A 72,089-nucleotide genomic window follows, 5' to 3' on the forward strand; every position below is an offset into this window, starting at 1 on the left:
GCATGATTAAAGAGTCCTGCAGTGAGGTTTAAAATGTGTGTAATTCTACAATATTTGTGAGAATAATCACACTGTTTACATGCAGTGATGATCTTAATGAAACTAGGTCATCATCTTTAAACAAATGTTTAACCCTATTAGCAGAATAAATATTCACTGTTGAAATTATTTGCTAATTGTTTTTCCTGATTCAGCTACTACTTGGCATTTGATCTTTTATTCATTGTATACATTGTTTTATTCAAATTTAATAATAGTTTTAAATTTAAACAATTTGTCATCTTATTATAAGTTTTATTATAATAATAACATTTATGACCACATATTCTGGACATCCAAGGTTAAATAACAAAAACATTTTCATATATTTCCAATTATAAATACAAACAGGATTATATTTACATCCTACTACTTTAAATTGCTTACTTTTATCTGATATGCTGTGAACATTTTTCCAAATTTTTCTATAAAATAAATTTTAGAAATGTATTTCACTTCGTCTTAGCTGAAAATGAAAGTATTTGTGATATTCAAAACACACATTTTGGGGTCTTACAAATTTGGGATAACCTTATGACTCCAGCACCTATATTTTGGGCATGTAATTTAACCTCCTTAAATCTGTTTTTTTTTCCTGGAATATAAAAGTAATTATAACTACCTATATACATTTCATGCTGATTAAATAAATGATATATATTTAAATATATATATCTTATATGGGATAATGCCTATAAACTACATAGTGTTTAATACGTGCTAGTTCTTCTCATAATAGTAACTTGTTTAATCAATCTCTGTAACTGTACATAACATTATTGAAGATTTTTCACAACCTTAGACAATTATTTGCCATATATCACATTGAACATTTCTAAATATAAAATAAATGAAATCATAGAAATAAAAAAATTAAATGATTTGATAGTCTTCTTTCTTAATTATGAAATAATTTCTCAAGATCTATAGAACTGTTACTTGCTAATATGGAAGTAGGGTCGAATCTCAGACTTTTTAAGTTCTGGACAGATGCATACTCTTAAAAGTCTCAATCAAAAGGCTCTTAATCAGAAGATAATGTTTGGGGAAAAAATTCAACTATCATGCAAAGTAGAGTGGATTCAAATGTTTCTGAGGGACCAGATATATAAACTAGATCCACACAAGATGTAGAACATCACACGGAATGAGCATACTCTGAGATACCTGTCCTGCATCAAGCGTTCACCATTTTACATCATGCTTCTATTGCTTTTTCTCTCATTTATTTAACATTTTGTCAAATAAATTACATATTTAGACCAAACTTAGCTTAAGCACTGGCACTTGGTGAATCTATAGCAACAGTTTTAAATTGTAATAATTTTCTGTATTCCTTAGCTAGAGTGCTTATTTTCTGCTGGTAGAATTAAGAGGTCCAAAGATGAGGTCTTGAAAAATCTCTTGCTTCTGCCTGTCTTTCTAGCTGTTCTCCAAGAAATCAAGAGGGTTTGAAGTGTTCAGCAATTTTTTAAATCCTTCAGTTACCCACTTTTTCTTCCTTCTCCAGGCTACTGCCTCTGGTCAGGATTGTAAAGACTCCGTGGAATTCTTCTAATTCAGCTTCATTATAGTTCAGTGACATTGCTGAAATCAGCACTAACTTTTGAGAAGACACCTCCTTTCTGATATCAATTATTCCACAAGGTCAAAATGCTCGCATCAAAATGAATGTTAATTTTTATGGTTTTTAATTAGTTCGTAGCATAGTTCATGCATCACATGAAAAATTTTATCCAGGTGTAATAAATAATAATCTAAATCCATAAACTTTCCATTTGAAAAAAAAATCCTCTCTGTTTTCCATGCTTCAAATTAATTTTGCTTTTATGCCTCCTCTACTGAAGTGAGGGAAAATTTTAACTTCAAGCATACTTGGAGTTTCCCTCCTTCCATTCTCTTACTGTTTGCCAAAGTTTTAAATGTCTAATGTAGTGACAGTATGTTAGGATGATCCTCCCCAGTCAACTGTACATACATTTCTGAGATGCACATTTCTCTGGTCAGCACAGGTCTTCCTATCTATAGACTCCTCCCTAATGTTACTTGAATTAAATTTATGTTGCAAGATCAGTACAGCAAAGGACAGAAGAAAGGTGGGCGAGTGGTGGAGCTGTACCACGGCAGCCCTGTCAGTTCATTTTAATTTTTATAATGTTTTCCTGAGTCTATTTTGGGCCCATCAATTATAAACTCTCTGTTTCTATCCAGTTTGAATACATCCTACTTTTCCTGCTATCCAACAATTTCCCGCCATCTGGAAATTTTTGGTCTGGTTGTCATGTAACCTAAGCAAACCTGGATGTGTTGATTTCACTTCAGGGTCGTGCCAATATGTTAGCTGTAAAATGTACAGGTGCACATACAGACATGTCCAATCATAAATATGATTTCATTTGGAACATATGTCTTTATAACTGTATTTCAGAGGGTGGAAAAAAGGAATTACATTACAGAAAACTTAACAAAACTCAATTAAAATCCTTTTTACTCTTCTATCTTTTAAAAATTGCAGTGGATTGTAGTAACTCTCCAGATCTCTCATCTCTTCAACATCCAACCTCTGTTGCCTCTCTCTTCACTTTTATTTCAGCTCTTTCATATTTGATTTTATCTTCTCTTTTCTATATATATTTTTTCTTCCAGAAAGTTATTATAGTCTCTTTTCCTATAAAAAGATTTGTTGTCTCTCCAGTTCTATTTCTCTTGTCATCACTTGTCTATTAACTGAGCCAATTTTGATGTGCAATGTGGGTGGGTGGTAGGCATATTTCTCTTCTCAATATATTTATTTCATATATATATTTATCTTTATATATATATTTAATATTTTCCATTGCCACTGCTTTCAAACATTACATGTAACTATGAAACAAATATAAATTCCATAGTTATTTTGCTAATTATACAAATATGTATTCAAAACTACTATTCTAGCTTTCCTTCCACTTTAAAATTGACAGTCAATAATTTAATTCATATTTTAAACAATTTGATATTCTTTCTTAATTATGAAATAATCTCTTAAGAACTATTATCAGTGAATATAAGGTTAGTTATTTTGAAGGAATTATTTAAAGTTTGTTGTATTCCACTTAACTGCTTTGAGGTGACCTTTAAACCCTTAGGTGTATGGTTTAAAATATTATCATGTATAGTCATATTTCTATTGGAATTTCATATTATATATGTATAGGTTGGTTCATATTCATTTATATTTATTGTAGAGATTTTGAAACGCTTTTAAAAAAATGTGGCTATAATTTCAAACTGAGGATAAAGTGTTTTTTTTGTATAAGTTTACTATAACAAAATAGACATTTCTTAACTATTTATGTATGCATTTATATCTGAATCAAAATTCATAAATTAAACACTATTTCTTAATGGGGATAAAACTTCATATGGACGTTTAATAGCTAATTACTTCTCAAAATATACTGTGTTTTGGAATAACTTAATTTTTAATCAACTTTACAGTAAATTTTAAATATCTGTGTTATGAACTGATTGCATGTGTCCCTCCCAAATTCATATGTTGAAGCCCTAACCACCAGTGTGCCTATATGTGGAGTAAGGACATAATTAAAGTTAAATGAAACCAAAAGAGTGGGGTCTTGATCTGATAGGATCGCTATATTAAAAGAAGGGGAAACAGTGCCCACCCCTTCTCTCTTTCTCTACACTAAGAAGAGGCCTCATGAGTATAAAGTGAGGCAGTGACTATCTACAACCTAAGGAGAAGTTCTCTTCAGACACCATGTCTGCTGACACCTTGTTCATGGAATTCCAGTCTCCAGAATTGCAAGAAAACAAAGTTCCAATGTTTAAGCCACTTTTTCTATGATGTTTTGTATAGCAGCTTGAGAAGATTAACATAATCTGTAAACAACCTTTTTTACATATACAATAAAAATTCATTAACCACTAACTTAATGATTTTAAAATTTTAGTTTTCTCTATGATCATTTTTCTTAGTGAGGGGACATTTATTTTCAGAGATTACTTTGCTGATCTGTACTTAAAGGTAAGTTTATGATAATTTATGTATCAATGATACAAATAAACCCAAAATGGATATAAATTATATGTAAATATATTTTTATGGAGGTAAATGTTTGGAAATGTTAAACACAATAAAATGGCATTTGGGGAAATTAACTGAAATATTATTTACTTTACCCAGTAAAACTTGGGTTTGCTAGCCTGATGCACAGCAAGTCTAACGTTCTGGCACTGGGTTATGGTGTAGGACAGTACAGAGTTTCTTGCAAGGCCAAGCAAGAACAGGTTGCTCAAAAGACTCAAAATCCCCAAAGGCTTTCAGGGAAGGGTTTTAAAGGCAAGGTGAGGGAGAGGGTCACAGGGTGCCTGATCAGCTCCTGCACATCCTTCTGATTGGTTGTTGGTGAGAAAACAGGTGAGATCACAGGGTCAGCGTTATCAAAACGCAGACTCCAGCCAGTCTGGGAGCTCCTTGCTCATGGTCATCAGGCAGTTAACTTCTTCCACCCAGTGGGGGTTTTAATATCTACAAAACAACTAAAGAAACGGCTCAGGATATTATCTTTAGCTCTTAAGGAGGACCTAAAGGCCCTTGGTTCTATTTTATGGCTTACCTACTTTTATTTTGCCTTACTTGACAAAATTGTTTCTGTATTGTCATACTTCTCTGATTAAATGTGTTCTATGGAACTTGGGGAAGGCCTGGGAGGCTAAAGTTTTCCTACAAACAAGAGGAGGAATTCATCAGATTCTGTCCCGTGGAAGGCCCCACAGAGTCTTGCTCAGTTTCATTCATGTAAGTTTGATAAATAATGCAAAAATTACTTACAAATTTTTAAAGAAGTGAATGGGAGTGTTGGGTTAGATTGCTTTGGAAAGTTGAGAGGGTGCTTTTTGGTTGATGGTTGGTCAGTATGTTTTTAGTTGAGTTAATATACCCAAATGTCTAGAGAAAGCTTAAAATTGAATAAATCAAAAGGAAAGCACATATCTGTCTAGGATAAGAAATATAAAAGAGATTTAATCTTATATACCAATGATAAAATAAGATTATTGGGACATGAGAAAACTATAGATGAACTGAAGTGAGGGAAAACATGCTGATTAATACCTTGGAAACAAAATTAAAGGGAAAATATATTGTATATGTCCAAATTATAAATCATGTCATACTTTGTTCAGAAAGCACCTTTTTAAACTGTTATAAATGGAGAATATTCAGTAGAGTTCAATTTAAAAACCTCACTTGTGAAAAGGACAGGGATCACAAAAGAATGACAAAACTGTAACTATTCTATACAAAATAGACTTATTCAGAAAATGATTATTTGCAATTACATAAAGGTTTCTTTTTTTAAGATTCTTTCTTCAAAACTTCTGAAGAGAATAAAAGAAAAAGGTTTCTATTACAGTAGATGAAATGTCCATTGTCTGAAGCACACATATATTCTTTGAAGACTTTTTTTCTGTGGTATTGATCAGACAAATGTTTTACATGATAGCTTGAACAAGGGTTTACAGAAAGTAATTATTTTGGAACAATATTGTATTTTTTAGCTATTGATATACAATCTATTTTGAATTTTAAATACACCATTCTTGGAGTAACACTCTATTGCCAAAATTTCAATTTTATGTTTTTCTGTTATATCAGACTGTATGTATGGGTTTCTACAAATTATTAATTGATTAACAAGCCTTATATTCACTAAAGAAATTGGAAATTTGTAAAGAAAGAAAATTGAAAATAAGTACAAGAATGATATTATTCACACTGTAAAAAAAATTACAAAATCTACTCAAGTTTTATTAGTTTTCATTTGTTTATTTAAATATAAAAAAGTAAGGAGACATCTTTAAATCTTTGAGTCACTTAACCTCAAAATAAAACCCTAGCAAATAGAATGCATTGTATACTCATAAGCAATGACATAAATATCATCTGAGAAGTTTGTGTCTACTTACAGTTATGTAAATGAATAAAAATGGATTATTTCTAAAAGCAGTGCAAAAAAAATAACATTCCAGAGGCATTCTACAAGTAAAACAGTCAATTCTTGGAATTAAAAAATTGATAATATGCTTATTATTTTTTATTAAATGTACATGCTTCTGTTACCAATATTCATTCTGATATTTTTAGGTACTTTTATTAATTTTTAGAAGACAAAAAGGAATAATAGCCAATTACATTACAGGTGCTAATGCTAGACTTGATGTATGTGGCAATGAAATAAGATCAGAGAACAGATAAAGAGTTTGGACTTGGCATTTGGACGTTGAACTTCAACTTCAAGGGTTAAAAAAGAACTTTATTTAACCAAGAGGCAGTGAAAGCATTTCAAGAAGACATGGACTATGCAATTCATGACTGGACAAATTATTTTTCTTTATATGTCCACTTCCATAATGGATATAAAAATATGTCCTATGTATCGATCACATGTTTAGTTTGAATCTCAATTTTTATAATATTTGTATAGTAAATGGTTGTTTCTCAGCATCCATTCCCCTTTTTGCAAAATGAACAGAAATTCATTCCATTTGGTCACCCTTAGAAGCTACAGAGGTTTGTGGTAGACATTACTGGTGCTCAGAAAGATCTCTCCTGTGAAGAAAATGTTCTCCTTGATGTTAAGTAAGGTCATGAGAAAATTTAACCAATGAAACATAAATAAGTAGAACACGTAGTATTTCTTTGCAAATAACTAACCTGTAAGTTACAGTGCTGTGAAATGGTGAAGCTTCTGTGATCATAGCTCCTGCGTGAACTGAATGACAGCTCCTGCTGTCAACATTCTTTGGACATGTCATATAAGTGTGGTTTTTGTTGTATTAAGCCTCTGATATTTTAAAGTTGTTATTGCAGCATTACATAGCCCATCCTGACTTTAAAGGGTCCTGGTGGTTTCTTTAACAAGTCTTCATCATCATAGCTTAGCCATCTAATGGGCAAATCAATTTTAAAACATTTAATTTTGAAAGAAGTGAAGAGAAAAATAGAACAAAAGTTGAAATGTCTTTAATTCAGTGGGTAAATGTAGACAAAACCGATGATTTCTACTCCTAAGGTTATATGGAACTGCCTGTGTTTTCTCTTTTCCCCAAAGAATTTTCAACCTTCCCTTTGATTCAAGAAAACTTTCACATAGCTTGTCAGTTTATCAAATCTTGTTTTGTGTTATTGTGAACTGGAGAATCGTAACTCTGACAGAATATGATATTACTGATAAACTGCACACCTGCACTCAAAATATATTATGATTAACATGCCTCATGGTATTCATATATAATGCTTCTGTGTTTAATTACCCTAACCAATCTTGAAGGACTCTCCAAAACTACTGAGAGGTTTTAAATTATTTCACTTCAAATATAGCTTACTTGATGTATGATTCTAAATGTAAATAGTTAATTTGCAACACTCAGTGATGATTTCTCACTTATTCCTCCACATTCATTGAAGAGCATCCTCCTTTTCCTACCATTTTCCTCTCTTTATCTACTATGGAGTGAAGATTATGGCTCTCTTCCCACTATTTTCCTTTTTTTTTCCTGATATTTCTGGTCTCACTGCCCCTTGACTAGCCCACCTCCAAATATATCTTTTTGATATTTCAAATTGCCCACTTATTTAAAGGGAAAAAATCTTGTTAAGAGTTGTGCTATATCTGATATCTAGAAATGAAGTATTCCATTCTCTACTTAAATACCATCATTCACTTGCTCTAGGAATCACTCCATTCCCCACACTCTTAATATCCTGCTCCTCCTTCCTTCCATCTCTCACACTAGATAAACCCAAATATTTTTATAAGTTCAATCTCTATATCTCATGTGTAATATTGGAGCAGTCATCAAATCTATCTGAGCATGTTGATGCTGTAGATAAATTTATATATTTAAAATATTTAGTACAAATAACAATAATCATTAGTGATTATTAATATTGAAGTTAGCATAGTCTATAGTAGCACCTGAAAGACTAATTGTAGCTGGGAAAAATCACACATTCATGTTGAGTGATCTCCTCTAATTCACACCAGAAATCTCAAATAGTAACTTAACATTGCTCAGCCATCCTATCATCCTTCACTAGGATGTGTACTCACCCACACTACACCTATTTTCACATTATCTCTTTTCCCATCAAATCTAAACTTTCTCTCACTTCTCACTCTGGGTAGATGATATATATATATTTCTCTATGATATAGATGTTACAATAGGTATCTATATAGATACTAATAACAGATATAAACATAGTTGCACAGTAATGGCCCCATCTTCCCTGAACCAAATGTATCAAATCTCCTGCATCTCATCCACATCCTCTGCCTTCCTTCCTGTGTCCCTTAACTCATGTCAAAGGCTATCCTCATTCGTGAGCTTTAGAATCATCTGCTTTCACCTTCTCAAGAACATTTTATCCTATAAATATAATTACCTGTTCTGAATCACTCTTTTATCCTCTTTGTTAGATAAATGACATCAACAAATTTCAAACATTGTACCTACTTCTAAACATGCAGATGTACAGTACGTTTAAATCACTCCTTTGACTGTTTCCAACATTCTAGAGGTACAGTCAATGTCTTAGAAAGTTTCTAATATGGAGATTAATTTTTAGATTATTATTTTCTAATAGTAAATCTGGGTTGGAGCCAGGAAAAAGGTTGGCTTACCTTTAATTTCACTGGGGTAGTAAACATTTAGATACCTTCTCATCACACTTTCAAATTCCTTCTGCAGTATTTTCAGCTCATTTTGAAAAACTCATTATATCATGACATTATATATAACTAGCATAATATTTCCTCTAAAATGGTTTGAAAAATGCCAACATAGAAAAATATTTCAAGTTAATTAACCTCTGTTCATGTTTTTGAGTCTCCCAATCCTGTTGTTATGCTTCTGTGTATCCTGTTCAGGTTTTCTTAAGGCTGTTCACTAATCAGAGACAACAGGACTCTTTGTGATGTTTCAGATTTAATTAATTTAGAGAACTGAAGTTAATTAATGTTTTCAATTAGCTAATATATTAAATTGACAAACAAAAATAATTATAAAGATTATCAAAATATGCACATTAATACAGTGAGTAAAATGCTCCTATCAACTAATAGTTCTATTTCTTTTTAAAATAGATCTAATTAAAACCAGTTCCTCTGAAAAGATTCTAATATTGAGTGAAAAGAATATTTTTGCATTCTTCTCAGGTTTTCCATTAATTACAACAGAGGTTACACACTAAAATATTAAGAAAGCAAGACAATGAATACAAATGAACAATGTGAATTGGGGAGAGGGGATATTTTTAACTATTGAGCATATGCCTTCTCTGGATTAGACAACTAATAGTTGACATTAATTGATTATTACCATGAGGGAAAGAAGATCCAGCTTAAATATATAACATATGGAGTTGAAATTTAAATAAACTTGTTTTTAAATATTGGCTGATAATTTACTTTTTTTAAAAACATTTTTTATTGATTTATAATCATTTTACAATATTGTGTCAAATTCCAGTGTAGAGCACAATTTTTCAGTTATTCCTGGACATATATATGTTCATTGTCACATTTTTTTCTCTGTGAGATACCATAAGATCTTGTATATATTTTCCTGTGCTATACAGTATAATCTTGTTTATCTATTCTACAATTTTGAAATCCCAGTCTATCCCTTCCCACCCCCCACCCCCTTGGCAACCACAAGTTTGTATTCTGTCTATGAGTCTACTTCTCTTTTCTGTTTATGCTTTGTTTGTTTGTTTGTTTGTTTGTTTTAGATTCTACATATAAGCGATCTCATATGGTATTTTTCTTTCTCTTTCTGTCTTATTTCACTTAGAATGACATTCTCCAGGAGAATCCAAGTTGCTGCAAATGGCCTTATGTTGTCCGTTTTTATGGCTGAATGGTATTCCATTATATAAATATACTACATCTTCTTTATCCAGTCATCTGTTGATAGACATCATAGCAGCACTACTTACAATAGCCAAGACATGGATAATTTACTTTTTAAGTTAATTTTATCAGAGACAAATGTTGCTCATAACTGCACCATGTATAATCCCATATATTACTAATTTGCAGAGTGTGCCAATACAGCTCACGTATTAACTAATTATTTGTGTGAGTTTATAGAAAAGAAAAATGCTAAGCCTGAAATAAGCAAGTAACATACAGCCCGATCTGAAGGATCTTATTTGTAAGAGAAAGATAGTTACAGGTACACAACTGCTGTGAAATGTGAATATATCCCTTCAAGTAATATTCATAGGAAATCTGATACATGCTTAACATAGGCACTGTTAGCATCACTAGTTAACAGTGAGCAAAACAGACAAAAGTCTTGCACTTATAGAATTTTCCTATAGTGTAACATCTAGAGTATTATCAAAGCACATACGTTCAATGAGAAAAATTACTATGTAAAAAATAAATCTAGAAATGTATATAGCATTTGCTAAGTTAGGGTGGGTAGTGGCTGTAACATTAAATATGTAGTTTAGAGATGATTTCTCTGAGACAAAACCTAATAAATACCTGCAAAGAATTAAGTGATATAATATGCAGGGAAAGAGCATTTCAAATAGAATGACAGCCACAGCAAATGCTCCAAGGAGGGAGATGGTTGGCAAGTGCATTGATCACTAAGGAGATTAGTGTGGCCTGAGTAGGGCAGCCAGGGAGAACATGGTAAAACAAACAGCCAGGAAGGTTCTGGCAGAGGAGATGGGCCTTAAGCATGTTCTGTATGGCTCAGTATATGTTATGAGGTGATACTGGCTATGCAGTAAAATAAAGTTGGGAAGGAGGATGGAGTGCCAGGTTGGGTTAGTGGTTGTGAACATGAAAAGTCTCTGCTATATTCTACCCTTCAGAGTACATTAAATATGGCAGTCAGCAAGTAATCTAATAGTGCCATTCTCCACTGAAAATTATTCAGCATTTCCCCACCACTTCTGACTTGATGTACACATTATCTTGGCACATGTACTTCAGGTGACCTAACTCTTTGTAAGTCCCCATGCTCCTACCTTTCTATTTCTCACCACACACCATACGATGTCTCAAGTCTAAAGAAGCCATACCCTTTGCCTTTTAAAATCTTTTTCTCTATTACTGTAGAGCTGTTTTTCATCATTGTCTACCTTTCAAGACCCCTGGCACATTTTTATATTTCTACTGAAGTATATCTTATTGCATATTTTTTTCCCTTTTCATTTCCCCTACCCAGCTGATATTTTCTTCAACACTCATAGGATGTCTAGAAGACACTATGGGTGCCCTACTTAACAGTTCTTCATCTGTTTTTCCTTTGTTGCATGAGCCGATCTCCCATGAATCAGTCTGAAATGTCACGTTCCCTTAAACCTCTGCAGTAATTCTGCCCCTGAGGACTTTTAAAACAAATAAAATTCAAATGAAGCTACCTTCTAAAAAAGATTTTCCTTTCCAGTATAGAGAGCATGAAATAAAAGAACCAAAGAATGGAGTTCTTTCCTCCTTTATTTTTTTTTTTCAGTAGACTTTATTCTTTCAGAGAAGTTTCAGGATCACAGCAGAATTGAGCAGAAAATACAGAGAGTTTGCACATAGCTCTCCCCACCCACACATATATACTCCCCTATCCTCAAGATCCCTCATCGGTGTGGCATATTTGGTACAACTGCTGAACCAACATGGGCACATTATTATCAACTAAATTCTGTAGTTTACATTAGGGTTCACTCTTGATGTTGTACATTCTATGGGTTTTGATAAATGCATAATGACATGTAGCCACCATTATCGTATCATACAGAATAATTTCATTGCCCTAAAAATCCCTTGTGCTCCAACTATTCATCTCCTTCCCTTCCTCCTTCCCTTCTTTAGATATTTCAGATGAGGATCTGATTCCTGGAGCTTCAGAAAACAGCACGTGTTCATGAGGAGTCCCACTTGGACACCTTAAAGAGGGCAGAGCCAGAAGATGAGAAGTACTTAGGCTTCTGACTGAATTTATGAATCCATGAAATAACACCTGAATAATACTAAATTTGAACATCTGGTCAGGATGGAAATGCATATTTATATGTACACATTTATATTTATATTTAAAGTTCTTACTATGTAGTTGTCTTTTGACTCCATACCTACAAGTTGCTCACTTCTAGTTGTTTTAACTTTATAGTCTAGAGCTAAACTGTACTAAGAAGTAGCCACTAGCCACTTATGGCTATTTAAAATTAAAATCAGTGGGGGAGGGCACAGCTCAGTGGTAGATACTTAGCATGCATGAGGTCCTAGGTTTGATACCCAGTCCCTTCATTCAAAATAAAAAATAGGTAAATAAATAAACAAATCAAATTAAAATCAAATTAAGTTCCATTAAAAAACTCAGTTTTGTCAAACTAACAACATTTCAAGTACTCAGTCGTATCATGTGGCTGGTGGTTATTACAATGCAGAGCACAGATATGGAACTGTTCTGTCGTTCTGGTAGTTGCATCACACAGCACTGGACAAGAGGTTCCTATTTCTCAGACTTCCAGTACTACTCTAGGTGATCCATAGAGTCAAAACAATTATAGTAGGAGTCCATGTATGTGTAATGTATCAGGATCACCCAGCTCTACTACAATCTCAGCAGAAGACAGATTCTTTACTAGAAGAAGCATAATTCCAGAAACAACTGTTTTCTGAAATACATGTGTAACCAGAAGGCTTCAGGCTACATCAGGCAGAGAAGGACCGTGCGTTACATTTAAATTCACAGCCACAATTATTATACACTTGGCATGAGTGTTCTGAAAAATTTCTGGAAATCTATCACCATGGAATTTCAATGCTCCCATATTGCCTACATTTTAACAAAGCGGAGGAGTTGCAATTGTTCTGCATCATTAATGTGATGACACCATCACTGCTGGGACCTTGGATCCCCGAGTGGATAGACAGATAGCTTAACTGTCACCCTACAATCTGTCTTCATCCTTATCACAGTTCTCCCTCAAAAGTAGGATTTGATCCCTGTATTTCCAAATGAAAGCTGGGTCGATTTTGGGGTAAACTGAATGTTTAGCCCTGGAGGGCTGCTTGTCAGACTCAACTCATTCTATTCCCTGAGTGTGTCAAATTGCACAGCAAGTCCCCGAGGCTACCCTGAATGAGACTACCCAGCTAATTTCGCAGTACTAGCCCACACTGTTAGTAGCTTCTTGATTACTTTCTCCCCTACTCACCAGTACACTGACTTACTTTAGTCTTCCACTATTATATTATGGCTTCAGTAAATCTTTGACCTGAGGGTGTGCTGCTTCTCTAAGTTGGTGTTGAGAATGGCTTCTGCAAATACCCATGTGACACTGTTCATCATTTTCCCACCTTGTCATAAGAAACTACACGGCACTAAGTGAAGTGACTCTGATCAGAAAAACTTACAGAATTTTTTAAAGTAAATATGGTAAAAAAAGTCATTACTAGGAAAATATCTTTATTGATAGAACCAGAGGTATTTTGACAAATGAACAAAAGTACTAAAATTATAATGTAAGGTACTATATTAAAAAAAATATGAGTTCAGGATTTGTAGATATAAGCTATTATATATAAAATAGGTAAACATCCAGACCCTACTGTACAGCACAGGGAACTATATTCAATATTTTGTAAGAGTTTGTAATGAAAAGGAATATATATACATTTATAAATTAATCACTGTACTGTACACCAGAAATTAGCATAACATTGTAAATCGACTATACTTCAATTAAAAAAATTAAAAAAAATAAAAGCTCAGTCACAAAAGAAAAGGGTATGAAATCTTGTTAAGCAAATAGAATATTCCCTTTCGCTGGTTCGTGTCATATGTAGATTTGCATATCCACACTCAAAACATCGCTGTGATCATTAGGATGTTCCTATTTTTAATTTACTTAGTTTCTCTTTACTAGGTTTCATGAAATAATTTCACAATATGAGCTGGCATTCTTTGATCTTTGTTTCACAAAGCATTTCTGCCCAGTGAAGTAGATCATGATGTGCATGATTTGGCTGCATTCTTTGACTTCAAATGCATATTTAAACTTATTTCTCCCATATTCTAGGCACCGTTGAAGTTTTATTTGAGTTTGTTCTTGCACATTTTTTTATCTTGCTAGAGCTCTCTCAGTGAGTTCTGAGGCAGGAGAGTCTGCCGGTCAGCTTGCTCTTGAACCCAATAACACTCATACTTCAGACATAAAGCTGGAGAGACACTTGCCTCTGATTCATCCATTTTTCAAGCAATAGGTAAACTAGGTTACACTCTGTTACCTTTTCTTATGCATTGTTCTATCAAATAACATGAAAATGGGCAACCTGTGAATAGCAGACGAAACACATGTTAATTTACCATTTAAACCACTTTGCTTAGGAGTTCAAAAATATACTCCTCATTAATAAAAATTGCCACATAGCATCACTCAGATGATGATCTAAGGCTAGAGCAAAGTTTTATGTTTCTTTGAATTTAATTAGATAAGTATTATTTTCTCTTAAATAAGAATACGTCTCAAATATACATCATGTGGATTAAGAAATTAGGTACATTAAAAACATATGAATAAAAGAGACTAGATACCATTCTCATTTTTATATATTATTGGAATATATACCCTCCTCCATGTGAAAGTGAAAATGACAACTTAATATGTCATTCTCTGTTGTACAAGCTATTGTATGACACTAGAGCAACACATTACAATGTCATGTGAGAACAAGTCTATTTAAAAAAAATTTTTTTTCACACTACTTCAATTTCATTTATGTCGTTCGCCTACACACTTTTTACCCTTATTTTTTAGCAATGCTAAAGAAATTCCATTATCAAAAGAACAGAAACAAGATCATACTTCCACTCATGGGATGATTGCTTTAGAAATTTAGTTTTGTTGATGCTGCCATTCTTCCTGTTTGGTTTTGATTGACAACTAGCTGTGATATTTTGTCTTTTTATAGAATTTTATGCACCTTCTCATCTTCGTTTTATGTTCAAAGAGAGAGGAAATAAGACCAGTTGGGAATGATTTGGTGTTTTAGGGTCTTTCGTGGTTCCATTTAAATATTAGGATTATTTGTTCTATTTCTGTGAAAAATGTCATGGGCATTTTGATAGGAACTGCACTGAATCTGTAGCTTGCTTTGGGTAGTATGGCCATCTTAAAAATACTGATTCTTCCAAGTCAATAGCCATTGAATTAGGAGGCTGTCTTTTCATTTCTTTACATCATCTTCATTTCTTTCATCAATATTTTATAGTTTTCAGAGTTTGATCTTGTTGGATTTCAGTTTGCCAATATTTTGTTGAGAAATTTTGCATCTATACTCATCAAAAATATTGGTCAGTAATTTTTTTTTTTTTTGGAGTGTCTTTGTCTGGTTTTGGTGTCTGGGTAATTGTGGCCTCATAGAATGAATTTTGGAGTATTATGCCCTCTTCAGTTCTTTGGAATAATTTGAGAAGGATAGAAATTAACCGTTACTTATATGTCTGGTAAAATTCCCCTGTGAAGCTGTCTTAGTCCTGAACTTTTGTTTGGTCAATTTTGTCTTTCATTACAAATTCAGTTGCACTACTAGTAATATGACTGTTCAAATTGTCTATTTATTCTTCATTCAGTCTTGGTAGGTTTTATATTTTTAAAAATGTTTCCATTTCTTTTAGGTTTTTCAATTTGTGGCTATATAACTATTTATAGTATTCTTACGATTTAAAAAAAAAAACTCTATGGTATCTGTTGTTAGTTCTTCTCTTTCATTTCTTATTTTGTTTATTTGGGTCCTCTCTATTTTTTCTTAATGAGCCTGGCTAAATGTTTATCAATTTTGTCTACCTTTTCAAAAAATCATCTTTTTTTTTTTGGTCTCTATTTCATTTATTTTCTCTCTAATCTTTTTTATTTCCCTCCTCTGCTGACTTTGGTGGTGGAGGGTCTGATCCCAAGTTGCTGGAGCAAAAAACGTGAGGGTCAGGCTTAAGCTGGTGTTGTTCCCTTTAAGTTTTTGCTTTCTTTTCTCCCAGAACCTCGACTCTTTCCCCAGAGAGGAGGAGTGCTGAAGCCAAGTGAGGTCCATGTGGATTCTTAGATCATGTTAACTGCACACAGAGGTTGGAGCTGTAAGTTTCCTTGCAGCATCAGCAGTTGTTCCCCTTGCTCTGCTCAGGCACAGTCTTAAGTCCAAGTCCCCTTTGTCCCTCACTGCTGATTACTCCTCCAGGGTAAAATTGAGAATTCTAAAGCAGTAGTTATGACATTTGCACATAATTCCACCAGAAGTATGTTTTGAAATATCCAAAGACTTAATATACACTTTTAAAAAATGTGTCAAGATCCAAATTCCAGTATAACAAAATAGTATACTGAGCAGAGCACAACTAATAAATGAATTGAAATAAGATTTAATGACCTTGAAATTTATGATAGTAAAAAGTAATGGATAAGTATCCATTTGATTTATTCATAGAATGAAACACAAATGATTGTATTTAAAAACAAAATAAAAGCTAAGGAATTTTTTTAAATGGTAATATAAATTGTGCAGGCATGTGGCCATAAAAAGCTGTGGCAAAGATATGTAACCTTTGGAAAAATGCAGAAAGAAAGGGATAGGTCTGAGGAATTGTGTGTGTATTAATTTTTCTCCTTTCATTAGTAGAAATTAATAAACAGCTTTATTTCTGAATTAGAGTTGCTGAGATATCTAGAAAAATAGTATATTTATTTGGAGTTTAAAATATAATGAATAAAAACAAGATATGTAGAAAACAATATATATGTATAATTTTGTAATATGTAAACTATTACATTTCCTAAAATGTAAACTAATAAGAAAAAAGAAGTCAAAGCAAGGAATCATAAAACAATACTACCAGCAGAAGCAATAACAATATTTAAAAAATTAAAAACCACTTAGAAATAATACCAATTTAAATATTTTCAAAATATGTATTAAAAGAGAAGTCTTCTCAAATGGGTAATATAAGACAAAGCAAAAGTCAGATCTACTTGTTGTGCACAAGAGCAATAACTAAAACAAAGAAAAAAATGAAAAATTGAAGAATGTAGGACAAGACAATTTTTTAATTGGCTGTCATATTAACACCTGAGATATTTGAACTAAAATATGAAAAACAACTTTTCACATTAAAAATGTGTCATTATTTAAAATATCCAATCACAAAATTTTTTAATTTCCTTGAAATTTTCATAAGGAAAAATTAACACACACATCATATATACACACAGTTTAAAAAGTGTGGGGAACACAAAAATAATAGAAGAAACATTTTAGTATTAAACTATTTTAACATAATCTTTCTGGTCTTTGAGATATCAAAGAAATACAAGTAAATAATATTTCATAAAATTTAAATATATATTAATTTTAATATTGTTTTGTACTAGTATATACATCTTGCAGAGAATAAATCATACATTTAAGCTTCCATGAAACATTTTACAAAGCATAATTATATTTTATGTCTAGATGTAATGTTAAGGAAATGTGATCTTAATAAAATTAATTTAGAGATTAAAGTATGAACAATATAAAAAAGCCAAGAAAACCTCACCAATATTCACCTAAATCATCTGGATATTATAATACACTCCTAAATGAACCTTGTGTAAGGATTAAATAAACATTATGGTTATCATATGTTTGAAAAGTAAAGATGATGATAAACATGCCTATGAAAACATGTGGTACATAGTCAAACTGTGACAATGAACAATTTCAAAACTGTCTTACTACAAAGAAAGTGTTGTTACAAATAAAGACAAAATAATAAAAAGTACACATATTGAAAGGCTAAATAGCATTGTAATAATTGCAAATAAAATACTATAACAAGTTACAATTTCTACTATCTGTTTCAAATATTAAATATATATGGTGATGTCAAAACAGCAAAAATTTTTAAAGACAGGAACTTCTATAGAGGCTATTTTGAAAATATACAACATATTTTAAAATGTTAAAATGATTTAATAATAAAATTTATTTATAGGGAAAGGAATTACAGTTCTCATAAGGTGTAAACTGTGGTCTGAGAAAGAAGAATCTCAACCCTAAAATAAATTTGGCAAACATAAGTTCCCTACTTTAGTTCATACTATGACTTATTTTATGAAGCCCTCTGATATGATTCATAATAGAATAAAACCAATTAAAAATGAAATAACAAACATTTTTGCAGTAATAGATATTTTCCCCCTAGGAACTTGCTTTAGTATATTGTGTAATCACTATATACATTCTTAAATCTCTTAATGTTAATGATAATAATCACAAACCACTTAGTGAAAAAGAAGGGTACAAAATAATGTGTGTATAGGTATCCAATTTGTGTAGAGCTAGACAGAAAAATACATGTAAATATATATACAGTAAATAGATGTTACAAAATATTAGTAAGTTGAATTTTCTTTGGGATTAACTTCAAAGGATGAGTAAATTTCACATTTATTATATTATCATCTTGTGTGATGTTTTTATGAGAATATTCTACTTTATTATGAGAAAAATTAAGTTACAGTGACTTTATAACAACAATTTTGCTTTATTTATTTCTTCAAATTTCATTAACCAACAGTATATTTTCTTAAAACTTTGTATCAACATAAAAATAACATGACTTATATAGCTTTAATTAGCATGTTTACTTGGTGAAATTTGTATTACATAAGTGTAAATATATTTCAGAGGAATAAAATGTGTGATTTAGTTATTAAACAGCATTTAGTTCAAATTTAATTGAATATATCTTTTATTTCTTTCATAGTACATTTGCTAAAATTAGCATTGCTTACCAAAATTTAGAAAACACACACATACACACACACAAAGACAGATACACCCACATTCAAAACAACTAAGCTCATATTTTAATCAGTGTGACTATATTTTGTGAATTGATTTCCTCGGTTGAAGTATTTTGAGGAATTTTGCTAAAGTCTTCTATTAATAATAACATAGTCTTATACATTTTTAATAGCATAAAAGATGAGTAAAATGCTCATCTATTTAGCAACTCAGTATGACTTTCAATGTTTTGTGTATCATTGCTCTTTTTCCAGATAAAATCATAAAAAGTTATTTGCTGTAAAAATAAAATAGGAAGTATTGGTAAAACAGTAACCAAGTAACCAACTATTATACCATATTCCAGAATATCCTCCATCAGAGCAATATGCACAATAATTGTTGATTTTCAAATAAAAGAGAAGTTTTGGAGTTGTCAGTCAAATACATACGAAATAGAGGAATCTCTAAATATTAAAGAAGGCCAAAAATAGGCTAAAGTAAGAAAAGTCAGTGACCGCATGATTTGTCCTACCTGGGACGACTTTGTCATCCGAATTAAAAAGCTCATCAGTATGTTTCCCTCTCTAATAGCAAGAAGAAAAGCATAAAGACCATGAAACCCAGTAGGATAAATCAAGCAGATAAAGACCAGAGGAATAGGAAACTTCAGTTATTTTAGAATTTTAATTTATATTTGATTCTGATGTATATTTTTACCTTTCTGAAATTACCTATGGAAGCACTATAACAAGAAATATAAAAGATTTACAAGAAGTGCTGAATTATGTGACCCCCTACTTTGTTACATTAAAAACTCATAACTTGGAGCCACATTTATTAAGTCTCCCTTCCCATCACAGAAAATAAAGGACACACAAAACTAAAACCCAACGCCTGTTTCTGTTTCTGCACTATTATCACCTTGGAGATATCTTCTTTTTTTAACCCTGGTTGCAATGAATATTTATTTTGGATGATTCTATGGCAAGTTAATCAGAACTCATAGTAAAAGCTGAAGGCTTCAAATTTCCAGGAGTGACATGAACCAGGCTAGGGATTTTCTGGAATAATTGTACATGTCATTCCAAAAAAGACCTTTTAATAACTTAACCCCATAACATGAATATGTCCTTTCCTGCAGGTCTGTATTGTGTTATTACTATCCCCCCCCCAATTTTTAAGGATGTATTTTCCTTCTTACTCACTATTGATAACCTCCCAGTACTGCCCAGCACAATTGTGAGAATACAGAGGTTTCTAGAAAATTTCTTTCAAAACATATTATGTGGATTTTTTTAAAGTAAATATCTACACCCTCCAGATAAAACTGTATTCAGTTTTTAATTGCTGCTTATAGCAAAGTTTAAATGATTTTCATTATTTATTTTATATTAAATAATAACTTTATTTTGTAATAAATTAACTACACTTTAAAATATCTAAAAATCTAACATTTCATAAACACATATAAAGTGGAATCTTTTCTTCCTAACTGCATTCTCTAAAAGTATAAAAAAGCATCAAATAGTGCAAATTGTTTCATAGTAGCTGATAAACTAATAATTAAGCATAGATGAAATAAATGTCAATTGCTATGACGTGAAATAAACCTGATCATTCTTTTGAAAAATGGCCATATTAAAAAGTAAGCTAATTCCCTAAAATAGGAAGAACTCAAGAGTTCTGATTCTTTACGACAATATGACCTGAAAACTCCCCAAACTTGAGTCATACTAAAAAGACTGTATATCAGCAGGCAGCATCTACCAGATCACTAATCGTTTCAATTACTGAACCCAAGTTTATAGCATCTACTCATTTCTGTCCCTTCTCTCTTCTTAGGCAAGCTCACATCCATCTCTGTGATTTTAAATGTCACCTTTATATCAACATTTGGCAAACGTGTTTCTCTCAAGACTTTTCTAAACTTTAAATGTATATGTAACGAGTGCCCATTTTCCCCATGTATCTGAGTATCTAATTCAATCCTAGCACTAACAACTCAATTTCTTCATCCTTAGGAAACCAATTTCTTAAGACAGAACTAAATTATCATTTCTGTTTATAGCTCGTACTTAATCTATCACTGAACAGTGCTCATTCTACATTAATTTAAAATCATTTTCTTTTTTCAAACTATAGTGCTATTACCTTAAACCAAGGCATCACCATAATTTTTCTTTCAATAGTCTATCATATAATTGTACACCAATATCAATACATAAAATTTCTAAGATATCACAGTTTAAGTGAAGTATATTGCCTATCATATTATGTACATCCAGCAGATATTCTAAAAGTTTTAATTTATTAGATATTACTAAAATATAAAAATTATCATGGAAATGAGATAAAAAGAGAAAAGGCAAATAAACAAAGTGGTCCCAAATTTACCTAAAACATTTTTCCTGTAGCAGGGGAGACCAATTATTATGATGGACATGCTAAAAAGGGTACTGAGGAAAGACTACAGCATAATAAAATCACCACAAACATATATTGATGAACTAGACCAGCAATCATTGGAAGAATGTTGAATAATAACTAACATACAATGAAAAGGGGATTATAATGGTTTTTCTCCTTCTTATCACAATTCTCATACTTCAGGAAAACTGAGTATGTGGTCTTCAGTGACTGAAGTAATGAAATCACAAGAGAAAGATATATCAGTTTTTTTTTTCCCTGTACTCTTTCTGTCTTATTTTGGCCTGGAGCTTTATTTTCTCTGCTTAAGAACTATTGATTCAAGAAGACTAACGGTGTTGCTAGGGGACCCAGGAGAATCAGCAAGGACCAAACTGCTTAGAGCTCAAGGTTAGAATTTCAAGTGAAAAGAGATCCAGCTGGGATTACCACATAGGAGTTGAGTCAGGATTTCAGGGTATTATTTCTCTTAAAAGGTCACATGTGGATCTTTGCCTCAACCATCCCTGGTTGAAATTTGTAAAACTCTTGAGAATAGCGGTCACAGTGCAGGACAGTAAGGAACTGCCAGCTTTGCCTGGATATGAATAGTGCATAACTGAAACTTTTGAAGAACTTATTTTATTATCAAGAATCAAAACGTACTTAGCGTAAATATCGACTGTGGTGATAATCCCTAAATAAGTTAAAACCACATCTCAGCACCACCCAAAGCGTTTGTTTGTTATTTCTGAGGTTCCTCCACATAGCATTTTTGTTGCACAGTAAGTCTGCCGTCATCATTTGGCAATTCCATCCTTCTTTTTCTCTCACTTTAGTAAGCTGTTTAGAGAAGCCTCAGTGTTTCCACTGTCTTACACAAGCTTGCCAAGTATATGTGCTTGTGGTTGCTGTATCCTCATCTTCCCAGAGAATCCAACCTTACCTGGTGTGCTAAATGGTCCCCTCTCTTTCAGCCTGAAGCATTTCTGCCTCTGTTCAGAGCATCAGAATGTCTCTTCATTAATTTCATTTGTTTCTATCATAATAACTGGGGTGATATCCAATAGGAATGAGAGATTTTCACAATTACTTACTTTTCTTCTTTTTCCAGAACTTCTATGAGATATGTATATTATATACATTTACTAGAAAATATATATAATATATATTTTAATGAGCATACGCAAGAGGAGTTCTGATGCATAAATGTGGCAGGAATCAGACCACTAGGGGTGTGTGTGTGTATGTGTGTGTGTGTGTGTGTGTGTATGTGTGTGTGTGTGTGTGTGTAAGGTGGTGGAGAGATGGGAATTGGCTTTATTACAGTAACGAGATCAGCATATAAATTACTAAAGTACATTTTTCATTAGGCTTTAATTGATTTGTTCTGTTTCATTTGTTACTTTTTATGCTCTTACTTATTTTATAAAATTATATAATAAAATAATGTGTATGTACACATTTGGGTATTGTGCTGTTACTGTCAGTCTTTCAAAATTAAACAAAAAGTTCTTATGGTGCCTGTATTTATCAGCCTAGACACTTGTGAGTTTTAATTTCTATAATACTGGAAACTAACCAAGCAAATAAAAATTGTGTGAAAATCGGCTATGAGTAAATACCCTATAAATAAAGGCTTTATTTAGGAACTGTTAAGATTATTTATGTTTCATTCTGGTTATTGGCAATCCCTTGGTAGCTAAAATGGCCAAATATGGGACTATGTGTGGAGTGAGGTGGTGTGATACAGTTTAAAATTTTGATTAGGTGGTACACTTTTTCAATATGAAGACAGAGGTATAAACTGCAGTAGGTGAATGCCATTTGTCAAAATACACTAATAACTGGTATTGACCTGAGACAATACTATTTACCACCAGTTAAAATTTATATTTAATATTTACATTTTAATTGGATTGTCTACCTTCCTAAAATGAAGTGATGAATTAATATTTCATTGATTAAGATCAATTAACTGGGGATGCAGCTCTTCATATGGAAGGAACCCAATGGATCTCTTGTCAAACTGAATGAATGGGACCCACATGTGTCCATACTCAAATGTACATTCTACTATCAAGTGCCATGGAATACTTGAAGTTTTACCATCACACTTAGGCTCCTCCATGGAATTAGGTTTCAAAGATTGTCTTTCTCTCTCTAGAATTTTCCTTTATTTTCCTTCACTCACATATCTCTAAACTCTTCATAACATCTATAGAAACCCACTTTTGTAGACTATTCACAGAGAATAGGCTTTTGTAAATAAAAGCCAGACCGTCTCCTATACATCCTCCTTCAGGGAAAGAACACTAGGGTAAAACATTGCTGGAATTGATGCCACAGAATGAAAGACTGATAAATTTTCAAAAACTGTGATTTCCAAATATTATTCAGAACTTGAACAATGTTTTTATCACATTCGGCTAACTTTCCTCTTTTATAGCTTCTCAAATATTATTTCTAATAAATAGTTTTTTTAATCACTTCATAAATTAGACATTATTCATGAAGGATTACATTAGAATGAAACTTATTTTAAGACTGGTAATCAGAAACTCTGGTGTTCAAAATTTAACTGAACAAAATATTCTTAATTTCAAATGCAACATATGCCACTAAAAACTATCTGGTATCTGTCTGTCTGTCTATCTATCTATTTATCTATTGATTTAAATGTCTAGGTTAGCCATAGTTTTTCCTGACTGGTACACTTCATATAATCAAAAAACAAAATCTTACCTTTGAGCAATTAGCTTTGAGTTCAATGAATATTCTGCAAAAAATTAACTTAGAGTAAATGATGTGTTGCTGTAAGAGTTACTACGTTCTAGGTAACTTTAAGAAAGCGCGCTATATGGGTTAGCGATTCACATTCATGTATTTGCATTGAGAGTGCTTGCTTAAAGAGAAAAAAATCTATTGATAATATAAATATTACTTATAAGAGTCACTTCTAAAAAAAGTGAAACGAATTTTTCTTTGCCAATAAATATTTCTTGAGTTGATAAGGAGGAAGAAATATTTTTGCAGGCTGTTTTTGTTACTTCCTCTTTCATGTTTTCTGTTCAATGTAAAGACAGAGTTAAATCTTATTTACTGTCCCCTCCTATCCATTACTGAGATGATGTAGGGAAATGATACTAAGCATGACATTGTCACCTCCGAGAAAAACAAGGCACCAGAAAGAGGCATAAGTATTACTAGAGTCTATTTCCATACATGCTTCCATTGTATTACTTCCTTTAAAGGCTTTATTTTAGTGTATATACATATTTTTAAAAGTCAAGTAGATATTTAAAGAGTCTGTGCAGTATATTAAAAGTAATAAAGCTCTATTAAAAAGAACACAGCTATTCAAGAATGTTCTAGATATGGTCGTTTAATGAGGAGTCTCAAAGCAGAGGGGTATAAATGAAATGGTTTTAATTCACTGATTTTAATTGGACTCTGTCAAATCTCCATGTTTATCTGTTAACTGTATCTTGAGTAGATGCTGAAATTCTCTGGCGACTTTGAAGTTTTAAAGATCAGTCCAGTTAAAGATGAATCGATTTACTTTTTCTCCTCCTTTCAGTCCAAATCCTAATTCATGTTTTTTTTTTTCCCCTAAGACTCTAAATGGTGAGGATGATAAAGGAAATTTATGGTTAGCTTTAATTTACTCTTCACATTTTCCCTTTTTGAGGCTAGATTTTTCTAAATATTTGAAGGAAAGTGAGAAGGTAGCATCTTTTTACTTAACTGACACCTGCTCTGTTTCACTTTGCTGTTTTCGACTCTCTGGCTGACACTGATTGGCCATTGATGTCCTCTGTGTGGCACAAACCCAAGGGCTTGCTCTTTCAAGGGATTTACAAGTAGGTTCTTTGGAGGGCCCAGGGGGTTTCCGTCTGTGTAGACCCACTTTGACCCAGTTCTTTTCTAGGAATCCCCTTACCTCCTGCCACCTCAGGCATCTACAAGCTCATGCTGTTTGTGTTCACTGTCTGCAGACAATCCTCTTGGGAGAAACAACAGCTGCTCAAGCTCCATTAATAGCTGGGGTGTCCATTAGCCTTATGAAAAGCTCACTCCTTCTGCCCTAGAAACACAGTGTGGAATGTTGGCTTTCCTTTTGTCTTTATCTCTGCTCTATGCTATCTCTTCTAGTCCCCATTGCTCAGAGATGCGCAGGAGAAGGTTGGCATTTTTTAAAAGATATTTATATGAATCAACTTTATTGAAAGTGAATGCACAGAGAATTGCAGCATGCAGAAAATTTCTCAGTGTCAAACCCTGGGTGATAGTTTTTAATTTATTATAGAAAAAAGACTCTGGCAATGGTAGTAGTTACTTATTTTGTTATTGAGGGTTCTCTGCCTTTCTAGGTGCTCCACAATCTTTTCTCTGACACGAGGACATGCTCTCCTGTTTCCTGAATTAAAATCTGGACACAGGGATCAGCTTGGTTTAACAGCTTCCTTCCTTTGACAAAGTGAAGCATGCCACTTAGAGTGTTTCAGTTCAGCAGTGACCTTCAGAATCAGGGTGCTTCAAAGTTGAATGGTATAAATGATGGGCAAGATGGCAGGTTGCACAGTGGTGTGGATTTCAGCACAAAGTCTTGATGGCGTCCTATTCCTAGCACACTTCCCAGAAGTTATCTCCTCTAGATTTCCTTTCCCATCAGAAGATACAGGATTTCCAGAGTGCAGCATGCCCTGTGGTGGACTGGGGGAAGGTCATCTGGTGTTGCCGAGAAGCCTAATGGCACCCACTACAGAAACTCGGCGGGACTGTATTTGGGTCTCGAGACAAGCATTTTTTCCCTCTTTAAGCCATACCACTGAATACTCAAGCAAATGCAATAAAAGACTCTTAGTTGCTTCCTTCCTGGGGCGGAGGTTTAGAGGTCATACTCTCCGCCTGGTGCTCATCATCTTTTGGTTCTTCTACCTCTGGACTTGATTCAAAGACACTCCCATTCTGGGTGGTCCTGGGTGGGCTCCTAGGGTGCCCACCTCTGTGCTGCTCCAAGCTGCTCCATGTGTCTTCTTGCAAGTTCATGCCTCTGAGCAATTCCTTTTTGGGAGAGAGGTCTTGGATTATTCTAAGGCAAAGCTTTAGCATCATTTGCAAACATTTTGGCAAAAAGATAATAACTGGAGTAGTATCTTCACTTCCATGTTTCATAACAACTGCTTCAGTGCCTCAGATTCCATGGAAGAGAATTAAATTATTTGTAATCCTCTGGGCACACATCAGTTTTTTACTCCACTCTCTCACTTGCAGTACCAAAGGGACCAAGATGTTTCTCACACATCATAGCAAAAACAGCATGGGATACTGGTAGCAAATGACTGCATAAGGCATTGATTTGAACTTTAGGATCTGAATGTCAAGCCATCTGGGCTTCAATTTTTAATTCTAAAATCACAATTTCATCAGTTTTTTCTTTGTCCTTTATCAAGGAAGCATCACACAAATTCTCTATATTTTCCAGAATCAAGTCTACAAATAAAGGTTTCTTTCCCTTTGACTAGGTCCAGGTGACAAACTTTTAATCTAGCTTTTAGGGAACACACATCCTCACACATATACGTACACTTGGTTAATGAGAGAGGAAACTGGTTTACATTCCTCCCCAAAGCTTGGACACTGCACCCTTCACAATTTGACTACGTATATGGTGCCTTCGTGTCTCCCTCTCTTCCATACTCACTCTGTCCCTTTTTCTTTGAAAGTTTAGGGAGTGTATTATGATCACCTCTTAGTCCTAACAAAACCTTCTGACTGACTGACTCTCTCTTTTTACAAATGCGGGTTAATTTGGGCATTTCTTTGGCTCCAATTGTGATTTAATGGGAAAAGTACTACTAAACACCCTATTTTCTTATATAGATCAGTATGAATTTTGGCTTTTACTTTGGACTCTTCTAATTTAAATTTATACTCTAAATTTTTAAGTTTTTTATATCCCAATTAATTATTATATATTGAGTACTTTCTTTTTTTAGAAAGTGTGTGTTTTGTGTAACCATGAATAAAATATGTATCACCTATGAGTGTATTATTGTCATTATCACTGAATTCTAGATTATCAGTTTGAATTTATAATGTATAATTTAACATGCTAGTATTTTTTCTTTCTCCTTGTTATGGGAATTATTATAGCACATAAACTATATATTCTTCCCACCTCTTAAACTATACTTGACACCAACATAGATCTTTCAAGAACATTTTATATATTTTCTCTCTATTATGTAAAGAGTTATTTGTTATTTTGATAAGTAAAAGTTATATATTTGGTGTCCAAAAATGATACGTATGCTTTCTACATAGATACAATTTTCTGTTAGTACAAGTAATTTTAACTTTTTGTTTACATTTTAGGTAATAACATAGAGAATCATGTTTTCAGTTTGTTGTTATTGTTATCAACCCCTTCCCCTTAAAAGATCTTGTTTTCATTGAGGATAACTTAATCTGATAATGCAGAAACCAAAACATATTTTAAATTGACTAAATTGATTTATTTCTGATGACTAATAATCAAATTTTAAGGCCTTAATGCTTGTATGAAAATGGACAGAAAGTTGATAGACTATCAAAATATCCTAGTCATTAGTTGATATTTTAGAATTATAACTACAGGCATACCTCAGAGATACTGTAAGTTTAATTCCAGATTACCACAATAAAGTGAATATCACAATAAAAGTGAATCACATGAATGTTTTGGTTTCCTATTATATATAAAATTTATGTTTACACTATACTGTGCTCTATTCAGTGTACAATAGCATTTTGTCATAAATCAATATACATACCTTTCTTTAAAAATATGTCATTGCTAAAAAATGCTACCCTTTATCTGAGTCTTCAAGGAGTCATAACCTTTTTGCTGGTGGAGGGTCTTGGCTCCATGTTGATGGCTGCTGACTGATCAGGGTGGTGGTTGCTGAAGGTTGGGGTGGCTGTGGCAATTTCTTAAAATAAGACAACGATGAAAGTTGGCCTTTTCCATTGACTCTTCCTTTGATGAATGATTACTCTGTACTGTGCAGTGCTGTTTTGCATTTAACCCACAGTGGAATTTCTTTCCAAATTAGAATCAATCATCTCAAACCGTGCTGCTGCTCTATCAACTAAATTGATTTAATACTCTAAACTCTTTCCTGTCACTTCAACATTCCTCACAGCATCTCCACCTGGAGTAGATTCTATCTCAGGAAACCACTTTCCTACCTCATCCTTAAGAAGCAACTCTTCAACCATTAAAGTTTTATCATGAAGTTGTATAACTCAGTCACATCTTCAGTCTTCCTGTCTAATTCTAGTTCTCTTGCAATTTCCACCACATCTGCAGTTACTTCCTCCACTGAAGTCTTGAACCCCTCAAACTTATCCATAAAAGTTGGAATCAACTTCTTTGAAAGTCCTGTTAATGTTGATATTTTGACCTCTTCCCATGAATTATGCATGTTCTTAATGGCACCTGGAATGGTGAATACTTTCCAGAACGCTTTCAATTTAGTTTGCCAGATCCAGCTGAGGAATCACTATCTATGGCAGCTATAGTCTTATGAAATGCATTTCTTGATAAGACATGAAAGACTAACTACCCCTTAATTCATGGGCTGCTGAGTGTATGTTGTGTTAGCAAGCCTGAAAATCACATTAATCTCATTGTCCATCTCCATCAGAGATGGATGGATGACCAGATGCCTTGTCAATAAGCAGTAATATTTTGAAAGACTTTTTTTTTTCTGAGCAGTAAATTTCAACAGCAGGCTTAAAATATTCAGTAAATCATGTTATCAACAGATGCACTCTCATCTAGGCTTTATTATTCCACTGAGAGTGCACAGGCAAGATAGATTCAGTACAATTTTGAAGAGCCCTAGGATTTTCAAATTTTAGGATTCTATTTATGGTAATAAATGATTTTGGCTTCAACTAAAGTCACCATTAGCCCCTAACAAGAGAGCCAGCTATCCTTTGAAACTTTGAAGCCAGGCTTTGCCTTCTTCTATATAGCTATGAAAATCCTAGAATTCATCTTCTAATATAAAATAGTTTCATCTACATTGAAAATCATTTGTTTAGTGTAGCCACCTGCATTACCTTAGCCAGATCACCTGGATAAATTGCTGCAGCTTCTCCATCATCACTTGCTGCTTCACCTTACATTTTAATGTTATGGCGATGGCTTCTTTCCTTCAATTTCATGACTCAACAACTGGTAGCTTCTTTTCTTCTTCTTCTGCAACTTTTCTTCTACAGTGTCCTACCTCATTCAGTCTTCAAGAAATTGAAGAGTAGAGTCTTTCTCTAGATTAGGCTTTGGCTTAAAGGGATGTTGTGGTTGGTTTGATGACTAATACTTTCTCTATGTTAGCCAGAAAGTTGTTATGCTTTCTGTCATTCATGTATTCACAGTAATAATGCTTTGAATTTTCTTCAAGAACATTTCCTTTGTGTTCACAACTTGGTTAACTGTTTGGTGCAAGATGCCTAGATTTTGGCTTACCTTAGCTTTCAACATGTCTTCCTCACTAAGCTTAATCACTTCTAGCTTTTGATTTAAAATGAGAGATGTGTGGCTCTTCCTTTCACTTGAACACTTACAGGCCATTGTGGGGTTATTCACTGTTCTAATTTCATTGTGTTGCTTCTCAGGAATAGGGAGTCCCAAGAGGAGGGAGAAAGATGGGGACGGCTGGTAAGTGGAGCAGATAGTCACACACAACGTTTATTGATTAAATTTGTAGTCTTATATGGGCATGATTCATGGCATGCAAAAATAGTGTACTGTCCCTTCATGGGGTACCCAAGTACACTTTATTTTTTATGGGTTTCTATTTATTTTTAAATTGTTTCTTGGTAAGTGAAAAATGTATTCTCAAGCTTGAAGTTATATAGTTGGTTTAGTCACAATTTAACAAGTCTGTTGATCTTTCAGACTCAAAAAAAAAGCTTATGACCTTAGCAGAATATATGTTAAAATAAATACATGCAATTGGGAAAAATTGTTTTTATATCTATTACTTTTTTGAGCTTATCTAACATTTCACTATAATTGTTATGGAAAAGACTATGTCCAATTTAAGGTAACAAAGTTAATCAGATCAATGCTCAATACCAGTGAATTATTTGTCTTTTATAATTTGATTTCTGTGATTTCTTTGGAAGCTCATTACAACATTGTATCTTTTTTAAAAGTTATTTTATTTCAGTAAAAAAAAATGTTTTCACTATAGTAAGAATAGAGGAGCAAATGACAATGATAACTGTGTCACAAGTAGATTAGCAGCCTTTATTTGTTTATTCTTTTGAGAAAACAATGCTGAACTTCCTAAAGTTTTTTTATTTGTTTGTTTTTTTGGAGGTACTGGGGTTTGAACCCAGGACCTCGTGCACACGCTCTATCACTGAGCTGTTTCCCTTCTGCCATGAACTTACTAAAGTGTTTGTGACTTCTAATGTGCTGAATCTGTTTCGCCTCAACTGGTGAGAAATGATGGTGCTCAATGGCCCTCTTCTTTCAATCAGAAAGTGGAATTGACTTACGACCTCCTGGGCCCTTTAAGAATATCCTTTTTTCTGCCAGTACTCAAAGTAAGTCAAAGCTCTTTAGATACATTTTCCATTCCAACTAGAAAGGACATAAGTATGAAAAGTTTTCAATTTTAGATTTCTCATTCCTCAGCTTTAATTATAATGGAAATTACATTTTTAATTTCTAATATGAGCAATAGAAAAGGATGAACAGGAAAATGATGTGGTGCATATACTAGACATATTTGACCAATAAATAAAAACAAAAGTTGAGTAAAAAATTACATTTCTAATCTTACTCATGATACAGAAGAAAGGCAGTCCACTAAAGCATACTGATTGCGGCACATGAGGCTTTCTTATTATGTTTCTCTTTTCATTATATTTCTTTCTTTTTCTTTAAACTTCTGCTTTGTGAAGTATTTTCTTAAACACTTAGAATGGAAACTAAAGCAGATATACTTTTGAAGTGCCATTTAGGGGAGAAGAGAATTTTTGAAAATTGAGCAATATCTCTAAATGTGGTTTACAGGGTGTATGTGATCAGAATAAGACATTGGTGAACTTTTAACTCATGATTAAGAGTTTTTAACTTCTGTTCTTAAGTCTCACAATAAATCTCGTTTCTTTTCATGCTTCTAGATTTTGCTCCTTGAGCTCGTTTCTGTAAACACCAATCACTTGAAATTGAATATCCAAAAGATTAGCCATTTCAAGAGTCATATGTCCTGCCTTACTAAAATATGCTAATATAGAAAATTCTACGGGCTGTAGTTTTATTTTAATCTTTTGCTCTTTTCCATTCAAGGCAAATGTCACCACTAAATACTAAAGTATTATTGCGGGAATATTTTATTCATACAGCAAACATTAAAAAATGTGATTTAGTTGAATTTTTCTTAGGCTCAGAGATTGCTTCTAAAAATCATAGAAGACTAACTCACATTGATGACAGATTTATTAAGGACAAGTGATATATTAAATCCTTGGAAGTTATATTTTACATTAAAGGTAAATTAAAACCATAAATTAAATGTGTGCACAGATGAGCTTCGTCTTAGCAAACAGTAATCAGGTGCTGTTTAATTTTCCTGTACTGGATAGATTCATCAGGACTTACTGAGTCTCTCTGGTAATTTTCCATATCCCCCATATGTCTGACATTTGCTTCATTAGAATCAGGTCTCCTTACAGTCATAAAGCAAAGTATACTTTTATATTAAGTAGAAAGGATGGCATTACCATCGTGATATTTTAATTCGGAAAACCTATATCTGCTGTTCTCTATAATGACATATTTAGGAAGTCAAATATCCTTAAGAGAGAGGTTTACTACAATAAAGATAGTCGACTTTTGAAATATTTAGTGAATAGAGTTGGTATGTACCTATGTGCTTAAGTTTAAAATGTATAGCTTTTTTAAAACAATTTTAGCCCAAGTTCAATGAGTTTATTTTTTCAGAACAATTGAAATTGTTTTGTCTTAAGCATTACTGAGCCAACAGGAATGAAGTCAAAATAAAAAGTTGTCTAAAGTTAAAAGTACATTACATTAGCATATAAGTGATCTGCAGTCACAAAATTATAAATGCAGTTTGGAATGGGGGGTAGGTGAGAGTGGAGTTAATCCAAACGACAGCAGAGAAGTCTTCAAACTACCTTCTGAACAGGGCTGCTGATTATTCCTTTCACCTCTTCTTGTGGCCTTGAGTTTCCTTAAAAAAAAGAATCAATGGAGTATCACAGTTGGTAAATTTGCTACAAGTTCTTGAGACCACACAATGTGTGGTCTGGCTAAGTTACATGTGGTTTCCACATTAACTTGTTTGGCAGGATGATCTGCTGCAAATTGCCCCACTAGTCAATCCCCTGGGAGTTATAATTTCCTCCGTATCCATCACTGTTGTGAAAGCCTCCACAGCCATGCCCACCAAATTCTTTGCTGGTGCTGTGGCTTTTCCACCACCTCAGTTGCTGTTAGCACAGCTCTGCTGAAGCTGGAATGGCCGACAACACTACTTTATTGATAGCCTCTGGCACCAAATCATCCACAGAATCTACTACTCTTAGAATGTCCAGGACTGCTACCCTTGGAATGGTGTTGATATGCCATATTTTCAAACCAAGATGGCACCCCTTATTTAGCTTTCATGAGGTGATCCAGCAAACTCTTGGTCTTATTTGTGTTCCTCTTGTTAAAGAACACAGTGGTAAGGCCAAGATTTCCTACACATCCTGCGCAATCAATACAATGTACATTTTCTTCAATATCATTTGGCAAGTCAACATTGATAAAGTGTTGGTAACATTTGAAACGTCTAGTCTTCTTGCGGCTACTGCTCTAGTCAACTAGAACTGGGTTTTTTCCTGAAAGGAACTGGTGAAGACCTCTTCATTATCTAAGATTGTTCTCCATGGATAGTCGTACAAACATATCCTTCATGGTGTGAAAAAATTCTCCGGAGAATCTTCACCCTTTTTGGTCTCCACAGACACTAAGGTCAATGTATTCTTTCACTGCATTTAGGAGGTCAAACAGCAACGATTGTTTGTCTGACTCTTTCCATGTGATGTTCTCAGAGGTATCCCAACAGCCAAAGAGATATATTCATCCAGGAATTCATAAGCAAGCATCTATATTTTCTTAAGGCAAGTAGCACTAAACATCATGGTACAGTAAACTTTCTTTGGTGGCATACTGTTTTGTTCAAGTATTCTATATTTCTGAGCTTCCAACCCCATAATTATGTCAATCCACCTTATCCAACACCAAATATTTGAGAAACTCTAATCCATTATTTTCTCTTTCCATCATGTCTGCCAGGACTCCAGGAGTGGCAACTAAGTGCCATCTACATTCTAAATATCAAATCTGCTGACCAATATCAGCATCACCCTAAGTGGTGTAAGGACTATCTCTAGACCAGTAGGAGTATTTTCTGGCTTCCTTATAGATCGACACTGCCAGACTTCTCTTGTCAGTGCTAATAACAAGGTGATTTAGTACTGCTTTCAGTGTGCATACCTTCCAGTCTTTCCTTCATGTCCCTCAAAGCGTCTCCTGGACCATGTGAATAAATCTGACTCAAGATAGGCAAGGGAAATGCTGCAGTTTTTACAGATGCTGCTTGGGTACAAAGCCATCAGATTTCTTTTCTCAATCATAAAAAGAATAGCATCCTTAAAAAAAATGCATCCTTTTGCACTGAAGTCAAGTGAGTATAACAAGTAAGCTTGATGTTTCCCTTAATAATTTCTCCCATCCCCACATCAATGAAAGTTTCAATATGTAGGAGACAGCTGTTGCCTGTTGCCTCAGTTGGAATGTTATGCTTTTCAAAGTTAATTCCAGTGTTATCTTCAGAACAAAGTTTCTGTTCCCAACATTTACTTGGTGGAAGTGGTTTTGGCCAAACAGCTTCATCGATTTGTCACACCAGCAACTGTTTTTACCATATTCAAACTTTCCAGAGTCATTTCTGCCAGCTCACATGGCTGCCAGGGTTGTCATAGTCACTCCCTTCACGGTCATCAAACCTTCCCCTTTATCCACTTCCACAATTACTGAAGAAAGTAGACTTTCCTCTGGAATCACTATGAGACTCAATACTGCTGTATGTGCCCTTGTCTTTGGTAGAACTCCTCCCTGAACTGTCTTTATCGTCGAGTCCTTTAGCATCTTCTCCATTCTTCAGGTGAAAAGAGATATAACATCCTTTGCTCACTGTACTTCCTTGACTCTGATTATCTGAAGAATTTAAGTGTACATCAGCAAACTGCTGGTCCAGCCCAAGCACATTTTCTACTACCACAGGATCTGGCTGTGAATCGTGCAGAGAACTCAGAATCTGCTTCTGCTGCTGAATCTGTGTTTGATTAACAATATAGTCCCTCTCGCTGGAGAACTGGGGCTCTCTTAAATGTATAGAATTTTGTTTCCACAGATAAGGTCTCCGGATATATAGCCATATATGAAGGAAATGTCTGAACAATTTACAATTCAAAAGAAGTTTTACGACATTATCCCCCAATGATTACAAAATGGCTAAGCAAATTATCTGATATCTATGTGTCTTAATTTTCTGTATATTTTCTAAATGGAGTTTAAATTATTTAATTTCCAAATTATCTCATTAGATTTGTCTACTTGATAATTCTCTAACCATACTATCATTTCTGATTAAACATTATTGTATATATTTCAATCAGAAAGACTCATTGAAATTTTACAATTTTCTTTTTTTCTTTGTTTATTCTATTCTGGGTTAGAGTGGACTCAATGATCTATACTTTTCTTTGTGATAAGGAGTTAAGGCTTTGGCTCCTAAGCAAAGAAATATGAATTCACTTAATGGCTTGCAGGTAGCACAATGACATAATGTAATAGCAAAAAGTCAAAAACTAATGTTTTGAATTCTAAATGGGTTTAAATCAAACATTATATGCAGTTAGAATCACTTTAACAGTGTTAATTTGGGAACATATTATACTAACAAACAGATATTATGGCTAATACTTCTTGACATATTCAAGGTTAAATGTTGGCAAGTGCAATGCAAACTCTTCACCCAGCCGCTTTTAAATACTACATGTAAAATACAACATGTGTGAGTGCTACCGGTTAATAGATTTCCATAATCCTGATTCTATAGATAAGATTGTTCAAATCTCAAGATGCAATGCAAACAATCCAATGCCCAATAAAAAAGAAATTATTTTCTTAGTGATCTTTCCTGGATTATATGCAGATGAAATATATGAGTATTCTTTGTGCTTTTGTTTCCTTTACAATTGATAAAAGATAATGTAGTCTGAGTATTTAGAATGATATGAGTTCCAAGCTTTAAAAGATTTATAAAATACAGATCCAGCCCATTACTTTACAGAGAAAGAAATGGGGGTGAAGAAGTTAACTGACTTGCCTATATGAAGCTTGCTATCTAGTGGTAGATTTGAGAGAATAAGTCAGAATATCCGATTCCTATGTCAATGTATTATTCTGTACAATATATCACCCTTCCTTTTGAATCAACACTAATGCATAATAAAGGGATATTTCACATACATACCATTATTGCTTTAATGCAGGCTTTTCTGCTTTACAATAATCATGCTTTCTGGATTAACTGAGAAAATAACTATCAGATCTCTTCTTTTTTTTCCTGAGTACAGAGTTTTCCCAAACCTAACCTGACGTGAAATTTTCTACCTCTACTAAAACCCATTGAATAACAGAAAATGAATTTCTTCTCTTTGCCAGATAGCCAGAAATTTCCAGGAAATAATTACAGCAAAAAGCTTAAGGAGAAAACAAGCCATCTACTTAGAAATTTTGTGTTTGGCAGGAATTTAAGTGTTCTTGGTAAAGAATGTTTTAAGTATGCGAATGATATATGGTATTTCGTCATGTAGGTTACTTCTAAGGAAGTAGAATTAGAGGGAAAGGAGATCTATTTTCAGTTCTATACGTGAAGCTCTTCCGTCCTTCCTTCTTTTCCTCTCTCTCCTCTCCCTCCTGCTTTCTTTCCCTTCCTGCGTTTGTTTCCCCTTATTTAAAAATAATAATCCAAAGTAAATATGGCAGTACTTTCTGGAGTGACTTCTTTTTTCTGATTTTATATTTGCTTCAGTATAGCAGGATTAAAAACAAATAATCCAAAATATTTAAATAAGACCAATGTACCCCTAATTGATAACTACTGAAATTTGCAGATTAACAAACAATATTTATATAATTTTAGGAGAGAAACTCAAATGAGATAACCTTCAATATGTACTTTAGCTTAAGTTTACATTCTGAACTCAGCCCTCAAGTGAAATATCAAAACAGTTCACCTGATGGTTATTTAAGTGGATAGCAAACATTCCCAAAGCTGTATAGTGTGGGATTTAATTGGGAAAGATTAGTGGTCCCTTGGTCTCTTGAACTAACTAGTTTGTTCTTCCAAACTTAGAAAAGTGAAATTTATTTATAGGTCTTCAGGCTTTTATCCTTGAAATAATAAATATTCCCTAAATAAGCATGCTAGCTGTAAAAAAGAAAAAGTAGCAGAGAAAATATAAGTCTACATATTCTTCAAATACTTGACTTTCTAATTCAATGGATAATTGGGTAACTGGTCCCCATATTATGATGGAAGAAGAGGTGGACCAATGAGGTAGTCTTATTTATAAAGATCTGCATACTGCCAAGCTATTAAAACTATTTTTTTCTCTGCTCCAGAATTGAGAGCTATGTCACAAGATGCATATTTTTAATTATGAGTTTTTAATCCCTTTAGTCATTTCTCTTCCACACACAAATAAAAGAAGCAACTAGCTGACTTCCTGGATAATGGGTATGCAGACTTATTTAGATTATGATTATTACATTAACATTATTAAGACATAACAGATTCATCTATGCTAGAGAAAAACCTCCTTAATATAACTGATTCCAGAGAGTATCTTACCCAGGGCACCGTCACATCCATCAGTTGACTCCCACTCTGAGCTATCATATTCAGTTAGTTTCATTAAGTTTAGTTGTCAGAAACCATAAAGAAATGTAGGGTTTTATCCTTTCTCTTCATTTCTGTATCTCCTTGTGCTTAAAATTCTTTTCGTTTTTTTCAAGTTCCAGCTCCTTTGATTGTCACTAACTGTTTGATCAAGAAAGAAATGTTCAAGCATACACAGAGCCTCAACTGTGTGCTCCACAATATGCCAGTGGCTTTTCCAAACATCTCATTCTTTTTCACCTTTACAGCAGTTCCATGGACCGCATAATCATCCAACATTTCAAAGGAAGAATCTGAAGTTTACAGAAATAAGGAGTACTGGACAGAGGCAAACACGATCAGTTCTAGATGAGGGTTTGGATCCAGACTTTTTGACTATAAGTCTGTTACACCATAGGCGCCTCTCTTAACTTGAGTACCCTGTTGGCCGTTTCATTTATTTCCGTATGTCTACACAGTGATGCAATCTACTGTCATAGTGCTTGGTGTTTTACTCTCTTCCTTCCTCCCTTCCTTCCTTTCTTTTTCCCACTGTCTTATTTTCACCAGTCCTGATGTGTTAATTGATTTCTCTTTAAAATACAAATTTTTGGCATGTGAGCTCTGGTGAGCATTTAGTGTCTTTATAATGGATTCTTATAGAATGTCGATTACAAAATCCCCATTCTTGATGAGAAAATAAAATTCAAGGGTTACTTCTACCAACTTTATGTGATTTTTCTGTCTTCTGAGCATTTAACAGAAGTGTATTGGCTGAATCACATAAACTGTCTGCACAGTGGAGTCAGGATTAATATCCAATTTATTTATAGTAAGTGGACACATGATTATAACATATTAATAATTTTTCTGAGATCAGACCAAAAGTTTGAATGCCAGTTGCAAATGTAAGAATTAAATTTATTTTCTGATCTTTCTGTTTAGCATTCACTTCCCTTTAATATTGACATATAATTAACTTAGGTTCTCAGCATTTATGAATTATATGCTAGCCTGAAAAAATCATACTATTAATACAATTTACTGAAGTTTATAAAGGTTGTATGTTGTCTGAGTCCATTTGGAGTGCTATAAGGCAATACCACAGACTAAGTAGCTTATACTCAATAGATACTTATTTCTCACAATTCTGGAGGCTGTGAGTCTAAGATTAGGGCACCAGCATGTGCCCTAGTGAGACTTCTCATTGTGGTCCTCACATAGTGGAAAGCGCTCAGCAACCTTTTTTATAAGCACTAATCCCATTCACTGGGGTTCCACTATCATCATTTAAGCACCTCCCAAAAGGTCTACCTGCTAATACCATCACCTCTGAGGGTTAAGATTTCAGCATATGAATTTTGATAAAACATAAACATTCAGACCAAAACATTTACTTAGGCTTAAAAAAGCTGGAGGCTTTGGGATTTCAATTCTCATTTGCCTTAACTTGGCTGCCTATAAGAAAATTGCTCTACTTTGATTTTCTTTTCAGTAATCTTAATCTAGTATACTATGAAATTTTTTTTTCTGGCTAGGTTATGAGATCAGTTAGATTATATAAATACCAGAATTTCAGCCGTACAGAAAGAAAGTATTCTTCAATGACAAGATTAGATTTTGCCTCTTGTTAACAACTTAGCACTAAAATTGAATCAGTTAATATTATGTCTTTTCAATTGTCCATTAGTAAATCATAAACACTTAGAAAAGAAATTTTGTCTGCCTTACTTTTGTTGAACCCCTTTCTAATGGATTCCTGGCACACAGTAAAATTTCAGTAAATATTTACTAAGTAAATAATTCTGGTGTTTCCAGTTCTGCGTGTAAGAAGTATGGAAGCCACCACTTCATCCCAACAATAAGAAAAAGTTGAACAGAATGAAAAATCACCACCTCTTCTAGAATCCCCAAGAAAAGTCTTGACACAAAGCAAATCCTTCTCCCAAGAGAGACCAGACCCACAAACAACTTACCAGCAGAGACATGAACAGAAACTGTCATGGAAACCAGGGCTCAAGTAGTAAAACCAGAACTGTTATTTCCAAAGTGTGGGAAGCTCAGTGTGGACAACTCTGAGTGTTAAAACTCCATGGGAAACAAGTCCTGAGGAGGGGATGTGGGGTGCTGTGATGTGAGATTTACCTCTGGGAACTCAACCAAGTTCTCACTGTAAATATCAAAGGAGAAGCCCCTCCTGCTTCAGGCAGAGGGAGGGGAGAAGGAACCAGGTTGAAATACACTAGAGCACTCTCTTCTTAAACAAGATCTCCCCTCAGAAGAAACTAGTTCAGCGGGGCCTAACCTGCTGGGGTATTATCAGATTCTAACTGACTAAGAGATGGGAAAAAAAAAAAAACAACTCCAACCACTGTCTTCATAGTTTCACTTTTACAGAATGTCACATAGTATATAAACTTTTTTAGACTGGCTTCTTTAGATTAGCAATATGCATTTTGGATTCTTTCTTAACTTTTGATGACTCGATAACTCATTTCTTTTTAGCACTGAATAAGATCCGATTGTCTATATGTACCACAATTTATTTATATATTTACCACTGAAGGGCAACTTGGCTGCTTCTAAGTTTTGGCAATTATAAGTAAAGCTGTTGTAAACATCCATATGTAGGAGCTGGGGGTGAAAAGGGATGAATAGGTCAAGCACAGGTGATATTTAGGGCAATGAAAGTACTCTGTGTGGTTATGATGATGAAGACATGTCATTACACATTGGTCCAAACCCAAAGAATGTACAACATCAAGAGTGGACACTTGACACAACATTGTAGAATAATTATAACTCAATAAAAAAAAAAGTTAAAAAAAAGAGTGGACCCTAATGTAATATATGGACTTTAGGTAATTATGATGTGTCAATATCAGTTTATCAATTGTAAGAAATGTACCACTCTAGCGGGGGAAATTAATAATGGGAGAAGCTATACATGTCTAGGGACAGGAGATATACAGCAAATCTCTGCATCTTCCTCTCAACTTTGCTGTGAATCCAACATTGATCAACAAAAATCTTTTAAAATAATAATAATAATAATAATAATAATAATAATAATAATAATAATTCAGAAGCATATATATTTCTTTCTTTATCCCATTGCCAACACAAAACAGATATGAACATGCCTACACATTTGAAGATGAATATAAGCATTAAAAGGATAAAAGTAAATTTATTATGCTCTCATATTAAAGCAATTGAAAGTTAACCACTGGCTTTCTCTTTTGGCTAATAGCTTTTCTATTTTTTATGATTGAAGTACAGTCAGTTACAATGTGTCCATTTTTGGTGTACAGCACAATGTTCCAGTCTTGCATATACATACATACATTCATTTTCATATTTTTCTATTAAATTTTATTAAAGATACTGATCATAGTTCCTTGTGTTATGCAAAATAAACTTTTTCTAAAATCTATTATTATATATAGTGGCTAATATTTGTAAATATCAAACTCACAAATTTATCCCATCTCTCCCCCTTTTCCTGGTAACCATTAAGACTGTTTGCTAAGTCTGAAAGCCTGTTTCTGTTCTGTAGATGAGTTCATATGTTCCTTTTTTTTTTTTAAGATTCCACATATGGTATTTTTCTTTCTCTTTCTGGCTTACTTTACTTAGAATGACGATCTTTAGGTCCATCCATGTTGCTGCAAATGGCATTATTTTATTCTTTTTTATGGGAGAGTGGTACTCCATTGTATAAATATACCACAACTTTTTTATCCAGTCATCTGTCAATGAACATTTAGGTTGAAAAGCAATTGAAAGTTAATTGTAAATAAATTAACTGTAGTAAAATATCTAGGTATGCATTTGAAATTCACTTTTCCAAAATTGTAGCTACCTTTGTACATTTATAATTATCTCCATTTAAAAATAACTGATGAGATAGACATATATTGATGTCAAAACTAGAAAATTTTATAGCTAAGATTTAAGCTGTGGCTGCATGTCCAAAATTCTAATTCCTGCAGTCCACAGGAAAATGTGTCCTTGTCCACCATATTGCACTGAATCCTGCGAAATTACTTGAAATCATATGTTCAGCCCAAAATATAACCAGTTTTCTTAGCTCCCAGCTCAAAGATAAATAACGCCCTCTCTACTGAAGTAAACTTCTGTATCTCTAAGTTTAGATTTTAACTAGGTATGATTTCGGGAATTGAGCTATGGGAAAACTTTTACCTAAGCATTTTACCTGTTAACAGTGTTTTACCAGAGATATCATTTACTAGTTGTTTCCTTTAAGTCCGTGGTGTAAACACTATAACCTCTAAGTCAATATAGCATAGATCTCTGTAGAACAGAATGTAATAAAGAATGAGTATTTTTTGGCTTCTGATACAAGAATCAAAAAAGAATTCTGTTGAGATCTTGCCTGCCAGATAGCCTTTAGAATAGAGGCTTTGAGAATGTGTTAGTGTTTTTTATAGTGATATTATTGTAATAAGAAAATAATAAAATGTTAAGCAGTAGAAGGAGCAGAAATGGCCTGATTTAAATTACAATGTATTTTTGAGTCTCCAAATTAATATACCCTGATTACATCTTTCATTTAATTAAATTAGTTCATTTATTTCATTTCAATACCCACATTACATAAATGTCATTAACACAGCACTTTCATTCAGATCACCAAAAACTTATTGAGTGACGTTTGAGGGTTGTGATCATGTTGTAAGCACTAGAGATTTTTAAATGAATGCCATGTTAACCCTCTCTCTCTCTCTTTTTTTTTTCCTTTAGTAGAAGTGCAACTGATAGGGGAAGACATGATAAAATTATCATTTAATTGCAGTATGTAAAATACAATACTATATGAGTGTAGATTTCCTGTGGCAGGTAAGTACAAAAAATGTGATTAAAGTAGCATGTATCGGAAAAGAGATGTGGAGAGTGCATATCAGCAGAACTAGTGTCTAGTCCAGGCTTCTTTTTTTTTCTATGGTCCTAATGTGAAATCTTGAGCTAAGAGTTTCACAGTTGACCGAATTCCTTTAACCGTTAAATAACTGATTAGTACTTAAAGCAGTTAACACTTCTTGTGAAGCTTCGTTTTATAGAAAAACCCTCTGGCTGTTCCCACGAATACAAAGATCTTACTGAGTGAAAAATGAAGCCTTATAGGTAGCAGATAAAGAAGGCATAGCATCAAGGAATCATATCATTGTGTTCTACCCCCTGCTAGTTAATACATTCGGCACGCAAATCACAATACAATTTTCTAAGACTCCAGAGGAAAAAAATATGTAATTGTCTGAAACATGACTGAGAAATAGTAAAGACAGTACACGAATTCAACTACCTACATGAGGAAGATAACATTTACTTTTATTTTTTATTGCATTTATGCTAGTTTTTGTTAAGGTAGCAACTATCAATGAAAATCAAATGTGAAAGACATTTCAAAGTGTGATTTTACAATACATGATCAGATGACCCTGGGTGGTGTTTATACTTCCGTTTCTGCTTTTCATCTAGGTGGGGAAGTTATACACGGGGCAGAGGCTGATGGGAGGAAAGATGTTGCTGCGCTTCTGCTGAAGTAAGGGAGGTCGCAGAGTGAAACTGTAAAGCTTTTCCCACCATAAATGAATTCTCTTACAGACCTGCTTATACTGGCAGAAATATTTAGTGTGTTCATTGCGATAAGTGTTGTTATTGAAATATAGTCATTTTATAACATGTTAATTTCTGGTGTACAGCATAATGATTCAGTTATACACAAATACATACATTTTCCTTTTCATATTCCTTTTTATTATAGATTACTAGAAGGCATTTGAATATAGTTCCCTGTGTTATACAGTAGGACTTTGTTGTTTATCTATTTTATATACAATAGTATCTGCAAATCCTGAACTCCCAATTTATCCCTTCACCTGCCCCTTTACCCCCTGGTAAACAGAAGTTTGTTTTCTATGTCTGTGAGTCTGATAATAAATTAAAATATATATTTCCCTTAAATAAATGGCCCTTCATTCTACACGAAATTTGAAATGATTTTTTTTGCAAACTGATTTTTGTTTTACACTTACTTGCAAACATGGGAAGAGGGAATAGATGTAGCATTAGATACCCTCATAAACACATTCAGTCCATATAAAAGGAAATTTCCAACTTTCCTGAAGATATTAATCAAAACTAGTGCCCAAAGCAGCTAACCTTGTGACAACAAGATAAATGAACTGTGGAATACACACAGAACCTGAGATGTAAGGAATACAATAAATGCCATACATTCTACAAACTTCTGCGCAAGTATATTCTCTGAAAAGTGATTTTTGTGAGTTTGTCTTCTCTACTGATATTACCAGACATGAGTAGGAATTACAGCTATTAAATAAGGGCTCCATGATGTAACACAAAGAGTTCAGGAAGCACTTTTATTACTTACCATCAGTGAAGATACTGACTGCCTGCTGTTTAAGAAAGTTAGTCCTGCGGATGTATAACCCATTAGACCTGGGGAAAAAAAGGATGCCTAAAGAAATGTGCCGTTACTCTCACAGGTAGCTAGATTCTCCATCCGGGTGAACTGAGCTGTGCAAATTAGCATGTGATCACAAACCAAGACCAAAATAAGCCCAAGTAATGAGGAAAAGATATCAAACAGGGAGGATGAGAGAAAAGTAAAGAAGAACCCCTGTTTCTTTTTCCAATTGCTTTCCTATTAGGTTTTCAAAGGAATCTATGTTGGGTGAGAAAGATTTTTATTTTCAGATCCACAGATAGATTTTCTTATATATATGGCAAACAGTGGGGGGTAGGGGGAGGAACATAGCCTCAAGGTGGGATGAGCAAAACAATAGTATCTAAAAAGATTCAATGAATTGGAAAGAATTGCTTGTTCTTAAACCATCTGCAAGCCTGGCTAAGTTAAATGTATCTGAAAAGAAATCAACAGATTTAATTATTTAGGGAATGTTTAATAAAATTTAAAAAACATTTAATTGCATTTTATTTTAAAATAAACTAAATGTTAAATTCCTTAGGATCTTATTCTTGATGACGTATTACAGACTGTTGTGTTAACTCTACATTTACCCTAAATGTATGTAAATCACACAAATGCAAACGAATATACGTAACACATATGATGACAACACACATACAACCAGAAAGTAAAAAGTGTTTATTATTCAAATAGTAGGATTTGTTTCTAGGGAGAAAAGGGCCTAGTCCCAAGCAGGTCCAAAAATGGTCTGAAACAGCAGGAAAGGGAAACTGGTAAGTGTCTGCAGTGGGCAGGGTGTCAGACTGTGGGGAAGGTTTCCTTTGTGTGGACGGGGCTTCTACCGTCTGAACTTCCCATGAGCACCAAAAGAGGGGCCACTCAGGCTTTCTTAACAACCTACCCAGATCAGTTCTGTTTTATGGCCTGAATATGATCTAATTCTGTGAATTTTTCACGTATGCTTGAGAAAAATGTGTTTTCTGTGTTGTTGGATGGAAAATTCTATAAATGTTAGTTCCATCTAATTAACTGATAATCCTGTTCAGGTCACCTGTGTCCTCACTGATTTTGTACCGGCTTCATTTATCAATTTATAACAAAGAGGTTTCAAATTCTCCAACTTTTTTATTTGATTCTACTTATTCAATTTTATATTTTTTTCTTTGTATACTATTTATCCTTCTGTTTTTCTTAAAACTATTTTCATGGTTGTCCTAGAATTTACAATATGTGTGTTTACATAATACATGTGCACCATCAAATGTCACTGTAACACTTTCTGTGTGGTGCAATTACTGTCAGGAGCTCAGCTGATCCGAGCAGAGAGAACTAAGCAGCCAGAGGTCAGAGGAGCTAATTAAAGCAACGGCAAAAGAGTTAAATCTTTAATCATGTACTGCAAGGGAAATAAGCAAGAGGCTAAAACCATGGAAGCTCAACTCCTCGGTAGTTGGAATAGCACACCAGTCAAGGGGCAGATGGAACAGCTCAGGTGCTGGGGTGGCTCACTGCTGAGAGCCTGAACAAAAGACTACGGCACTTGTAAGGACCCTGAGGTCAGGGATGACTAGAGGGAAGAGAAAAGAGTGGGAAAGCACTGGGTACTGAGTCGGAATAGGGTAAAGTGTGTTCCTGGTTTCTTTCCCCCCTTTCTTCCCCATAAAGAGGCTTGGGCAGAGGAGGCTGAAGAGGACTTCTGCCCTTGGCGTCAGATAAAGAGACCTCGGAAGGAAGACACTGGGGTTGTGGATGCATGGATGTGAAGACCGTGACTGTCTGGGGTCTTACATCTTGAGGAGACTCTCTTCAGAGACTTCAGTGAAGGGGCTGTGTGCCAAGTCTGGTGTGGGGAGGGGACTTTGGCCTGTAAGACATGACTGGTGAAGCCCTTATAATTGTCTATAGTCAAGCCTGAAAAATCACACATTTTTTTAAATTGAAGTATAATCAATGTATTGTGTCAATTTCTGGTGTGCAGTGTAATGCTTCAGTCATATGTGAACATGTAGTCTTTTTCATATTCTTTTTCATTAAAGGTTACTACAAGATATTGAACATAGTTCCCTGTGCTACACTGGTTTTTAACTAGAAGCTAACCTCTTCAGTTACCTTAAAGAATTTATCTTCAATATCTTCCTCTTATATCTTGTGACATCGCTGTCATTTATGTCAATTGTCCATAGGTTATATATTCCTGGTATGTTGTTACTAAATTGCTTTAAACAAGCAGTTGTCTTTTATGTCAACAAAGAATAAGAAACGAAGAGTATATTTTGTTTTTATTTATAACTTTGACAACCATCTTCCTTATGTAGTTCCAAATTTCAGACCTATATCTTTTTATTTCTACCTTTTTTTTCCCCTACCTTTTAACATTTCTTGCAGAGCAAGACTGTTAGAAATGACTTCACTCATTTTGCTTTCTGTCTTTATTTCTCCTTTACTTTTGAAGGATAATTTCATAGGATATAGATGAGATTTAGATTTCTAGGTGTTGGGTTTTTTTTTCTCCTCTATTAACACTTGAAATGTTCAACCCACACTCCTTTTTTTTGGCATAATTTTTGATGAGAGGCCTGACGAAATTCTTATTATTGTTTCTCTCTCTGAGTATCCTTTTTCCTTTATCTTCCTTCAACATTTTCTTCTCTTTTTTTCCCCTGCAGCTTGAATATATGTCTAGTTTTTTTGTTGTTGTTGTTTTTTGCTTTTTATTAAATATTGCTTACTATTCTCTCAGATTCTTTAATTTACGGTTTCATGTCTGTCATTAATTTAGTAAAGTTTTTGGCCATATTACTTAAAATATTTTTCTATATTTTCTCTTTCTTCTTTTCTGTTTGTTACAATTACATGTAAGTTATATCTTTTTAATTATTATTATCCTATAGTCCTTAGATGTTCTATTTATTTCCTTTATTTTTTTATTCATATTTCTCTTTGTGTTTCAGTTTAGGCCACTTCTATAACCAGTTTTCAAGATCGTTGATTCTTTTCTCAGCTATCTAGAGTCTATTAATTAACCCATCCAAGGCATCTTTTAGTTCTGCTATTATATTTTTAATTTCTAGAGTTCCCTTTGATTCTTTCTTAACGTTTTCATCTGCTACATTATCTACATAATCTAGCGCGTTGTTTACTTTCCCCTTTTGGGTCCTTACTTAGAAATTTCAGTTCTCTTTTCTGATAATTCCCACATGTTGGTTCTGGTAGTTGCTTTACTTTTTCAGGATGTTTTTTCTTGCATTTCAGCAGGCATTGTATTTTTTTTTAATTGAAGCTGATGTTATGGAGAGTAAAGGAATGTAAATAAACTGACCTTCAGCATGAGGATTTTACATTAATCTGGCCAAGAGTAGGGCCATGTTTGTGTACCTTGAAGACATAAGTACTGCAGACATCAAATTCCTTTAGTGTCTATTTTTGTCCCCTTATGCTTTAAGGTTTCCCTTTGTACAGATCCTCAGAGAGAGTCTCTTTTAGCTCCAATTCATAGTTATAGTCCTGGAGGCTAATGGTATGGTTGTAGGGGGTAGAGGAGGGCGTATTCTATAATTCCATGATTTTGCCCCAGTCTTTTCATGGACTGTTTCCTGGGGATGTGGATTTTCACAAATCTGTCCCTCCTCCAAGGCTGTAAGTTTTTAATCCCCTGATCTTTATTCCCTTTCCTAAAGGTACCATTTACATTTATTTTCTGAAGCCCTGTCTTCTATTGAACTTTTCCCCCATTGGTGAGATAAGAAGATGGGAACTGGGGCAGAATTTCCTTTTCCCTTTGGAGTAGGATGTCAGAATTTCCTCTGTGGAATTTCTTCCCCCTCAAGATTAGAACTTTTACAGAGAAAAATGTTTGGGTGGTTTTCCAATCACTACTCTCCTCCTCACCCTGACCATGGCACAAAGGAGTTTTTCACAGATCCCCACACCTGCCATGAGAAACTAGTGGGTATCCTTATATAAAATCCATTTATGACAGTGGACCCCGGGAGTATCTCACTCACACACTAGTCTTCGCTCAGCCTTCAGCAATTCTGTAACATAACCATCTTAGAGTCCCAACCATCTTCTTGATTCTAGCAGCTTCTGCTGTAGGTAATAAAATCCTAGGACCAGTATCTCTCTGAATGTGACTGTCTTTCCAGATTTCAGTCTAGTGGTTTGTCCAGCTACATCAGTTATCAGGTGAGTCTCAGAAAAGCCACAGGTTTTCAGTTTGTACAGCTTTTCCTAGCCTTAAGGGCAGTGATGATTTCCAAGTTCTTTATACGTCAGATCTGATACTTCTAGTCCTGAAGAGCATCTTTTAATTCAGAAGTTCAAGCAGGTCCAACCAGTGGTGACCAAACAAGAATTATACATGAAATCCACATCACTTCAAACATGGTACTGCTTCTAGTAAATTTAAGCAGCAGTCTTTGAGAATGGTTGACTTTCAGACCACTTTACCTTGGAAAAATACTATTCTAATTACAGGGTTTTTTAAAAATTCTTTTTGATTTAAAATGCAGTATTTTATCTACATCTTGTGTGTTTTTATCACATAAATCTTGTATATTATTAAATTTATTAATTTCTATATTAAATCTTATTTCTTATTAAATTTTACTTGATATGATTATAAATAGATTCATTTAAAAAGCCCAGTGTTTATTGTCATTATGTAGAAATGCAATCAGTTTTGTATATTGACCTTTATCCTATAGTCTTATTAAATTTACTATTTGGTATAGGATATTTTATGTAAAATCTTAGATTTTCTTTTTTACATAGATGAACAGATTATCATGCTGTCTGAAAATAGAGTTTTACTTTTTTCCTTATAATCTGTATGACTTTTATTATATTTCTTGCCTTATTATCTTACCTATGACCTCCATTATAATGTTGAATATAAGCAGTGAGAGAAGACACATCTTTCTAATTTTAGTGAAAATCTATAGGTCTTTCTTTTTGTTTTTCTTTCTATTAAGTATAATATTAGCCATAGAATTTCTTCAGATTTTCATTATTGAGTTGAAGATGTTTCCTTTTTGTCCTAGGATGCTGAGAGCTTTTCTGTGAATAGAATCAATATTTTGTCAAATTCTTTTTCTTTATATATTAATAAGATTGGATGAATTCTCTGTTTTTGGACTATTGAGATAATGAATTATATGGTCTGGTGTTCAAATGTTGTGCTAACTATTTATTGGAATAAATGATAATAGGCTATGATGAATTAATTTTTGGTAATTATTGAATATAATTTGCTGATATGTTAAGGATCTGATTGAATCTATGTACATGAGTAATATAATTCTATAGTTTTCTTTTCTGCTATACATTTTCCTGGTTTTGGTGCAAGATAATTTTGGTCTTAGAAAATGAATGGGTAGGATTCTGTCCCCTTCTACTGGAAGACACTGTATGGAACAGATTTTTTTTCTCTCTTCTATATTTTATAGAATTCAATAGCAATATCATTTGGAGTTAGAGTTTAATTTGTAGGAATGTATTAGATTGTGTATTCAGTATGTTAGTAGCTATAAAGCTTGAAGAATATGTATTTAATTTTGAGTGTGCATTTTAATTTGAGTCTCTCAAAAAATTAATCCATTTCATTTATTGAATTGATTGTCATAAAGTTGTTCATAATATTCCCTTATTATTCTCATAATATTCTCTTAAAATTAAGATGGTGTCTATAATATCTATACAAATGTCACATTTTCATCTTTAATATGAATAATTTCTGGTTCTCTCTTATTTTATTATCAATATGGCCATCAATCTTATTAATCTCTAGACAAAAATTTTTGGTTTTATGGTTTTATCTAATATTTTTATGATTTCAAGTTCATTGAGTTTCGCATTTACATTTACTATTCCCTTCCATCTGCTTAAATTATTTTCTTCTTATTTACCTATTTTCTAAGGTTTAAGCTGAGGCCATTGATTTCAGAACATTTTCCTTGTCTGATGTAAACATTTAATTCTATGAGTTTCCATCTAAGAACAGCTGTAACTGCAACTTACAGTTATGTTTAGTTTTTATTTTTATTCATTTCAAATATTTTATATTTGGCGTACCATGTCTTCTTTGATTAGTGGGGACTTCTGGAATTTATTAAAGATTGAAAGATACCTTTGATTATTGACTTCTAACTTAATTTTTTGTGGTCAGAGTATATTTGATATTTTCTTATGATTTATGTTTGTCAATATCATACATACTCATGAAAAGGATGCATGCTCCATTAGAGCCACTGTTGAAGTTTTCATGTCAGCTGATAATGTTGTTCAGAGCATCTGTATCATTTTGATTTTCTCTCAACTTGTCCTATTACTTATAAAGACACAATTTGGGTGTGTCAAGTTATAAATGTGAATTTGTTCTTTTTTATTCTATCCACTTTGTTTTATCCTGAATTTCTCTTGTTAGCTATATAAGCTTTTAGGTCTTGCATTGTTTTTAGAGACTGACAAAGAAAATGGTTAGATGTTCTACATGATAATAGGAAAGCATACATAATAAGAGAAATATTAGGTAGAAAAGATAAGTGGTGTCTATATTCCTTTTTTTATTTCATTCTCTCACTGTAAGATACCAATTTCAGAGTATCCATTTACTATGTATGATGTCATAAAGAACAATTAAATGTGCAGTATTATACAAGAAAATACAATTTAGATATCTAGTAAGTCAACTGTTGTTATTTCAATTTCATTCAAGTGAAATAGTAAGAAAATTTTATTGATATACAAAATGAGCTATATACATTGCCTAAGACAATTTAAACTTCAAAATCAGATTAACTTCTTTGAGAGTATATTTAAGATCTCTGACTAGCAGAAACTTGCCCTAACTCATGTTGAGCAATAATTTTTCTGCTGGATATATCTATTATTAAAAAGATGATAGCAGTTAAGTATAAAGAAGATATGGCTAATGGTGCAAAAAATCACCGTCAATAATATATCCATTCTTAGATGCAGGTACACTTTAGTAAATCATTTTACTTAAAGAATTCATTTAGTATCTATTAAGATAATAGGATTTCACTGTCTTGTAGCAGTAAGGCAAACCTAAATACAGAATAAGTCAATAACAGTCACTTTTACTATGATGATAATTTTAATCTTTAAGCCAGGAATATGAGAAAATAGAATAGATAGATTCATAGAAAGATAGAAATGTGTGCTTAATTGACTCTTACACTTTATTCAATTTTGCATAAATAGTAGACCAATTTCCATTAATTTAGATCATCTTTATGTAATATAATATTGTGTGTAATCATTTATTTCAGGCTGATGAAGAATAATATTTCGATAGGTTTTTATACTCTAGCACATGTTAACTACATATACCTCACTTATATATTTAGCACAATAGGAGAAATTTACTTATATTATAAAATTAAATAAGTTGAATACTAGAAGAAAATGGTGCTATCAATGTTGAAAATTATGACTGTTTAAAATTAATTAAAATATGTTTGGATACATTTCCTGACTAAAATGTCTAAAGTCAAATGCTTTTGAAATACTACCATAAAGTCACTGTATTAAATGAATTATTAGAGCCAACACTTTCAATATTAGGAGAGAAAATGAAACAGAACAAAACAATATAGAAAAAGAAATAGAAATATATTTACATGTCAGTATCCTATTTGTTGTAATAGCTTGCAGATCAGCTTATTCTGGTCCAGCATTATGTACTGTTAGGCTTCTTCAACTGGGAGTCCACCATCAATCATAACGTTCTATTTATAAAAGTTGATCTATCTATGCAAATAATCCATAGATGAGCATTTTGGCCATGATGTCACATGGAAAGCCTAATTGTTTTGGAGGAGTGAGTAAGTGGTGAATGTTTAAGTGTTATAAAACAGCAATGAGCAGTCCTAGCAAATCAGATTATTGAGAGTAGGAAGGGGAATTTCGGAATGAAGTCCAGGGAGGATTGACCAAAAGCAGTGAACTATCTAAATAGCAAAGAAAGAAGGGTCTACAGAGAGAAAGAGATTCGTTTTAAAAGAAGTAACAGCACTATGATAATATGGGGAAAAAGATGTGTGCTGGACCAAAAGTGTATATTGATCTGAACTCAAGCTAGGGAGGTACACGTAGATTTGATATCTGATTTATTTAGTTTTGAGGAGGAAGGTAGCTCAGTGGTAGAGAGTGTGCCCAGCATGCACAAGATCCGGGGCTCAATCCCCAGTACCTCCATTAAAAATAAATAAATAAACCTATTTATCTCCCCCTCAAAAAAAAAATTAGTTTTGAAAGTGAGTAAGCTAAAGCTATCCATTACTCTTATTTGGGAAGTTAACACTCTGTAAGAAAGAGATGGGAAAATTCCCAACTTAGTCCTTTTAGTGGGTTTAATTATAAACATCTCAAATACATATTAATGCAATTATGGTTTCTACATCATGATAGCACAGATTTTATGCCTCAGTGACCTTTCATTTTAGAGAGTGTAGAGAAATAGGGGTTTTAAATTGTTGATGATATCAAATGCTACAATTTAGTTTCATCTCATTTGTAAAACTATAAGGTTGGATTAAAGACTATTATTATCTCATAATTTATTTCTTTGGCTCCATTAAAGCAATTATATGATGTCTTCTTGAAGAATAGAGAGGTACCTCTATCTGTGGTACCAGAACATGCCTTTTTCACAGTCTAGTAAATTCTTTGAGCCTTCATTTGGTTTAATTTAAGAAGAGAGAAACCCATGGATAACAAAATAAAGTTCTTAGAAACTAAATAGACTCATCCTTGGGTCATTACAGAGGCTGCTGATACCAATTAACTTATAGAAATATCTATTTTTCTTTTTACAAAAGTACAAACTTCTAATAGAAGTAATCTTAATCTCCAACCATCTTATAAATATAAATGCTGATATTGACTTCCTGGTCAATTCAATTAATCCAATGAAATTGTTCCTTGTCAATTAACTGAAAGAGAAATAATACATTATGATCATTATAAAAACTTAAAAGTGCAAATTGAGAACAATTAGAATAGAATAAGACATATGACAAAAAGAAGACTGGCTTTTACTTGTGTTTAATCTGTCGTTGTAACATGCAATTTTAAAAAGTTGATGTTCATTTTAGGCATATTGAGTTTGAGGTAATGGAGGTAATGTGTCTTGTTCCTGATCTTAGAGGAAATGCTTTCAGCTTTTCATCGTTGTGTATGATGTTAGTTGTGGTTTTGTCATATATGGTTTCTGTTATTTTGAAATATGTTCCCTCTATGCCCACCTTCTGGAGAGAATTTTATCATAAATGGATGTTGAATTTTATATTTTTTATAAGTGATGGTTGTTTTGCTGGGGACAGGATCCATGGAGCTACCTATAGTACCATTCTAGAAATATCATATCAAATTTTATAAAGGTGATTATTATGTGCCTCATTTAGTGGGTGAGCCACTTTTATTCAACATGGTTTTTTTTTTTTTGGATCCATCTCCTAGAGTAAAGGAAATAAAAGCAAAATAAACAAGTGGGACCTAATTAAACTTAAAAGCTTTTGCACAGCAAAGGAAACAATCAACAAAATGAAGAGACAATGTGCTGAATGGGAGAAAATATTTACAAATGACAGAACCAATAAGAAATTAATATCCAACGTATATAAACAGTTCATACAACTCAACATCAGTATGGAGGTTTCTCAAAATTTAAAAAATAGAATTACCATATTATACAGCAATTCCTCTCCGGGGTATATATCAAGAAAAAATAACTAATTAATCCACACACATAAGAATCTCAACCAACTGAAAGCAGGGTAAGTCAAAAAGATTCATATCTAGACTTATCTTAGTGAAAATGTTGAAGAACAAAGAGAAAATTGTGAAAAGAAACAAGAGAAAAGTAACTCATCACAGTAAACCTCAATTAACAGCTTACTGCTCATTTAAAAAAAAAGTGGAGGTCAGAAATCATATTAAAAGTACGAAAAGAAAAGAAAAACAATGTTAACAATGCCGGGAGGCAGGTATAGCTCAGTGGTAGAATGCATGCTTAGCATGCACAAGGTCTTGCGTTCAATTCCAGCACCTTCATTAAAAAAATAAATAAATAAAAACCTAATTACCCCACCCCAAAAACAAATAAAAATAAATAGATAAAAAAATTTTTAAAAGAATGTTAACAATAATCTTGTATATTGTAAATCTATGTTTCAATAATGAAAGCAAAATAAGGATGTTCCCAAATAAACAAAAGATGAGAATTTATTGCTAGCAAACTTTTATTACAAATAATAATAATAATAAAAGCTATTCAGAATAAAACAAAGTGACATCATGCAATTCAAATCCACATAAAAAAATAGAGAATCAATAAAGAAATCATGGAGATAAGAATAATAAAACAATATGATTACATATTTCTACTATTTTGAATTTTATATAAAACAATTGCATAAAATAACATGTATTGTTGAGTCAATAATATATGTAAATGTAATACATTTTAACAAAAAAACACAAAGGACAGTTATACAGTTACATTGAAGTAAAAATATTACACCAGATGGTAACTCAAAAGCACAGAAACAAATGAAGAAAACCAGAAATGGTAAATAAGAAACTCTAAAAAGCATGTATTTGCTTTTCTTTTTCTCTTACCTCTTATAAATAAAATAAAATTGTGTAATGTAATTATAGTAATACTATATTAAAGTTTTTTCAACATATAGAGATGTAATAGTTTATAAATATAATGGCACAATAAAGGAGATGTGAGAACAGAGATATTTAAAGGTAGCATTTCTGTATCTCACTGGAATTAGCTCAGTATAAGTCTAAAGTCAATTCTGATAAATTTAGATATATATTTTAAGCCCTAGAACATTACCACAATAACTCAACAATATGGAGAAGCTATTAAAATGATTTAAATGTTATACCAAAAAATATGTACTTAATTTCAAAAGACTGTAAAATATGGAGAGGAACAAAAATGAGATATTTAGAAACAAAAAGTGAAATGGAAGATGTAGATAAAAATATTTCTATAAAATTGTTAATTATAAATGGATTAAATAAACCAAAGAAAAAGCAGCATTGTTAACTCAGTGAAAATATAAAACCAACTTTATTTTACATGAAGAAGACATATTTAGATTTAAAGATACAAATAGGTTGAAAACAAATGGCTAGAATAAGACATATTATTCAAACTATAACCATCAGAAAGCAAACCATGTATTATTAAAAAAAATTTCATGAGAAAAGGAGAACATTTTAGAGTTATATTAAGAATATATAAATTCATTAGGAATATATAAATTCATATATATGTACACACACACACCCCTAAAAAAAGTACAAAAATAGATAATGCAAAAACTGAAAGAAATGAAGGAAGAAATAGATAATTCAAAGGAAAGTTGGAAACTTTAATATCTTACCTCCGGAAAATGATGGAACAGCACAAAAGATGAACAAGAAAATACAAGAGTTAGACAACACAACAAACTAACTAAATCTAACAATCATCTATGGAAAACTCCTGAGGGGAAGAAAATACACTTTTTTCTCAAGTCCACATGAAACATTCTCTAATATAGACCAAATGATAGAAGATAAAGAAAATTTAACAGGCTAAAGTCATGCAGAGTATGTTCTCTTACCACAGAAGAATGAGATTAGAAATAAATAACATAAAGAAGTTTAGGAAATTTTCAAATATGTGAAAACTAAATATCACACTCATATTCAGCCTATGGTCAAAGAAAAAAACACAAATACAATTAGAAAATAATTTGACATGAATAAAACAAACGAAAAACAACAAAACAAATTTATGAAATGGTACTAAAGCAATGTGTCTAGTCTGCTCTTTGTTTTCCAGTATTCAGGGTAGATGTTTGAGTTGTTAATTTGAGATTTTTCTCTTTTTCTTAAATAGACATATACAATTTATTGACCTACTGATTCATTGCAATCCCAGTTAGCTTTTGAAGAGCCTCTTTGAGAGTCCCTTCACATTTATGGTCAATTGATTTTTTACAGGAGCTAAGGAATTCAATTCTTAATAAGTAATCTTTTCAACAAATTGTGCTGAGATAACTGATATCCACATACAAAGATATAAAACTCTTAGATTAAAATACAGGGGTAATTCTAGTGACCTGAATTTAGATAAAATCTTCTTTGGTATGATACCAAAAGTAAAAAAATATATATATAAATTGTACTTCATCAAAATTTAACAATGCTTTGCTTTAAAGGGTAATATAAAGAAAGTGAAGTGAAAAGTCAATTAACAGAATGAAAGTAAATATTTTTAGATTATATTTATGAGAAGGGTCTTGTATCCAGAACACAAAAGATTGCTTATAACTCTATGATAAAAAGACCTCTCAAAACTCAACTGCAGACCCCATTATTTCCATTTATTTTGGCCTTTTTCTAAACTTAAAGGAGACCTAAAATACTGCAGAGTTTACTTATTTATTTTGTAGTCTTCCTCTTCCTTAACCATAATATAACCTTCTGTAAGCAGAGGGGTTTTCAGTCCTCCTCCTGCCACCCCATTGGTATTTTTTAAGTGTAGAAAAAATGTTCAGTATACAGTAGTAGCACTTTCAGACTATCTTCCTCAAAATATATGATATATAAAAGGAAGAATGGTAACATTACGTGGAGAAGTCAAGCAAAAACAAATCTAATTGTTTAAAGTTAACATTACAGGTGGTGACAATGGTCTACTGGGCACTCGTGTGATGTGATGCTCCGAGGAGAAATAAGAATCATTTTGTAATACTCCTGTTAAGAAGGCAATGCCAACATCTGGTTATGAGAAAACACTGAGCATAAACACATGGAGGGTCTTTCTACAGAATGCAAGCCTGTATTTTGGAAACTGTCAAAGCCAAAAAAATAAATAAATAAATAAAAAGGATAAGACTGGAGAAAAATGTGCCAGAAATGGGTAGGTTTATAAGCCATGGCAACAAAATGTAATGTGTTCTTGTGACTAGGACCTTAGAACAGAGAGGGAAAGAGACTTTACTGGGACAGCTGGTACAACTTAAATGAGATTTGGGAAGTTGGTCTCCTGATGGAGGGCTTTGCAACATAATAAGATTAGAGGATCCCCCTGGTTTTTAGAGTATGCACGGCATGTGGTCCATAGGTATGAGAAAGCATCATGTTTAAGGTATATATTCCACTTCCAGAACTCATTCTATGTCTATACTGTGAAGGGAGGAAGAAGAGAGAGAGAAAGAAAGAGACAGAAAAGATGAGAGGGGAGAGAAAGAAAATAATTTGCTAACAATTGTATCTGGGAAAAAGGGTTGTGAATATTCTTTGTATGATTCTTGCAACTATTCTATAGGTTTGAAATTATTCAAAATGAAATGAATACTAGAGGGTAATTAACATGATTGAATGCATGAATGAATGAGTGAATTTCAATACATGGAGTGGAGAGATGGGATTGTACATATGATTTGAAATGTCCATGTTTTTAGAAAAGTTGAAAAGGGAGAAAGAAAATAATAAGAAATTGCACAATGAGAATATTTATGAAAATAGAAGACTGTACAAGATTTTCCCAGTACAGGCGTATAATCAAAATTGCCAAATTCTGCTAAGATTTTGAAGAAAACATTTTCAGGTGATATCTTGATAATGTTCATCTGCATTTCTATCTTATCAGAGGAGCCCTTAATGTGCTTTATACTCAGGGAATCTAGGGAAAGAGAAAAATGAAAGAAAATTCTCTAATACTCAGAGCAGAGATTTATCTGACAAGCGCTCATAAAAAGCAGTACAACTGTGTGATATCTTTTATTCCAAAGAGAAAATGACATGGAGATTCAGAAAAAACTCGGCTGAGAGAGATAATTTATCCTTTCTTACCGTGTCATTTATTTAATTAGATTCTTCTTCTGTGATAAGAGATGTAAGAAATTGGAGTTCCTTTGCATCTTTAAGAGGCACAGAAGCACAGATATTGTCCCCGTCCCTTTCTTCCTCTAATGAACTCCTAGTCATTTCTTAATATTTAACTAGTCTTTCTCTTAAGGATGGGCTGGTACTGTCTGAATTTTCCGTAAGCTGTCCCACTGTACATCTCTGTCTCTACCTGTAATGCAGCACATACTGCATTGGGCTGACAACATTCCCACATTTCTACATCGCCAGTTTTTCAAAGACAGACAACAGAGATAAATTCAGACATTAAAATACGACAGGTGCACAGCAGATATTGAAAGATTAAGATATGAATGAAGAAGAGTGAATTAATTCTAGCACAATGCTGCATTCTTAGTCTTTAAGTCAGGAAAAAAAAATGTTGACTGTTCCTAAATTGAAATATCAGGAGGTAATGCCCCAAAGAGAGGAGACTTATGAACAACTCTGCACTCCTCACATCAAAGAGCTCTTTTGTTCTGTAAGTAAGAGCATACTCGATTTTCCGACCTTCTCAAAAAAACACTGCCCTACTGCATCTTGGCTTGATTTGTGGTTTTGTTTCTTGCTTTCTATTGCTCAGATACTGGTATTTAAAGTGTAAGACAGAGTGAGGAGTCTAGTGTTAAAAAAATACAATTCAATGGAGTAAATTTTAAATATCTTATTGGTTTTCTCAGTGATTCATGAATCAGGCAGCATTCAATCTAGTGTATAAAGGAGTTCCTAGGAGCAGTACAAAATGAAAACCTTTTATAGACAGAAGGGGAAAGAAATGAAAAAATTACACTAGGCAAAAATAAAATTTGGTTGGTTGTGGCAAGGTTATTTTCCTTTAGGGGATGGGTGAGGTTTATCAGGCAAATAACTTAACTAGTGTTGACCAGATGATTCCTGATTGACTGGTATAAGACTCCATTTCTGGGAGACCTGAAACTGTAATTAGGTTAAGTCTCAATTCAGTGATATGGAACTTAGCATAATTAACTCCATTTTGGGTCTGTCATCTTGTTTTCAACAATAGAGTCATGAAAATTAAGAAACGTAAGTTTTTGTTTGCCAACTAAGGGTGCAGTTTTCTTGAAAAAAATAAAAGAAAATAATACATAATAACTGATTTTGCCAAAGAAAAACTCTTGTGATTAATTGTAAACTTAATCTCCATTAAGATTTAGAATAAAGCATCATTAGTTAAATATACAAATAAATCTTGTTTAAATGTATAATTGAATATATTTGAATACTATCATCAGCAGTATATTCATAACTACTTTGTATCTGTTTAAAAATCACTAGTTTTAAGTCTTATAAAGATGAAGGGAATGTAGGATTACTCTTGAGTATTATACTTTTATTTGATAAGGTGGTTTTCTTACACAGAGAGTTTTCATTCTATAGCTTTGTTTAAAATATTTTTATTTATAACTATTTGTGATGCCTATTAAAGCAAGGGACAGTGATACAGGTATTGACTGCATTAATGTGTGATGAATGTTAAAGTTCTAATGATAATACACTCTGTTGTTTCTCAGATGTACTACAATTGAATTAAAAATATCATTATTGTCCAAAACCTCATGGGACCCATCAATTTTCAATTTTTTTTATTTGGGACCCAAATAATAAACAATTTTCTCAGAGAGGGAAGAAGATAATTCAGTAACTGTGACTGGAATTGAGACTGATTTTTAAATTTAGCATGTTTGATGAAATGCTCCATTTTTGAAAAATATAAAATTTACAGATTTACATGTGTTTTAAATATTATTTGCTTAAAAGAGAATCATCGAGCAAGAGAAACAAAAGATATGAACAACAAAAAGTCTACTTATCAGATCTAATAAAGGTGCTCAGTAAGATGGTCAATTGTACAATCAGCATGAAAAATCTATAATACTTTTCAACACCACTTTTAAAAATAATCTAGACTCTATCATAGAAAGTGATTCTGAAATTTGAATGATATATTTTCTGCACAAACACCCAGACGTATATTTAGTGGAGAAAAAAATTGTGAATATGTATCTCCCATTAATTAGGACATATTAAAACTAAAACAAAAGTTTCAGAGTTTTATTTGCATTCCCGAGTGTTACATCAATCCTTATGCATAGACAATGCATAAGAAAGAAGAAAAATAATATTTTACAGCTACTGTTGTATAATTTTGTTAATCATATCTTCTAACAGACTTTTTAATTACATTTCTATTATTTAAAGACATAATTGAGTCTTGATTGTTATGGTTAATTAGGGTTTGAGAGAGAATTGACTCTACGGTGATGAATAGCCTGTGTTTTTATCAGGTTGAAGATTACAACAGTATACACATTTGCCAAAGCTATAAAAGTGTAAAATTTAAGATCTAAGCCATTCACTGTATGTAATTCATGCCTTAATTTTTAACAGGCAAAAAAACCTACAGAGGATATGTTAAAATTTGCTACTTCTAGACTCAAATGAGCATACATCATTTCAGTGATGAAAAGTCTCAGAAATCTAAATTACAAAAACAGGAGTGAAAGTTTTTTTATGCAGAGTAAATCCCAATTCTCCTACTTGGTACCAGATTTCAAAAATTAAGACTTTGTTTTGCAACAATGTACCTGTATTGATTCCAAAACTTTCTCTTCATACATAAATAGATAATTAGGTCCCCGAAGATGGAAATGCATTTTCTATTAAACCAAACTTCTCTTAGCAGTAAAAACACAACTGTTTGTTTGGTACATTAAAATGCATACACCCTGGGGGTGATATATTAGAAACACATTTAATTAGACTCTGGATGTATATGATTTCAAAACTCAAAAAGATGATATTGGTATAGTAATAAAAGATAAACCAATTTTAAAATGTTTTCATTTTCAATTCTGCTATATTTAAAGCCACTGGTGAAAACTTCTCCATGTAAAATGAAATATGACAACATGAAATTAAATTAGAATATGAGATACAGTAAAAATGTTTTTCAGTTTTGTAAGATTCTTGCATTAGGTGTCAAAACAATATCAGCAAAATTCTTAAATAATGAACAATGTAGATCAAACATGATAAACTGGTTTCCAAAAGAGAATGCAAAAAGAATTAGAAAATAAATTCTCTTTGGAAATAAAATTTTGCACATTTAAACAGGAAAAAAAAACTGTCAGCATCGCACAAATTAAATGTCATCTCTGTAACTTCACATATCATGCTGATAGATGGCATATGATATTTGGCATGGCAAGGATTTCAAAGATTCCAATCTAGAAAATAAAATTATAATGAAAATTGAAACAAGCTGCTTTGCTGAGCTCAAGTGTTTTAGTTTCCAAGAATTCAAATAAACAAAACTATTCTGGAACTTACTATTTTAATTAAGGAAATGTCAATAAATTAGAATGAAGTAAAATTTTGCTAATTTGTTCATATTTGTGGGAAATTCAGTTTAAATTAATGAGCAATTTGAGTCCTAGAGAAGTGACATTTGTATAAAACTTAAGAATATTACTTTCCATCAACACATGATCAACAAATGTTTAATTGCTTAACTTCCTGGAGAACCTGATTAAGTGGATGTTTAAATATATTCAAAGGCTTCTATTTTATTGAGTAGTTGGGGAGGAACAAAAATGGAAATGAGTCAGGTATGAGTTTGTATTTTTATTTCTCTACTACCTTTTATCTTTAGGAAGTTGTTTCTTATTGCAGTTGCTGTGCTTTTGATTATATAAAATGAAAATCACGGTATTTATTTTTTGTAGTTGAAAAAAATCAAACGAAAACTATGTAAAGTTATAGGCAAGTGTCTGGGTATTAGTAGTAGATTAATAAAAGCTAATTTCCTTTACCCTTACTATTTCTTTTGCAAATGTGTAGGGATCTTTGTAAACATTTATCAGACAAATTTTGAATATTGTGAATATATTTAAAATAATTTTCCTTCAATATTATATTCATAGTGTTTAGTTAAACATAGATTAAATTAGTAGAAAAATACATTATAGATAATGCGAATCATAGACATGGAAAAATCTAGTCAATGTAAGACATTTATATAGTGTTTGAATACTGGAATTCTATTCATATGTTATGTAATTATGAGTTAGTTCTCTCATCAGAAAATGAGATTGAAAGGCCACAATATAAAGTCATGACATAAAATGTCAATACATTTAAATAACAGCACAGTAAAACTAAAATGGTTTAATTCATTAACAAAAATAACAGAATATCTAATATTAAATATTAGAGAGTGATCTCAAGACACTGTATTATTACAATTTTTAAGAACTCTGGTAACTTATTTCATAAGTTTTTTGTGTTCCTTGAGATTCTTCTCTGATTTATAGTTATAGTAAACTATGCTTATCAAAATACTTTTGATATTATAGTAAACAATTATTTGAAACTAACATTTTACACAGATTCTCTTATATAGGAAACTGGTTCAATAAGGTATGTTTATATAAAATGTACATTTGTTTCAGTTGATTAAAGAGCTGAATACAGATTATATCCTTTTTTTATTTGTGTCTGAGTTTTCCTGAGCTAGCCAAGAAATATAGTTTAAGCAGAAGAAAAAATATTCAATAGCAAATTCTCACATGTAAAAATGATAGTTTATATTTTTACTGATAATTCTTCTGTCAAGATTAGTAGTCTCAATTAATCTCTTTCTCTTTTAAAAAATATTTTAGAAAATAGACTTTAAATGTTCTCATCTGAAGATAAAATAAACTTGTAGCTATATACAGTGACAGATGTTAACTAGACTTATTGAAGTGATCATTTTGCAATGTATACAAATGTCAAATCATTAAATGGCGTACCTGAAACTAATGTCATATTATATGTCAAACATTCCTCAATATAAATTTTAAAAAATAAAGTAATAAAAATATCTCAAAGAAAGGCATTTTGAGATACATAGGAAAATTACTTCAAATAGATAAATCATTTCAAATCCTTTCAAATTTAATTATAAGTTTACTTTTTAAAATTATAGAAAGGGGTTTTTTAAATTTAATTTGTCATTTTCATTTAACTTTTTGAAATATGCAGATTATGGTAACTTTTTAAAAATGTATTGATGTTTGATATCAAGAAGTTCTAATACTTATATTATTTGAGAATAATTCTTAAATCATTTGAAAGACTTCCAAAATATTATATAAAATATCTGACTGTCTTTTAATGCAAATATGTTCATAACTTTAAATGACATTACATAGTAAAGTGCTTTTTAATATTTTCAAACATGAAATGATTTGACACATTAAAAATAAAATAAATGTGACAAACAGTATCATACACTTAACCTGCTTTATCTCACATTACATACTGAACACTTTTGGGTACAAGATTATTTTAACAAAATGACACCTTCTGCCAAAAAGAAAAAAAAGCAGGAGTTGGAAGACCAAACTTTGATTTGACTCTCTACGTAAAATGAGTGTATTCATGCACATTACATCTACTACATCAGAGGACTGGTCTTCTTCTCCATAAAATAATAATTATACTGTCTCCACTGGTTCATATGGATACCAAAAAGATAAAATAATTAATGCATGCCAGAATGCTTTGCTAATTGAGAATTAATGTAAGTATCAGGTGGTATTGTTTCTAATGTATGTTCACCAAAAACATAGCATTCAGGTGGGTTCCAGTTTAAGCCTAAATTATACAGCTGCTTTCTAATGCCTGTATATGGTGAAGCTTTTTTTAAATTTATTGCCTGTTGATGTTAGAGTGTCCTAGCACCAGAAACCCAATGACCAGGAATGGAGAGGCATTGTGATCCAATCCTGTTGCTCATTCTCAGTTTTCTACGACGCATGAATCAGCAGAATTTTTAAACGTTTTATTTATTTATTTCTTACTGACGTATATTCAGTTACAATGTGTCAATTTCTGGTATACAGAATAATGTTTTGTCATACATATACATAAGTATATTCATTTTCATATTCTTTTTCATTACAGATTACTACAAGATATTGAATATAGTTTCCTGTGCTATACAGAAGAAATGTGTTTTTTAATCTATTCTTATATATAGTAGTTAATATTTGCAAATCTCAAACTCCCAATTTATCCCTTCCCACCCCCTTTCCCCTGCTAAACATAAGTTTGTTTACTATATCTGTGAGTCTCTTTCTGTTTTGTAGATGAGTTCATTAATGGTCTTTTATTTTTTGATTCCACATATGAGTGATACCATGTGATACTTTTCCTTCTCTTTCTGGCTTATTTCAATTAGAATGACATTTTCTAGCTTCATCCATCTTGCTGCAAATAGCATTATTTTATTATTTTTTTATGGCTGAGTAGTTGAATGAGCAGAATTTAATCTTGCTTCTCATTCTATTTCAAGTTCTTTTGGGCTTAATGCTGTCATCATCCTCTCCTGCTTTCCAAATTTCCGCAACCTGATGTCTTTAAAAATCAGATAATAAACATATTGACTAGGGAATCTTAGTTCTTAACATATCATATTAATTGCAGATTTGGGGCTTTACTAGAGGTAACAATGTTTATGCCAAAATTAGCAAAAATGGATGAGAGGCTATGAACTTCTAGGAAAAAAACATTTTCAAATTGTTATTCTAGAAGGACAGTCACCAATGGGTAAGCTTCCCTCTGTTACCAAGCCTAAACTCGTTCTTCTCACCACACAACAAGCCAATAAATCAGGAGATGAGGTGTTGGGGCAAGGAATAATGACTTTATTTGGAAAGCTGGCAGACTGGGAAGATGGCAGACTAATGTCCTGGAGAACCATCTTCCCCAAGTCAGAATTCAAGCTCCTTTTATACTAAAAAGAGGAGGGGAAATTCATGGTTGTTGCAAACATGTTGATGTAGGAATTCTTTGTCCTTGGAATCCTTTGTTCTTGCAGCTGTCCACGTGGGACATATCATGGTGCCCCTGTAAGTATTCCAATGAAACAAATGTTATTTTCTATTCTGCAGCTTGTTATCTTTATATGAATGGAAAAGTGTTAATATCCTTAAAGGGTACAGCCTTGAGAATAGGCTGTCCTGTAAATTCCAGGCTTTAGGCAACACTCTTTTTAAAAAAGTGCAGAACCAGCAAGATTAAGCATAGGAAACAGAACACAGGGTTAAAGCCAAAGGAACAGATCTAATATGGAGTCAGATTTCTTGTCCATTACACCTCTACTTTTCTTTTTTGCCTTATTTGTTTTTCTGTTTTTCTAATGATACTCTTTCTCTGTTATATTATGTTGTTACCTTGATGGATGATAGCAAATTTGTAAGAAAATGGGAAGACATTTAAATAATACAAATTTAATGAATCTAAGATTGTAAATGTGTCCTCCCCATACTTCAATTTTATAGGAGATATAAATTGCTTCCAGGATAGTGGTAGGTAAACAATTGTCAGTAAAAATATCTCAAGACTCTCTGATCTGAAATGGTCATTACCTTCTGTATGCTATCTAGGATACTACATTTGAAATTAGCATCCCAGTTACTTATCATAGAAACTTACATACATATGTAACATATATTTTTTTCTTCTGAGAAGTGTGTGAGGTGATAAAAATAATAATGTAGATACACTAAATAAAATAATTTAGAGGATTTTTTCAATTTTGTAAAAATCTATACATGTGTACATTTTATAAAAATGTAAGAACATATGTTTCTTACTCATGAAAAAATGTAGAAAATTGTATATAATGTGCTCCTTAAATATGTATGAGAATTATTTTAATAATATACTTTGTTAATAAATTACTTAGGGATTGATAATAAGCATTGGAATGCAGATCATAATTTGTTCAAAAAAAGGGAGAAATATAAAAATAAAAGTATATTTACACTTCACACATTTAAGTAGAAGAGGGAAATTAATTTGCATTTTTCTCCTTATATGTCAACATGTTTAAAGTTTCAGCTAATATCTTAGGAATAAATGTTATGAGACATCAAACAATTCTCGAATTAAAATGTTTATTCTTGCACACTTAACAAATTATTTCAGTATACAAAAGCACCATTTTGTGAATGACAACTTATGTAAAATGCAAATGATCTGAACTCATTGATTGGTTTCACATGAATGAACATTTCACCCACCTAGTGAGTAGGTTTTTATGCTATCAGAATTTTGCTTATGAGGTTTAAAAGATAATGTCACTGAACAAAACTATGTCCCTCCAATCTCAACATCATTAGCGTAATGTATTCCAGAACAATCAATCTCATACTCTACATGAATGAACAAAATGAAGAAGCATGCATACACACACATGCAAACACATACACAAGTCTACGCCTAGCACCATCACACTGTTCACAGTGGACGTTTGTTTCCCGCCTGCTGCTCAAGACTGACCAATCTACCCCACTCCTAACTTCTACTATTTCCCAGTTTTTTAGTTACCATTTTCTGCTCTAATATTTATCTTCTCCATCTTCACTAACTGCTCCCCTAAGGCCTATAACATGTTCAAAACCTTAATAAAACTCATGACCTAGTGGGATAGACACAAACGCAAGCAATCAACTTTTACCACTTGATCCTCCTCTAAGGTTCACAGATTATTTTCTCTCTTTCTTCACCTCCTTGACCTATCAGAAACTAGAAACACGTTCTTTTTATGTGGCCACTGTCATTGCTTATGAAGATTAGAATTGAGACATGGGACTGAACACACACACACAAAAGTGAAAGTTTTGGAGGTTAATCTATCCTACTTAGGAATCCATCCATCTATCTGTCTACATACTTATAGAGACAGAGATCTGAGCTTTATCCTGGGCTGGCAAGGATAGAAGAAAGAGAAAGCTATCTTTTCTAAAAATTAAGATAAATATCTGAAGATACATTAGTGTTAGTGAAAATGCTAATGCTCAATTCTTGTCAGATTGTCTATGAATGAGAAATTACTTTTTTACAATCTATCACAAAGCATTACTTTTGAAAAATATGATAAAAGGCAATAACAGAAAAATAAAAACGAAATTGAAGAATAAAAATTCTTGTATTATTGTCAACAGACATAAAATTATCCTCTAAAATTGTTATCAAAACATATAAATTCTACTCTCAATTTTAGTACTTATATCTTTAACTATGACTAAACAGTTTTCAAAACAGCATGAATCCAAGAACCACTGCTCTATAATAGCACACTTCAGAACTTTTTTTTTTTTCTCACGTGTGGCTGTACATTTTAATGCATGTAGAGTAAAAGAAGCATTAATGTCTAGGTTCCATGAGTTGGAGTCATCAATATCTCAGTTCCAATAATTTGTGAAACAACTGGATGGAAGACCAAAAAGAAATAGAAAAATTGAACAAAAGTACAAGCCAAACTAAACTGAATAGACATCTATACAACACTCTACCCCAAACTGGAAGACACACATTCTTCTCAAATGCAAATGAAATATTTTCCAGTAGAGACTATATTACATATTAGTCCATAAAATAAGTCTCAATAAAGTGAAAATAATTGAAAATATACAAAATGTGTTTCTGACAACTAAATAAAATTAAAAATAATAATTGAAAGATATTTGGGAAATTGTGAATTTCTCCAAACAGTAAACATTTCTACATTATCAGTGTTAAAAAGAGAAATCTAAAAGGAAATTAGAAAATATTTTGAGATGAATGAAAATAAAAGGACAACATATCAAAACTTGTGGGATTCACCTAAAGCAATATTTAGATGAAATAGTTATATAGTCTTGAGAAAGAAGAAAAAAACCGTAGGACTCACAGTTCTCAATTTTAAAACTTACAATGGGATTACAGTATTTAAGATAGTATAGTAATAGCAGTAGAATTAAGATTCTAGAAATAAACCCATATGTTTATGGTCAAGTCATTTTTGACAAAATTTATTGATGGAGTAAAGAATAGACTTTTCCCAAGTTATGCTAAGACAACTATTTCTCCACAAACCAAATACTGAGGTTGGATCTTTACCTCCCTCCATATATAAAAATTAACTCACAGTGAATCACAGACCTAAGTGAAAAAGTTAAAACTATGACACTCTAGGAAGAAACTTAGGCGTCAATCTCTATGACTTTGGATTAGGTCACTGCGAAGGTCTGAGCAACAACAAAAAATAAATTTGACGTGCTCAATTAATTAAAAACTTGTTATTTCCAAGAACCCTGTCAAGAAACTCTAATGGTAAACCACAGAATGGGACAAATATTTGCAAAACATTTATCTTATAAGGAACCGCTATCTTATAATATAACAAAAAAGTACAAATAGCTCAATTAAATACTGGATATTTAAACAAATATTTATTTAAATAAATGTTTAAACACTAAGTAGGGGAAGGTATAGCTCAGTGGTAGAGCACATGCTTAGCATGCACGTGGTCCTGGGTTCAGTCCCCAGTATTTCAATTAAATAAATAAAAAATAAACTGAACTAGCCCCTCAAAAAAAAAAAACAAACAAAACAAAGCAAATAAACACTAAGTAACATTAAGCAAACATACAATAAAAATTATCCAAAGAAGATATACAAGTGAGCAACAGGCACCGTAAAAGATGCTTAACATCATGACTTAATAGGGAAACACAATTCAAAGTCATTTATAACATACTACTTCTACACTAAGTTGGTTTTTATAAAGGGAGAGACAACAAAAATTGCTAGCAAGGATAGGGAGAGATTGTAACTGTTATATGTTGCTCTTGGTAATGTAAGGGGATGCAGCCACTTTGGAAAAAGTTTTTTCACTTCCTCAAAATATTAAATACGGAGTTACCATGACTCAGCAATTTAATTTATTTATTTCATGTTCATATTTGCTGGCTGAATTGAAGTATAATTGCCAAATAAAATTGTATATATTTAAGATGTGTAATATGATGACTTAATATACATATGCATTCTGAAAGGATTACCATAATCAAGTAATTTACATATTTACCATCTTACATAGTTACCGTTTTTTTCATTGTATGGTGAAACACTTAAGATCTGCTCTCTCAGCAAATTTTATGTATACAATGCAGTATTATTAATTATAGTCACCATGCTGCATTAGATCCCCAGAGTTAATGTTTTATATCTGAAAAGTTTGTACCTTTTGAACAGCTTTCTCCATTTCCCTTTATCTTTTCACAGACACTTAGGTTGTTTCTATATCTTGACTATTGTGAATAATGGGGCAATGAACATGGGAGTGTCGGTAAATCGTCAGAATTCTGATTTCAATTCTTTTGAATCAATACTCAGAAATGGAAATGCTGATTCATATAGTATATCTATTCAAAATTTTAGAGGAAACTCCATACTGTTTTCCCTAATGACTGTACCAATTACATTCCTATCAACTGTACAAGGGTTTTCCTTTCTCTACACCTTTACCAATATTTGTTATCTCTTGTCTTTTTTTTTCCTTTATACTCTTTTTACTTTTTGAGGTATAGTCAGTTTACAATGTTGTGTTAGTTTCTGGTGTATAGCATAATGCTTCAGTTATACATGTATATATACGTTCTTTTTCATATATATTCTTTTTCATTATAAACTATTACAAGGTATTTACTATTGTTCCCTGTGTGATACAGTAGTACTTTGTTGTTTATCTATTATATATGTAATGGTTAGTATCTTCAAATCCTGCACTCCAAGTTTATTCCTCCACATCTGCCCCCTTTCTCCCCTGGTAATGCTAACCTTCTTCTCTATGTCTGTGAGTCTCTGCTGCTATTTTGTAAATAAGTTCACTTGTGTCATTCTTTTTAAATTCCACTTACAAGTGATACCATGTAGTATTTTTCTTTCTCTTTCTGGCTTACTAAACTTAGTATGACAATCTTCAGGCCTGTCCATGCTGCTGCAAATGGCATTATTTTGTTCTTTTTAATGGCTGAGTAGTATTCCATTCTGTGTATATATGTGTGTGTGTGTGTGTATACCATACTTTCTTTTATACAATCACCTATCAATGGAAATTTAGGTTGCTTCTGTTTTGGCTATTGTAAATAGAGCTGCTATGAACATTGGGGTACATGTATTTTTTGAGTTAGAGTCTCCTCCAGATGTATGCCCAGGAGTGGGATTTCTGAATCATATGGTAAGTCTATTTTTAGTTTTTAAAGGAATCTTCTTACTGTTTTCTGTAATAGCTGTACCATATTACATTCCCACCAATACTGTGAGAAGTTTCCTTTTTATCCACACCTTCTCCAGCATTTATCATTTGTGGACTTTTTAATGATGGCCATTCTGACTGATGTGAGAATTCATTGTAGTTTTGATTTGCATTTCTCTGATAATTAGTAATATTGAGCATTTTCTCTTGCACCTATTGGCTATTTGTATGTCTTCATTGGAGAGATGTTTGTTTAGGTCCTCTGCCTATTTTGGATTGAATTATTTGGTTTTTTGTCATTGAGTTGTATGAGCTGTTTGTACATTTTGGAAATTAAACTCTTGTCAGGTGAATTGTTTGCAAATATTTTCTCCCGTTTAGTAAGTTGTCTTTTGTTTTGTTTATAGTTTCCTTTGCTGTGCAAAAGCTTGTAAGTTTAATTAGGTTCCATTTATTTACTTTTATGTTTATTTCTATTGCCTGGGTAGACTGCCCTAGGAGAGAGAATATGAGATTTAGGTCAGAGAATATTTCACCTATGCTCTCTTCTAGGTTTGTTGTGTCTTGTTTTATGTTTAAGTCTTTAATCAACTTTGAATGTATTTTGTGTATGGTGTGAGGGAGTGTTCTAACTTCATTGATTTACATGTAGCTGTCCAGCTTTCCCAACACCACCTTCTGAAGAGGCTAGACTGTCTTTTTTCCATTGTATATTCTTGTCTCCTTTGTCAAAGATTAATTGACTGTAGGTGTGTCAGTGTGTTTCTGGGCTCTCCTTTCTGTTCCTTTGAGCCATATGTCTGTCTTTGTGCCAATACCACATTGTTTTGATTACTGTAGCTCTGTAGTATTTTCTGAAGTCTGGGAGGGTTATACTTTCAGCTTCATTCTTTTTCTTCTGTACTTCTTTGGCAATTTTGGGTCTTCTGTGGGTCCATATAAATTTTAGCATTATTTGTTCTAGTTATGTGAAAAATGTCCTGGGTAATTTGATAGGGATCACATTAAATCTGTAGATTGTTTTGGGTAGTATTGCCATCTCAATAATATTAATTCTTCCAATCCAAGAGCATGGAATAGCTTTCCTTTTCTTTAAATCATCTTTAATTTTCTTAATCAATGTTTTATAATTCTCCACATATAAGTCTTAAACCTCCTTGGTCAGATTAACTCCTAATTTTTGGTGCGTTTTTTAAAAAGGCTATTTTTTTTAACTTTTCTTTTCTGATATTTCATTGTTAGTATAGAGAAATGCAACAGATTTCTGTATGTTAAACTTATATCCTGCTATCTTGCTGAATTTTTGTTTGTCATCTCTTGTAATTTTGATTATAGTCATCCTAACAAGTGGGAGATTATATCTCATTGTGATTTTGACTTGCATTTCCCTGATGGTTAGGAATATTGAGCACTCTTCACAGACCTATGGGTTATTTATACGTTTTCTTTGGAAAAATGTCAATTCAGTACCTTTGTCCATTTTAATCATGTTATTTGCATTTTTATTATTGAGTTGAGTAAGCTCCTTATATGTTTTTTATATTCAGTCATTATCAGATAGATAATTTTCAAATATTGTCTCTACCATTCCTGTAGATTGCCGTTTTGTTTTACTGATTGATTCCTTTGCCATACGGAGCTTTTTAGTTTTATATAATTTCATTCATTTATGTCACTTTTGTTGCCTGTGCTTTCGGTGCCATGACTTAGCATTTTTAGGTGTATCCCCAAGAGAACTGAAAATATATGTCCACACAAAAACCTGACCATTATTGTTAATATAAATAATTCATAAAAGACAAAGCCTAGAAACAACCCAAAAGTTGTTCATCAATGGATGATGAAGGAAAATGTGGTGTATCTATACAACTGAGTATCATTCAACAATAAGATAATACAGTACTGCTACACGGTAGCACATGATTGATCCTCGAAAATATGACCTTATGTGGAAGAAGTCAACACCAAAGGCCATGTATTGAGTAATTACACACATATGAAATATCTAGAGTAATCATATGCATAGAAGTAGTACATTGGTGGTTGCCAGGTGTAGGGAGGAGGGGAGTGGGAATTAGGCAGCAACTGAGGTTTATTCTTGGGGTGACAAAAAATGTTCTGGATTTTAAAAGTCATGATGGTTGTACATCTTTATGAATATACTAAAAAACACCATATTGCACACTTTAAAAAGGTCAATTTTATGCTCTCTGAATTATACTGCAATTTAAAAAGATGAGAAAAGAAAG

General features: G+C 32.7%; 2 pseudogenes; both read right to left on the bottom strand.

The window, feature by feature from the left end:
* Positions 1-25,665: 25,665 nt before the first annotated feature.
* LOC102532089 (elongation factor-like GTPase 1) lies at positions 25,666-29,832 on the bottom strand (annotated as a pseudogene).
* Positions 29,833-32,639: 2,807 nt separating this feature from the next.
* On the bottom strand, positions 32,640-34,866 carry LOC102531853 (ATP-dependent RNA helicase DDX3X pseudogene; annotated as a pseudogene).
* Between the last annotated feature and the right edge of the window lie 37,223 nt (positions 34,867-72,089).

Source organism: Vicugna pacos, chromosome 14 (assembly GCF_048564905.1).
Source record: "Vicugna pacos chromosome 14, VicPac4, whole genome shotgun sequence".
Taxonomy (NCBI): Eukaryota; Metazoa; Chordata; class Mammalia; order Artiodactyla; family Camelidae; genus Vicugna; species Vicugna pacos.